General features: G+C 36.1%; 2 protein-coding genes, 1 long non-coding RNA gene and 1 other non-coding gene across 6 annotated transcripts; all 4 read right to left on the bottom strand.

Moving 5' to 3' along the window:
• Window positions 1-2,501: 2,501 nt before the first annotated feature.
• On the bottom strand, window positions 2,502-39,799 carry LOC122311370 (DExH-box ATP-dependent RNA helicase DExH5, mitochondrial). Of its 3 annotated transcripts, none has more exons than XM_043125916.1 (19): window positions 39,245-39,798; window positions 34,623-34,777; window positions 34,438-34,525; window positions 33,820-34,065; window positions 27,753-27,848; window positions 11,017-11,205; window positions 10,725-10,884; window positions 10,405-10,535; window positions 9,181-9,348; window positions 8,787-9,059; window positions 8,485-8,679; window positions 7,204-7,407; window positions 6,994-7,063; window positions 6,735-6,883; window positions 5,093-5,398; window positions 4,518-4,577; window positions 4,281-4,433; window positions 3,799-3,909; window positions 2,502-3,562 (listed from the first exon to the last, which is right to left on the bottom strand). In XM_043125916.1, exons 1-19 carry the CDS (start codon window positions 39,644-39,646, stop codon window positions 3,101-3,103), a joined length of 3,618 nt encoding a protein of 1,205 aa, XP_042981850.1. In that variant the 5' UTR covers window positions 39,647-39,798; the 3' UTR covers window positions 2,502-3,100. The 3 variants fall into 3 exon arrangements, with proteins under 3 accessions (XP_042981850.1, XP_042981852.1, XP_042981851.1); XM_043125917.1 differs by having other exon boundaries at window positions 3,479-3,620; window positions 39,245-39,799; XM_043125918.1 differs by lacking the exons at window positions 6,735-6,883; window positions 6,994-7,063; window positions 7,204-7,407.
• LOC122312021 lies at window positions 8,119-8,237 on the bottom strand. Its single transcript, XR_006242934.1, has one exon. It is a non-coding gene; the product is annotated as a 5S ribosomal RNA (ribosomal RNA).
• Window positions 16,559-19,333, bottom strand: LOC122311371. Its single transcript, XR_006242770.1, has 3 exons — window positions 18,798-19,333; window positions 17,897-17,938; window positions 16,559-16,577 (listed from the first exon to the last, which is right to left on the bottom strand). It is a non-coding gene; the product is annotated as an uncharacterized LOC122311371 (long non-coding RNA).
• A 1,100-nt stretch (window positions 39,800-40,899) lies between the features above and the next one.
• Window positions 40,900-44,513, bottom strand: LOC122310954 (fructose-bisphosphate aldolase 3, chloroplastic). The gene is made up of 6 exons (XM_043125241.1): window positions 44,144-44,513; window positions 43,084-43,353; window positions 42,875-42,984; window positions 42,668-42,758; window positions 42,023-42,292; window positions 40,900-41,465 (listed from the first exon to the last, which is right to left on the bottom strand). Exons 1-6 carry the CDS (start codon window positions 44,294-44,296, stop codon window positions 41,187-41,189), a joined length of 1,173 nt encoding a protein of 390 aa, XP_042981175.1. The 5' UTR covers window positions 44,297-44,513; the 3' UTR covers window positions 40,900-41,186.
• Between the last annotated feature and the right edge of the window lie 17,956 nt (window positions 44,514-62,469).

Raw genomic sequence — 62,469 nt, 5'->3', positions numbered from 1 at the left:
TGGTCTGTTTGAGCAAGATCGAAGATCATACGATCGATATAATTCGAGCTGGGGATGGATGGGGTTGATTGATAGAAACAAACCCACGAGCTAGCAAAGAAGAATTATTATCACAAACTTACATGCATATAGAACAAAACTGGCCTGTTTAATCAAAATACGCTTTTTTCTTTTCTTATCTTCGATCCCTAGCTGACAACTCTTGCCACTTTAACTTAAAATATTTCCAAACAGATATGACCCCTCTTCCCCTCCTTGATCCAGCTTTTTAAAGTTTTTTTTAACCTGTAGCCTCTCTCTCTCTCTCTCTAATTGTCACGGGATTCACAAACCTCTGATCCAACAATGTGGCTCCCTTTGCATATTGTCCACACACTTTAAAAATCTATAATACAAAAGGGGTCCCCTAACCCTACTGTCAACTCCAATTTGAATATATGGCTTTTAACTTTGGTCAATTCCACCCTGCTCCTGACCCCCAAAGTTGGCCCGACACCAGGCAACAATACAGCATGACGACGAGGACGCATCGTCACATGCTCTGGGGTCACCATTTTTTCTTTTTTTTATTTTTATTTTTAGGGGAGACATTTCCAGCATTTTGTTCATGCAGATCAAATAAAACACCAGAAAAAAGTAGTACTTGTGAAAGAGCATAAAATGCTTAGACAATAACACATTTGCACTCAGTTCTGACTTGTAATTTTCCTCTTTAATACCCAGCAATTGCTTTGTTTAATCATGAAGGTCCGAAATTTTCGCTTAGGATTCAAGGACATCATGCATGGAGGGGCAGAACTTCCCAGCCTGTCTCGTATCTCATATGTATATGGGTCAGATTCCCCCTTTTTTTTTCCCAACCTTATTTTACCTATTCAATCAGTCATACCCCGACAGCCAAATCAGTGTCGCATTACGAGGTTGGTCATAAATTTTTAATAAGAATAGAATATTGTGGAGACAGGTTGATCAGCAACGTTAATTGTGGTCGATCAGGCTAAGTTTTTTCTATAAATAAAGGCCAACTTGGTGATTTAGATTTGAAGAAGCTATTTTAATGGTAGCTGCAGTTCCTTATAGGACAAAAAGCACCCTTGCCTTGGGAAACAGATTCATGCATGTTAATTTATAATAATAAGATGAAACATGTCTTTGGATTTAGATTAGATCTCCCTCTCTCTCTCTCTCTATATATATATATATATAGTACTATTTTTAACATTTCATGCATGTAAGCTTCCCTGTTATTGTTTTTATTCTAACACTCTTAAGCTCACTCTTTTTTTCTTTTTCCTTTTAATTATATTTTTTTTGTTTTTTTGATTCATTAATATCTACCATACTCTAAGCAAAAAGGAGAAAGTATTTTAAGAGGATCGGGACATAAACATCACATCACTTCTCAAGTTGGAAATTAGAGAATTTAAACGACAAGAAGTTCCCTCAGGGCCTCACCACCTCGTAAACAACATGACAATTGGTAAGGCAACACGTACAACTATCCATGTCGAAAAGCACCGTACGTGTAAAAGCTGCATAATCTGTAGAATCATGCATGCACCTACTTTCTTGAGATTAGATCAAGATTGCAGAGTTAGAGGGTATTACGTAACTTCCATCAGAAATATCGCAACAATATGTAACTTCATCAGGAATTAATTCTCATGAAGAGTACATCTCGGGCTTCGTCTTTTTGGCCACATTAAATAAATCATTGTCAAAGGGCAGTAGGTGGCAATTTGTTCAAAAGATATCTTCTTTCGAAGTTCTAACTTTCTGGCATATAGAGATCTTTCACATCTTGTCCGTAAAGGGAACAACAAATTTCTGGAAGAATGCCATATGCATGCATTATCCAGTGTCTAATCTATCCTGAATTGCCAGCCAGCCATAACAAGTTGGAGAATCGTCTTCTTGTGCAAAAACACCATGCCGTTAATCCTCGATCAGTTTAACTGTGCTGCACTGCTGCCTAGCAAATAAAGAAAAGAAAATGCATGGGGTACTAGGGAGAGGAGGTTCAACTCCAATTTCACTCCAAACCTTTTCCGGCCTAAACATTATAACATCATCTAAATGAAATCCTATGGTTTAGTTTATCAGATCCTTCTAATTTTGAACCATACCCATCCTCAAACAGATGTATGATTATCGAAACCGGAGAATATTATTAATAACAATGTAATTTACTTGTGATCAACTCGTTTTTTCTGTTTATAACAGATGATCCAAGATATTCTCTTTAGACTCATGCAACAAAATCGAGGCCATTGATTCACTCCAACTATAGGCCAGATTGCTTTGAAACAAACAAAGAAAAGAAAATCAACCCAGCCAAACCCAAGAGAAAACCCAACCGAAAAGAAACACCAACAAATGCACAGGAAGCCGAATCCATAGGGGTTATACACACATTGCACAGAGCAAAAGACGGTCAGGTTTTTTTTTTTCCTTCTCTTTTCTTTTCTTTTTTCTTTTCTGACATCAGAAACTACAAGAAGTTGAATAAGGGGAAGATAAAATTATATCACCCGTAAAAATATACATGCCTACTCATTACTTCTGAAGTAACAATAATATAATACAAGTGTACATTCTCAATTACATATCTGTGCTAAAAACGGGGTAATATATCACTGCTTCTCCCATCTGTATATATAGTCCATTAATGCCATGCGCTAACTCCCAACAAGCCTGTCCTTGACCATCTCTACAGGCCACCATCAATTGTGCCCCAGTATAAGCAAAAAGCATGAAACGAACAAAATAGGTCGACTGCATTCCCCTCGACTTTATTCGATCTGCTGAAGCTCCATCACCCAAAGCAGATGATACAGTATCATTCAATTAAACAATGTTCTTTCATAGTGAAGTATGCCCGAGTCTGACTGCTTATAGGACAGTATGCATATCACATGGTCGAGTTTTACTGGGTCTTTGAAGTGACTGCCATCTTATGTTTTCATTTTTTTCCGCTTTTTCAGACAGAAGAGGGGGGGATCTTGATCCACATGGTCACACGACTAGGTTGCAGAAACTCCTAAAAACAATTCATCATGTTCGTCACTTTGCCGGAAAGCCCTTACTCAGTCTCATTAGATTAACCATGATCCTTCTTGCTTTTCTTCAGCAACATTGACATATGATTTATATACTCATTGCCCGCTTGGTTTCCACCCATAAGCCACTGAAGAGCCTCAGCCGCAGCATCTTTCTCCGCACTTTTCTTGTTGTTACAAGGCTGACCCATAATTTGCATTCCATTAAACTCCACGGTGGCACGGAACTGGTTGTTCTTCAGTTGCTTAGTTTTGTAAGTGGGCGCAGCATATCCAGCCCTGGTGATCAATGTTTGTAGCTGACTCTTAGAATTATCACCCCCAGGTCCACTTTCAATTCTTGAAACTAAGGTAGGCTTTGTTGCGATAACAGATGTCTTTGAGGGCTTCAGGACCTGGCGGCCAAATACAAACCTGCCATCAGATCCGTCCTCTGAAACCAGCAACCGCACAGCTGATAGGAGCTCATGATGAGTGTGTATGTCCATCCTGGGATACAGTAGCTGCCCATATTGACCAGGGTCAATTAACAGGATCAATAACGCAGACATTGCATGTCAGCTAGAAAACACATTTTACAAAAGAATAGAAGGCACAAGTTAAGATCATGGAACTAGGATTTCAGAAGAAACTTTTTTTTTAATAGGTAAAAGACTTCAAGAAGAAACTGATGAAAAATAGTAGGAATCTGTAAATTCAAGAAAAACAAGGATATGCTTCCCACCCAAGTTTTACTTACTTTGTTCTGAATCAGCTCATCAAGTTCTTCCCTTAAACTTAGATACATGTCTGCTATAGAAGGATTCATGAAGAATTCAAGATATCCACCCAACATTTTAAAGTGTCCAGCCTGCCAAAACAGTAAGACAACACCGATATATTAAATGAATGGTCCCGAAAGCTTATGCAGTTGAGCTGTTAAGGAACGGATCCAAAAATGTATTTAAAGCTTACACCAACAGCCCTCTAATGTAGGCTACACTACAACCCATGCAACCATGATAGAACGTAGCCTTGCACATGCAAATAGAAGAGAAGAAATGTAGGAACCTAGACTTCAGCCAAAGACCTCTCGTTCAAGCAAGGATCCAAAACCAAGTTTACACCAGCAAAATCATGATGATGACGGCATATGGCAACAAAAACAATAACAACCGATGGACAAAAATGCAAGGACTCATGTCTTCTTGTGCTATAGAAATCGAAAACTAGACAACTTACAGTGTCCCCTCTTGAGATGCCTCCGCCAAATAGGAGAAGCACTGAATCAGAAACAGCTGTTGAGTCACGGAGGAAAACAGAATTCACTTTTATCTTCTCGTTGAAAACTAGCCATGGATAAGGAATTTTAGATTCCCGAGCATTGACTGAGTTCTGGGCAAATGAAAAAAGAATGTGAAAAACAGTGCAGAAAACCTAATAATACGTTGATATAAAGGAGGAGAAAGTGAAAGTTACCGAATACAGAAGCACTTGGCCATCCTCCATAGTTTTCAATGAAAATGACTTTTCATTGTTCTGCACATGCATCTATGTTAGTACATCGAGACTTGCAACAAAGGAAACTAATTGGGTTATACTGATTGGAAGAAACAACCAAATCTTCTTCTTAAAAGACAAAAAGTAATTAATCTATTTACAACAAGTAATTAATCTGTTTACAAAAGAAACAAAGAGTTCAAAGAGGCCTAGCCAAACCATTCAATCTATTCATAGTTCACTTTCTTTTCTGCTTTTGCATTCATGACATCATGGAAATATTCAGACAATGCCTTCTAAGTCCCTACTTGCATCACCCCTACCCAACCCCCACCCCCCAAAAAAAAATGAGGAAAGGATCGTGGTGAACGGAGAAATTTAATCCCAAGTGTTTGGTACACTTCCAAGAGATACAGGAAAAATGAATATGTGAGTTCATCAAAGCACAAAATAAATAAATAACAAGAAGAAAAACCACCAATAAAAGTAATAAAAGTGTATAAAATTTTACAAAAAGTAAAGCTCAAGAAGATATGGTAAAACCTAAGACTAACCACAACAGAGCAAATTCCAGGATACAGTCCATAGCAAATGACTGCCCGGATGAGATAATCATCATGACTCCATGTATTGTAGGAGGCAGTGTTGCCATCAACCAAGCCAGTATCCTTGAGCAAAGAGAAAAACTCCTTCCTAAGAGAATCAATAGCTTTCATTGATTGCGCTGAAAGAAAATTTCTCCAGCAGTATTCATATCCAGAGTTATCTATTTCAGCATCTTTCCAGCCGTCATAGGCCCGAACAAGAGCAAGATGGTCACTGTAATCTCGGGAAAACTGAGATTTTGCAGCCTCTGCAAGCTGCAAAGAGGAAAACAAGCACATTCTATTCAGCTTATTATCCAAGCACATAAGCAACAACTACATAACACTAATTGCCAAATGGGCTACAATTTTACTACGTTCCCACCACCATCTCAGCAGCCACAAGCTACTTCAACCAAGATGGTTGTCATTTGTGCAATTAGCCTTTGTGGCCAAGTGCCTCTGCCCACTTGGAAGGGGGAGATCTGGGTTCAATGCTGAAATAGAGAGGGTACAGTTTGAGATTTAGAGAGAACTATCCTATCATGTAGCCAAATTATGGTGCTTGACAACAAACTCTTCAACAAAAGAAGAAAAGTTTTGGAATTCCTAAACCAGCTCCTCTATCACCTATTGGAGTGTGATACCCCATATGATAAGGATAAGGGTAGGTGGTGTATGGGATCCAACATTGCTCGGGAAGGATAAGTTCTTGCTCTTTATAATGTTCCAATGAATCTCCAATTGTATCATTGACTAGTCCTTTTGGAGTATACGCTATTTGGTTTGGGCCTTCCATTTGGGGGTTACAAATGGTATCAAAGCCTATCCCAACAAAAAATGTGGGACATGAGCCGTGCCACCTACGATGAACTGGCCAGACAAGCACATCGAGAATTTAAGAGGGGTAGATTGTGATACCCCATATGATAAGGATAAGGGCAGGCGATGTATGAGATTCTACATTGCTTGAAAAGGAGAAGTTCTTGCTCTTTATAATGTTCCAATGAGTCTTCAATTGTACCATTGACTAGTCCTTTTAGAATATAGGCCATGTGGTTTGGGCCTTCCACTAGGGCATTACATGGAGCAAAAGTCCAATAATATGTCCACGTTATCATGAACGGTATAAATACTTAACATGCAATGATTCCTAGTAAATCCCAAACAATAACATAATACTTCAGTCCAAGTTTGTTATCCAGTCAGTAAGCTGCACAGTTGGGTTTGACAAATACAGAAAGTTCTCACACCACGGGGTAGGGCAGGAGTGCTTCGTTTTTTTTCCTTCTAACTCTATTTTTTGGATAATGAGCATGGGTTAGCTGGATCGTAAATTTTGTTTTCTCCTTGTGAAAAGACAAGGATGAATATACACATAATAAAAGACCGCATGAGGCTAATTGTTCTTATAATAGCGTGCGAGTGTGTTACATGCTATGTATGTAATGCATATATACACATCTAAGGAAGCACATGTGTTGCGAGAGTAGTACTAGGATGGGTGACCTCCTGGGAAATCCTCACGTTGCACCCCTCGTTTTACTTATAAAAAAAAAGGAATCATGTGTATTAACATATCTCATGATTTTCCGACGAAAAGCCAACTTACATCCTTTTTATCAAATGGTGTTAGAAAGGGATCTCTGACACAAAGGCCAGCAACAATAGTCAATACTGGATCCAGGCAATTGAAGATAGCACCTAAGATGAGCATCTTGCCAAGTTTTGGCTCCATTGGAAGCATGGTCAAATAGCGCCCTGTCAGTGACAAGGACCGCATGAGGCACATTGTTCTTATAATAAAAATCTTGTTTACAGAAGTCTGAAGAATTAAAATGGATAGGTAAAAATCAGATTTCTCCACCCACCCAAGACTGTCAGATTTTCTTTCTCATCCAGGGCACCAATAATTTTTAAATACTCGATAGCATTTTGAACCTACAAACAATCAGAAATCAAACCAATATGTGAAATGTAGTAGAAACGAAATAACTCACATGAAAGGAGCGTGACAGAAGATTCCTGTAATAATTGCCCCAAAATAAGATTTGAAAGAAAAATATCAAGATGACTATTACCGCTAGTAATTCTGGTGATTGTAAAGCCCTAGACAGAAACTCAGAGATGCTTCCAAGTTTCAAACTTTTTATTTGCAGACAAAGAGACTGCAAAGGTGTCCTTAAAATTTCTGGCAATTGATACTCTGCAAAAGCGTCATAGACACATCTAGGATAGAGGTGGTAACACTCTCCAGGTTGAACACGACCAGCTCTTCCTCTTCTCTACAATATACAAGAGCATAGACAAACAGAACATATTTTAATCAAACCTAACGGTCCAAAACTTTGAACAGGTAGTAAGACAGACAAAATGTCATAGTCCACATATGAAATCCCTACTACTGAACACCAAGCAAAAGCCAAATTTGCGTTAAATGTCTAAATCAAATTAGATGCACACTAACATACAGGTAAAACAAATCTATAAGCACTAAAAATGATCTCATTCCTCAAAGCATGCCAAATACATGTTAAATGGGGGACCATGGAACTCCATTTGCGATATGTGGCCACATTGCCCAAATGTTAAAGAAACAAGTACTTCATCTGTACATTCTATGTGCATAAAATTGTCACATTAATTGGTCTTCAATATAAAGATAACCAACTCAATTTTACAACTCAGCCAAATGCCAACGTTCTAAAGTATGACAATTGACAGGCATGCCAATCAGACACCTAGACATGAATCAGGATCCAACAAACCCATGCAATCCAGCTATAACCGTCCTTCATTGTCAGTACATTCTCTCTCTTTTCCTTGAAAATCCCGTTAAATGAAACATGAATTTCAGGTTCAACCTCTTAAGGATTTAGGTAATATTTGTGCTCATCATGAACCGTGGACATGAAACAACACAGAACTAAGGAAGTTCCTTTCTTTGTTTCTAGTAGGAAGTGCCATTATTTTTTTTGATAAATAAATAGAAAGAGGGGGTGCAACACGAGGACTTCCCAGGAGGTCACCCATCCTAGTACTACTCTCGCCCAAGCACGCTTAACTGCGGAGTTTTGATGGGATCCGGTGCATTAGTGCTGGTATGATCGCACCCAAAGTAGGAAGTGCCATTATAACAAAGTATAATGCCATTTCACAATAATCTGCTGACGAGTTCTTTCAACATGAAGGAAGCCTCCTACAAAAGTAGATAAATAATGCGGGGAAAAAAAAAAAAAAACATAACTGCCAAAATCAAACAAGTAAACAAGTTCAGAGGTTTATTAGAGAGAACTAATGCAGTGCCATCACATACTATCTCCATCTCAGCGATCAAACCTTCAGCCAGAACATAACCTTACTTGTTGAGCAGAAACCTTGGAAATCCAGGAAGGAAGCAAACAAGGAGTGTTGTTCAGTGCGTCATAAGACGTCTCTTTAGCTTTTCCACAGTCAATAACAAACACAACGTCGTTAATAGTAATACTTGTCTCAGCAATATTAGTAGCAAGCACTATTTTCCTCACTCCATTGTCAGGCTCATCAAATATTAGCCTCTGCATGCATTCCAAATGTTATATTATCTATACAAAAAAACAGTGCAAGAAACACAATACAAGTCAATCTGTCTGACACTACTTGAAATTTATGAATTGAGATTTACCTGCTCTGAACTGGCCATAGACCCATGGCATGCTAGCAATAAAACCCGACTCGGATCTCCTAAAAGCGGATGAGCTTGCATCTTATCTCTCAGAGAACTTATGTCATCCCAGCCAGTCATAAAAACTAGGATAGCACCGGGCTTCTCATTTTCACATATGTTGCATAGAATATACTCTATTAGATTAAACCCAATACAATCAGGACTCCAACATGACAAAGATTCCCGAGTCTGGTGGCTGTACTCCTTAAAATCGGCTGCTTTGAGAGCATCCTGATAAAATACTTCCAAAAGGGAATCAGAAGAAGACAGAAGAAAAAAGAACATAGTTATAAAAAAGAAAAAAGAACATAAAAAATTCCCAGCTAAAGTACCCAACAAGCATGTTGTATACCTCAACCACGGAAGCTATTTGGCTCTTCCTCTTTCTTGGGGCTTGTTTGCCCATTTTCCACATCTTTTCTTGACCATAATCGTCAATTTGGTTGTAAGGGGTCAATCTGTAACCCGTTATTTCCAAAATATTCTCCAGGAAATGAGTTCGAACAGGATATGTAAAACCCTAATTAAAAACAAAGTGAGAGGAAAAAGTAGATCTGAGACTCACATCACACTAAAATAATGAGAGTCCGCAGAGGGAAATAAATTTCACCAGGAAACAAAATCAAACAAATGGGTGTTCACAAGACAGGAAACAATGTACAAAACTCATGCCTTGCCTGAGTCTATGCCATAATACCCACACTAAAAGTAAATGAAATAGAATACCAAAACGAAATCTACTAAATCCTATTAATACCCAGAGTTAAGAAGTTTGAATGATGTTAATAGCTGGTGGAACTTTACTATTGGATGGCTGCCCATTTGTAATTCTCTAACTCTAGACTTTTCTTGATCTCATTATTTTCTCTAGTTAGGTGTATCTGATTTATATTTCTTCGTGCGTTTGGGTAGTGCGTTTTGGTCATCAATTTTTTTTTTTTTTAATTAATTAATTTATTTTTTATTTTATTTTATTTATAGGCAAAAAAAAAAAAAAAAAATGGTCATCAATGAAATTCATGTTACTCTCTGCAAAAGACTTGGGATACTCATACTCCAATCAAAATATACACCTGAACTTGATCATCATTCAGTTATTAATCTGAAATCTCTAAAAAAATAAAGCACAGAACTAACTCAAACAAGAAATAGGTTAGCCGGACATCATGATGCTAGAGGTAAGCGAATCATATAGAAAGCTAATGCTCACCATATAAAAAAAATGGTTCAAACCATTAGGAACACCAGACAAATATTTCATATCAACATGAGAAGAATGCAATATGAATTTTAGAAACAAAAACATGTCATGAAAATAACAAAAAAGTTGGATCATTGTATATAATCAGAAGGATCAATCCCACCAATCAGTAACTAACATGGCTTGATAAACATCAATGTAATAACTACGGATCAGAGTAGACTCCGGTGGAAGTATAACAACTGTAAAGTTGGAAACTGAAGAAACAAGGTGGCAACATGTATATCCACAACCATCCCTAATAAAATCATGGAAACAAAGGGATCAAATTGACAAAGGAAGGAAATAACATTGCTCACTGGCATTTTAACGTACTGGGATGTGCATTATCTGTGCCCCAACAAAGTAGGACGAGAAAAGATCAGCATCAAGTGTTGCACTCATCAGAATTAGCCTAAGTTCTGGTCGACGAGGAAGGAGTTCTTTTAGGACAATAAGCAGAAAATCTGCCATCAAATGTGTGTAACGGTTAGAAATTACAAGTCATCATTTTAAAATCAAAGACTTGATCAAGTCCAGATTTTTTTTTTATAAGTAATAATCTTTATTGAATAGAAAGAAACTAGGCAATGCCCAAGTACACAGGAAGTATACAAAATGAGACACATAGTTACATTGATCAAGTCCAGATTTACCTTCATTCATTCCACGTTCATGAATTTCATCCACAATAACATGAGTTACACCTTTCAAGTTTCTATCAACAAGCAATCTTCTCAACAAAATGCCAGTGGTGCAAAAGAGAAGGTGGGTGTCCCTCCCTTTCATACCTTCCAACCGAACTTTATATCCCACCTTTGAAGAGGGAAGCCAACAAAATAAAACAACATGAATTTCATATTAAAGAGAGAAGGGAAAAAATAACCAATAACCGAAAATAGTTTGGGCCAGTCTTCAGAGGAAATTGTATTTACAACAGAAACTCACAGATTCACCCAATTTCTGCCCCATCTCTGTAGCAACTCTTTCAGAAACAGACATAGCAGATATTCGCCGTGGCTGTGTACATATAATGCTACAAGCAGCTCCACGAATAGATTCTATCTCTGACTCTAAAATAAATTGGGGAATTTGCGTGGTCTTGCCACAGCCAGTCTCACCTGAAACAATTATAACCTGTATAATAGAAAATTGTACCCGTTTAAAAATATATATATATATGTAATAAGTAGACCTAAATAACTTGATATTGAAACTTAGAAACTTTAAGGCGCTATAATGAAATGTTCCTCCATGTGAGCACTCCATATCTTCAATATACATAGTTACATGAAATAATTGTGTATTAATATCTCCATGAAATATAGCAACATGATCATTGTGAGTACCGCCCCCTCCACACACAAAAGGAAAGGGCCAGGCGGGCGCCTCCCATTTTTATAATGTTATCTTAGAAAATAGTATTGTATTGATGAAAAAAAATAGCAGAAGGAAGTGAGTCAAACTTCATAATAGATCATGAAAAATAGACTGAAAAAAGTGGAGCCTACATCTATATCGACAGCTCAATGCATTAAAAATTCACAGTTCTTTGTCACGGGAGCAAGAAAAACCAGAAAATTAAAGCACGAGAGACATAGAATAACTGACATCGAAGGGTATACTGCACGGGAAAAAGAAAAAGAAAAAAAGCCTTGAGACACATTTCTACCAGTATGAAACGTCACTTTTTTAAGTAGTCCGAAGTAAGGATCTTCCAGTGCATAGTCGTCCAAGCAAAAGAAGAGCTCTTAATGAAGCCTTGGTCCTCAAAATGGCCTTCTATGGGAAAGTAATATTGTCCACAGGAACTAGTGCATTATAAAAAGACTTTACTTGAAACAGCCCTCAAGTTTTGTCTACCCCTCCCCAATTTTAGCTACTTATAAAACAAATTAGAAGGTAATAAGGCCTGAGATGATATCATGTATGAGCATGACCAAAGGAAGTTCACAAACTTACCCAAAAATCAACTCTTAACACCCAGGCAAGTAGAAGAAGAATAAGAACAAAGAAGATACAGAGGACAGGTAAAAGGAGAAGGGTAGAATATGAATAGCCAAGTAGCGAGGCAATCAGGCTCTCTCACTTAGCATTATTTTGTTGGTAAGAGTTGAGTTGAGGTCATTTTTTACTGCTTAAGTAATGAAGAATTTTATTTTAGTTTATTTTTTATATGTAAACGATTATTTTGATAATTTGATATAATAAGCATAACCCAAGTACACAAGATGGTATACAAAAAGTAACACCTATTTAGGGGGAGGAAATAGAAACAAGAAATTCATGAAAATTGAAAATCGAGACCACGAAAATCTCCAGCTGTGGCCCAAAGAAAAAGAGTGCTGACAAAAAATAATCTAAGTTCTTCTAATGAACGCTCCTTGTCTTCAAACGTTTGGTCATTTCACTCCTTCCATAGACACCACAAGATACAAATCGGAACCATTTTCCACGTTGCTGAGATTTGTGGGAGACCTTGTAGATTTGTCCAACTAGCCATGAGCTTTGTCACTATGGCAGGCATAACTCAAGCTTGCCATATGCAAGTGTAAAATAGATAGAATTTATACACTAATTGTCTGCAATGGCCTAGTCAAACTTGAAAAGTTTGACATAAATGCTACAGTGATTGTAAGCTACTCGCCAGACTTGGAGAGCCACTGTACCGAGTCCAAAGATTAATTTATTATTTTTCTTCTACCCGCTCTCCCTTCTTTCCCTCGGTTTCTTGTTTTCCCCAAAATCTTTGGTTTACCTCTTGGCTTCTCCCGAACGAACTACTCCACCCCAGCGTGACTTCTTCTTCAGCCGCAGCCTCGAATCAGGTCCACCGGTCGCCTTCTCCAGCAGACGCCATCGTCTCCGAGCTATCGAAAGTAAGTCTCTCTTCCTCGCTCTTCTCTCCCTCTTCTCTGTTGCAGTGGCTGTCCGTCGGATACTCGGCCCTCTTCTCTCCCTCTTCTCCGATTTACTGAGTCTTGTTTATGAGCTTTATTATTCATTAAATCGTGCCCTATCTTGCCCAGCCAAGTTGAATCGATTGGAAGGCATCGGCTTGCTCACGATTCACGCCGACGGTTCCTCCTCCACGAATCCGACACTACCGTAGCATCTGTTTGGGTAAAAGCATAGTTTTTTTTTTTGTTTTGGAAGATGAAATGGTATACGGTAGCTTCTTGCTTTTATTTTTTCCTGCCTTTGGACCCTGATCTGGAAGTTTTGTGGACCATGATGTTGTGTTTGACGTTGCTTGATCATGTTGTTTGGGGTTTTTGCTTGACATTGTTGTAAATGGACTGTTGTTTGGCTATTTTATTTTTCTTCAATGTGTTCTGCAATTCTTGGTATGTAGTTGTTGGCATGAACTCTTGGTTTGTAAAAAGTTCGATACCATTTCCCTTGCAAGGTGTCTTAAATGTTGAATAGACATACAACTTTATGTGCATTTTCTTACCAGCCTAAGAAAGTCATGATGCTGAGCATCTTCTGAATCAATAGCTCGATCTAAGATGCTGTTGGATGTTGCACTGAACCCATCATGCAGGGATAAGTCAGCTCAGTTCCATTCAAAGCAACCAGTTTATATTAATTAATCTTTCAATCTCAACATACCATGTGTAATGTATCTTATGCATGCAACAAAATAGGCAAAAATTAATTATTTTTTTCAGTAATGATGCAACATTCATATCCAGCAGGATGGATTTTGCCCAGTCAAAGCCTGCATAATAGTTTTGAATGCTAAGATCAACCCCTTGTTAATTAAAGAAACAAGTGAGGGAAGAGCATTGAAATATTAATTAGATGATAAAATTCAAATTGTCCCACCACCTTTAGCTTTGGGACAATTATTGTTTTCAACATGATATCAGTTTTTGAATACTCATGAATATGTATTGAGCATCATCTTTCCTTCACCTATTTCCCTTCATATGCGATTTACACCTACTTGGATATGTCTCTCCAAACAATGCCCTCTGCCCTTGTATTTTTACATCATGTATCCTTCTATAAAACTCTTTTCTGCCGGTCCATATGTTATAATCATTTATTGTGAAAGGATGAATAAAAATTAGCATAAAAATAAAAAAATGCAGTTTGAGTCTGGTTTTTGCTGTTGATACTTCTCACAAGTGTTTTTCATATGAGGTTTTTGATATTGCTTAAAATAGTCTGGATTTGGATAAGTTTACAAACTGAAAAACACAAAGAAGGGGGAAATTTTCTAGAAGTATGGGATGTAGCACAAGAAGTATGGGGGAAAATGAAGTAGATGGAAAACTGCCTCAAAATTTTAAGCCATCAAAAGAAGTCTTTAATGCTGTTTACAGAACTGGGCAATAGATGTGCTAATACCATTGGAGTTTTTATTTCAAATATGACCCGAAGGATGCCCCTGCTACAATACAGACAGATTATATAAGGATCAAACTATACTTGGATACAGTTCAGTATACATGTATTTGGTTCAAACACACACACTTGTATTTTTTTCTATATGTTTCTGAATCCCTCATTAATGTTTGTAATTGTATCATGTTTCTGATAATGCATTCACAGTTTGTATTTTCAGTTAGTATTTTTCTGTCAGTTAGTATCTTTTTTTTTTTTTACTACTGCTTCCCTTTAGGACTCGGCATTCACTTCCTGACTCTATCTATTCTAGTTGAGTAAGGGGGGCCTTCTTACCTCACTGTGAGTGTACTTAGGACTCACCGCTTCTAGTTTTTAGTTGGATGTAGCTAGGGTAGGTAGATTCTGGATAGATAAACCTGAGACTTCTTCCCGTGGGCTTAGAGAGTATTTCGAAGGATAGAAAAGAATGTGTATTTTTTTCTATATGTTTCTGAATCCCTCATTGATGTTTGTAATTGTATCATGTTTCTGATAATGCATTCACAGTTTGTATTTTCAGTTAGTATTTTTCTGTCAGTTAGTATTTTTTTTTTTTTTTACTCTTTTTTATCAGTTAGTAATTGTATCATGTTTCTGTCAGTTAGTACTTTTTTTTAATAAAACTCTTTTTTATTCTTTCTTTACTCGTTTGTGTGTGTAAGGGCTGACTTCAAAACTCTCTATATGTTCTCATTTGGTTTTACAAAATGATGTCACTTTAAATGATACATGGACTCTCATTGGGCAACACATCTGACTCCTTGAAATATTAATATTTTTCAAGGATGGGGACACATTTTGATGATGACCCCTTCTTCACCACTCTATTGCAAAGTGGAGGAAGAGGTTGTAATAGCACCCCAACGCAACATGATAATGTTGTTGTCCAAGCTACACACACTTATGACGGTGAAAAGAGGCATCTTTCAAAAAAAGTTCAACGAGATGCATCTTTCACCGTTGAAGAGGATAACCTCCTCGTCTCAGCTTGGCTCAATATTAGCATCGATGCGATAAGGGGTACTGATCAAAAGTCCACTCAAATGTGGGAAAGAATTACTACATTTTATCATGAATATAAAAAACCGAACATTGCCAATCGTTCTGAAGGGTCTTTGATGAATCGGTGGTCCACGATTCAAAAATGGACCAATAAATTTTGTGCATTTTTAGCACAAGTAGAGTCATTGCACCCAAGTGGTGCAACGGAGCAAGACAAGGTATGTACCCTAAAACCTTTTTTCATTTAATTATTTTGTAGACTTACTTATGAACTAATAGAAATTAATAAATTTTGGTAGATTGAGAAAGCAAAGGTGTTATACAAAGAGATTGTTGGGAGTAATTTCACAATGGAGCACTGTTGGTGTCTTCTGAGACACCAACCAAAATGGCAGCAACACATCTCTACCGTTGGTAAGAAGAGAAAGTCACCTGAAAAAGTGACTAATGTTGTTGATGTTGACCAAGCTAAGGAGGACATAGAGGTTCTTGTTGAGAGACCTCCAGGCAAAAAAGCTGAGAAAGAAAGGGAGAGGAAGCGGAAGTCCATAGAAGGCAACGATGGGGAGATCAAGACTGCTTTGGCCAAAATGACTGAGGATCGAGCGACGACCATGGAAGAGCGTAGAAATGCGACCCTGAAGGCAGACCTAGAAAGATCAGCAGCATTTAAACTTAAAAAAAAGAAATGGGAGGCAAAGATGATGTTGCTAGATCTAAGTGGCCTGAATGCCATGCAACAAGAATATTTTAGCTATATTCAACGGAAAATTTATGAGGAATGGAGGAAGGATATCGGGGGTACATCTACATGTAACACCCCGTTCCCGTAGGATAGAGACGTTACTAACCAACATGATAAAATGCCCGGTAAAGAGACTCATTACTCTGAAATACCTCATTTATTGGAATAGACTTAAAAGAAAGGAAATAAATAGTCTTGAAAACTGAAACTGAATAAAGCAAAAGTGAGCTAGTCTTAAACAAAACTAGTTATTGAAAAGACATAAAGGAAACTTAATCCTTGTGTAAAAGACACTTATTCATCTCTAAGTCCATATACTAAATCTACTCCTGGCCATCCAGCTCTGCATCATCATAATCACCATCTGTGGCAATCAACATAGAAGAAAACAAAAAGACAAACAACAAAATGAGTCGAATACTCAGTAAATAATACATCATACCGTAAATACTATCTAGCTTAGCATAAATTTGATTTTTAAAGCCTTATCATAACTTCCATATAACATTTATGGATTAACATGAACGGAAACATTCATAAGCATGGCAAACTTGAAACGTGAATGCATGAGTAACTTGTTTATCTTGAATTATACATATTTCATGGTGAACCACGCTTGAGTCCATGGCACCACATAACTTGTCATGTAGTGAAACACGCTTGAGTCCGTGTTTCACTTAACTTGCATAACATGAAGTGAAACACGCTTGAGTCCGTGTTTCACTTATCTTGCTTGACGTGGAGTGAAACACGCTTGAGTCTGTGTTTCACTTATCTTGCTTGACATGGAGTGAAACACGCTTGGGTCCGTGTTTCACTTATCTTTGCTTGACATGGAGTAAAACACGCTTGGGTCCGTGTTTCACTTATCTTTGCTTGACATGGAGTGAAACATGCTTGGGTCCATGTTCACTTAACTTGCATGACATGGAGTGAAACATGCTTGGGTCCATGTTCACTTAACTTGCATGACATGGAGTGAAACACGCTTGAGTCCGTGTTCCACTTAACTTGTGATAACCACGCTTGAGTCCGTGGTACCTTCTTAGCATAACTATGGTAAACACGCTTGGGTCCGTGTTACCTTAAAATGCTTATCTTTCTTAATGCATGATAATTTTCTTGGACTTCATAGACTTCTCTAGCATGGCATATTCTTGTACATGGCATGGCATAACATGATATATTCTTGTACATGGTATAGCATAGCATGACATGGCCTAACATGATTTAATCATTTTATGACATTTCATGGCATGCATGATCTCAAAACTACATGAATATGGCATACATGATCTGGCTATTCATTACATGGCATGCTTGACTTAAGTTATTGCATGAACAATACATGGCATACATGGTCTAAGCACTACATGAATGAAGCATGCATGATTTGGCTATTTTAATTCATAGAATACCTATCTTAATTTATTATATGATAATATCATGGCTTCCATGTGATGTTAGTAACATTCAATCCATCAATCAACGATCCATAAAGGTTCAACATATATATAGGCTTACTTTCATGTAAATCATCATAATTCATAGAAGTTCATGAAAGCGATCTAACCTTGACTTGGCTTTTAGCGCAACGTAGATAACCATCAAAACCATAACATATTATCATACCCAATTATAATATTTACATTACACATACATTTATATGACCATATTATTTACCTCTTAGCGCTGCTTCCGAATACTCACGTCGTAGCTCGTGACCTATACGAGGCACTAGACGTTACTAATCTTTCTAGAAAACGTGTCGTAGCAATCTAATTATTTAAAATCTTACCATAGAGGTAATATAATGAATATTCAAATATAAAAAGATTACCTAAAATAATATTATTCCAAAGCTCATATGATAATCTTAATGATTTTATAAAACTTAGTTAAAGGTCAATTGAAATATTAGCTAAGATAACAAGCTGAAACAATATAAAAGAATTCTTTAAAATATGCTTAAAAGCCCTTCAATATATTGTATAAAAGAATGAGTCTGAGACTAATACATTTATTTAAGTGAAACTTTGGTCTGATTTAAGTTTCAGCCCAGCCCCAAGTACAGAAAACATTTAAGGTTACTAGAACAGTTTCTGTAAATACAACCAGCCCAATAAAAATAATCAGGCCCACAAGAAATCAACTCACTTATCAATTAAAACAAGTTTCTGAAATATACTAGAATCAAGCCCAATTTAAAACAAAAGTCCATATTAATGAAACATGTCTAATAAACCTCAAGCCCAGCCCACAAGGAAAAAAATAGCCCACGTATAAGATCAGGTTTAAAATATAAAGTCTGCCTAGTTACTAGAGGGTAAAGAGGTAACTTCACCAAAAGTTCCTTTATGAGGCAGTTTACGGAAAGGTTAGGTGCAGTGGGTTGAAGGGCATTTGTGTAATAACCAAAACTTGCATGTGCTTTTCAGTAAAGTAAAAGAAATAAGAGGATATGTACAAAGCAAATAATCATTTGCTGGAGAAAGCAGGCCAGCTATGGGATCTAAGGCTTGCTAAGGAAAGGTAACGTGTGACAAGAGAGAGAGAAAAAAGGTGACAGACTGCAGTGGCTTACCAGATAGTGGGGTGTTCAACGAAGTGGTTGACTGGCAGTGTCTGTGTAGATCTGAAGGTGCTCTGATGAGGTGGCTGGGTAACAGAAAAGAAGGGGCTGCACGAGTGCTATCCTTTTCTTTTCCCTCTTTGTCAACTAAAATTTCTGAAACATTATTCTGAGGGTCTGGTAAGATTTTATAAAGGTGAGGGAAAGGGTTTTACGTGGGTTTTCAGGAGATTAGCTAGAGTTTTCAGGAGATTAGCTAGAGTTTTCAGGGGATTAGCTAGATCTGATTTGGTTTTGATCTTAGAATCTTTTCAAAAACTTTTAAACCTATCCGATAATAACAAAGATTACAAGATAAAAGGAAACCACCTAAAAACTAATTAATCTGGTTCATTATCTGATTTAACAAAAAGATAATTATACGTATCTGAAAATAAATAAATAAGTAATTAATAAAAAGAATAAATATAATCAGAACATAACTAAATAATTCTAACTGAATTAACCTAAATTCTAGGTTCGTATGTTACACTACATCTCCTTCGACACCTTATGGAGGTGTCTAATGTTGGTAGCTTTGAATTTTTTTTGAGATTATTAGTGGCTGCCCAGCCACATGTAGGCTGGATAAACATGTAGCTGGGTAGCAACTAAATTAATCTACTGATTAATGGACTGTTTTGTAAATTTCTAGACTGTTTTTGGTAGGATTGTGGACTGTTTTGACTGATAAATGGACTGTTTTATAAATTTCTAGACTGTTTTTGGTAGGATTGTGGACTGTTTTGACTGATTAATGGACTGTTTTGTAAATTTCTAGACTGTTTTTGGTAGGATTGTGGACTGTTTTGGTAATAGTGGACTATTTTGGTAATTTTTGGACTGTTTAGGGGTATATTAGTGGACTATATTTCTAATTTGTGGACTATTTTGGTAATAGTGGACTGTTTTGGTAATAGTGGACTGTTTTGGTTATAATGGACTGTTTTGGTAATATTATAAAAAAATAATATAATATTATTTTTTAGACTTAGGGATAGCTAGTCCAATGTGGACTAATTTAGCTAGAAGTTCATATTATGGCCAAAACACAATATTCTAGCTAAATTTTAGACTTGGCAATGGCCTAGCCATTGCCAATGCTCTAACTCTAATATGTTGAACACTTCATTCCATACCGTTTTAGCAAACTCACAATACTACAATAGATGATCCACAATTTCACCACTTTTCCTACACATATAACAACAATTTACTATGATCACCCTACATTTCCGTAGATCATCCATCATCAAGATCTTACCCAATACTGTTGTCCATACAAAAAATGTCGCTTTGGGAGGCACCTTGTTTCACCAAATCCTTCTCCATGGGAATTGTGTATTTTGTGGTTGTGTGAGAGACTTATAAAAGAACGGACTAAGAATGTACCCTTACTAGTGCGTATCCACCACATCATGTCAACTCCTTGTGTTCTCAGCATCATGGTGTATAGAAGACCAAAGAACTCCACAGTGCTGTCAACTTCCCAATCTTGGACAACTCTAGTGAAATTCACATTCCATTGACTAGATCCCCAAAGAACTCCATACAATTAGCCACTGATGCATCTTTCTCACATGCAATCCTAGGAATGAATCCTTTGGAGCTTGATCTCCACACCACACAGGTCAGTCCAGAATTTTATTCTAGACCCATCACCCAACACCCGCCGAGTACACCATCGACTAGATCCCCAAAGAACTCCATACAATTAGCCACTGACGCATCTTTCTCACATGCAATCCTAGGAATGAATCCTTTGGGGCTTGATCTCCACACCACACAGGTCAGTCCAGAATTTTATTCTAGACCCATCACCCAACACCCGCCGAGTACACCGAGTAATAATCTCCCACCCTCTTCTAATGTATTTCCAAATTCCCACTCCATACCCGTGAACCTCCCTAGTGCGCACCCCCCCCCCCCCCCCCCCGGCCCCAAACAACAAAAAAAATAAAAACACACACACACACACCCTCCTCCATATTTGAAATCAATTATTGAGGGCTTCTGATTCTATATTATATCTCCACAACCACTTACCAATAAAGGCTCAATTGAAAATCCTCAAATTTCTAATGCCCAACCCAACCCACCAAAAGAGACTGGAGAGCATACCTTATCGCACTTGACTAGATTAAACCTGAATTCGTCTCCTATTCCACTCCAAAGAAAATCACGATACAACTTCTCAATGCGGTTTGCCACACTTATTGGGATTGGGAATACAGATAAAAAAATACATTGGTATATTAGAAAGAGTACCTTTGATAAGAGTGATCCTACCACCTTTCAAGAGATATAACCTCTTCCAATCTGTCAATCTACATTCAATCTTCTCAACCACTGTATCCCAAATCGATATAGACCTTGCAGATGCCAGTGGAAGACCAAGGAAATTCATGGGAAGAGAGGAAACCTTACATCCAAGGATATTGACCAACTGCCGGATGTTGCGAACACTACCCACTGGCACCAATTTTGATTTATCAAAATTCACTTTCAACCCTGATGAAGCTTCAAAAAAGAGTAAAAATGCCCTCAATGCCCAAATTTGATTTTGTTTTGCCTCACAAAGAATCAGTGTATCATCCACAAACAACAAGTGAGATATGTTAATAGTGCCCCTGTTAGGATTACCAACCAAGAATCCATTAATAACGCCACCATTCACCAAAGCTAAGATCATTTTGCTAAGAGCCTCCATAACAAGAACAAATACGAGTGGGGATAATGGGTCTCCTTGTCTTAGACCTCGAGAATTGTTAAAGAGACCATTTGGGCTGCCATTCACCAAGACTGAAAACTTTACCATTGAAATACACCATTTAATCCACGAGCACCATTTATCCTCAAAACCACACCTCCCACGCAAATAGAGTAGGAACCCCCAATTAACATGATCATATGCTTTCTCCATATCTAACTTGCATAGGATCCCCGTCTGGCCAAATTTTAGCATACTGTCTAGGCATTCATTGGTGATGAGAACTAAATCCAGAATTTGCCTACCCTTAACAAATGCATTTTGGGATTTTGTAATGACCTTCCACAAAACCTCCCTTAGTCGATTGGCAAGCACCTTATAACTGATCTTATACACCCCATTCACAAGACTAATGGGCCGGTAATCCTTCACCTTGATGCCCAAATCTTTTTTGGAATGAGTGTGATAAATGTGGCATTAAGGCTTTTCTCATACTTCTCAACCGAATAAAAAAATATTGGAACACTTGCATTAAATCCTCCCTTACCACATCCCGACAAGTTTGAAAAAATCCCCTAAAAAAACTGTCTGGGCCAGGTGCTTTATCCTTAACCATTCTCCTTACCACGATGTGGACCTCCAACTCCTCAAAGGGCCTCTCCAACCATGAAACCTGCTATGTATCAATGGACTCATAAGCTAGTCATCCAGTTTTGGCCGCCATCCCACTTGTTCAATAAGCAAGTGTTCCAAAAATCCCGCAACATGCTCCCTAATCACAGGAGCCTCCATAAAATCCACACCATCTATTTTCGGCATCTCAATGGTTTTTTTTGATATCCTTGGGTGTCCGGGCCAGCTTACACGCACCTCGACTAATCACACGAGGCCCTGAAGTTAACGGCCAGGTAAACCTCCAGTGGCCCTGAAGGGACTCGAACTAGTGACCATTGGGGAGCAAACCCAAGGCCTGACCAATTGAGCTACCCCTCAGGGTTGGCATCTCAATGGTATTAGTTCTCTTATAAGAGCTGGCCATTCTGTGAAAGAACTTTGTGCTTCAGTCTCCTTCTTTCAACCCTAATGATCTTGATTTTTTACGCCAAGAGATCCCCTCCAATAACATAACCCTTTCTAGTTTTGCAGTTAACTCAGCCTTCCAAGATGCTTCCTCCAAAAAAAAAGCCCGACCCTCCTATGTCCTCTCTACCTCCTAAAGCTCCTCTAGCATGGACTTTCTACGGTCTTCTACATCATCAAAAGATTGAGTATTCCATAGCTTTAAATCATTTTTTAGAGCTTTCAGTTTACTTGCAAAAATGAAACTACGGGTGCCATGATTATGATATGAAGCCCACCATTTCCCAACCCTTTCCACGAACCTTCTGTTTTCAGCCACATTCTCGAATTTAAAATACCGACACCCTCCTTGAATACCTCCACAATCTAGTAATAATGGGAAATGATCAAAACAAAGGCGAGGCAACCTCTTTTGACAAAGGTCCGGATAATGGATTTCCCACTCAAATGAAACTAAGAATCTATCCAATCTAGACGATGTATGGTTATTGGACCACGTATAGACACCTCCCATGAGAGGAATATCCACCAAACCCAAGTCGAAAATACACTCCAAGAATTCTATCATTGTTGGTCGTAGCCTATAGTCACCTGAACGTTCACTTGGGGAACCTTATTACATTAAAATCACCACCTATGCACCATGGTAAACTCCACCAACTATGAACTCCAGCAAATTCTTCCCATAAGATTCTTTTTCTGATGTGCAGATTTGGCCAATATATGCCAACAAAAGCCCATAAAAAAATTAGACAATGATAGTATGACTCCCAAATATGTCTACCAAATGTGCTCGCTCATATATTTTTACTTTTTATTTTTATTTTTTTTCTTAATAGTTAAGGAAGTGACTATTAGACTATTAGTGAATTTATATTTTTTTTCTTAATGATTAAGGATGTTTAAAAAAAATACTTAAAAAAAACGAAAAGAAAAACAAAAATACTCATTTGCACTAGTGTGAATATTTGTGTGCACCCTGGCATTGTCCTAAAAAATGATCATCAACATTCTTAAAGGAACATGCCACAGTGTACTCCCCAATAACTTCTTCCATTTTCTCCACCACCCTTCTATCCCACATCAACAAAACACCTCTTGAAGTCCCACCAGAAGCAAGATAGGCCCAATTCACATATGTACAGTTCCATAAACTCCTAACAATTCTCCTGAGTATAAATTTCATCTTGGTTTCCTGTAAACACACAATGCCCATCTTCCACTCATGAAGCATGTTGTTTACTTGAAGGCATTATTTGCCTCATTAAGCCCCCGGACATTCCAAGATACAATTTTGGACTTCATAAAATTAGAGCTAGCTCCTTCCCTTTGGCTCTTTATCAACTTGAACTTGAACTGCCCTCATAGTTTAGAGACCATATTAGCCTCTTTAGCTCCCGTTGGTTTTTAGGACCCAACTTCTTTAACTAACCATGTCCAACTTCAATGGCTGTTAGTAAGGCCATGAATTGTTCCTCGAAACCCTCACACTCAATTCCTACACAGTGCTGGATCTCCTTTACCTTATGCAATACCCAATCAGAGACACTAGACTGATCTAGCAGCAAGTATTTTTGCCCCCCCCCCCCCCCCTTCCCCAAAAAAAAAAAATCCATCTCATCCCTAAGTGTCCACTATCTCTTCATCAACACTTCAAATTCTTTCTCAGGACAAATAGGCGTTCCATCCCACTCATATGAGTCAACTAGCATCCAATAAAGCCCCAAATCTTCCCCCCCATCCCTCCCAATCTTCAAAAATAGTACACAGGCTACATCCAGAGGGTGTAAGACAATCACCGGCGAAGTTGCCGGCTGAATCTTGAGAGGAGGCTCTCCCCCTCTGTCCGTCAGCCTTGTCTGTCCTCATTAGGCCTAAGAATCGACCTAAGAATCAACACTCAAATCTACAACAACCATGAAATCAAAATCTGCTTCTTCTGCCGACCCCACGAACTCCGTCATCTCCACCTACTGGCTTATCGTCGATAGCTTCTCAACCAGGACCTTCTCCAGCGTCCCCCTTTGCTGCCTCCCACTGATGGAAGGGCCAAACTCGCTTCCCACTAGAATTCTCCATACGGGCTAGGCTAATGGGATTTTTTCTTTTCCCTTGAAATGTTCAAGGGGATGTGGCCCATAGGCCCAGCCTGATCTATTTCCCTTACCCGCATTTGGCCCTTTTCACTCGTGAGGCCCACATAGGCTTTGGCACTTACACATTGCCCCACGGGCTGTTGCCTCCCTCCTTGTCCATGCACTATCTCATGAGCCTGGCCCAGGCCCACCTCAACTTCCTTCTCAATGCACCGTATCAATAAGTGTACTTGCTCCTACAGAGCCTCCAATTGTGCTTGCATTTTTTGCAAGGTATTGTGCACGCCATTCTTTAACAAGTTGACAAAGGACCTGCCACTACCTCCTTCCCTCTGCATACGTACTGTACCAGTGAGCTGAGGAACTGTATTTGTCTTCAGATAATTACTACTGAGCTGCCCTTCCACCAAATACGCCACCCTTGTATTGTTCCCTAGGCTGCACCGACACCGTCAACTATACTAGTGCCTCCCTATATGATCGATTCTACGTACTAGTCCTAACCTTCGGCAACCTATGCAAGCACATACCTCATTTTTCTTCCAAAATGATCTCTCTCAATGCAACTGCCAATCTCCTCCAACCCCTCCCCTCCACATCTTCTGAAATATCTTTTGAAATGAAGATAAAGTTACATCTTCCACCCCCGCCATATTCCACCAGCGCCACAAATCTGCCGCGGGCATTTAAGCACCTTTGTGCTATGAAGCTTCTATCACCCTCCCTTGTCGTTGCATACAACTCCTTCATCCCACTCCTCAGGCTTTCTCCCAAGGTTCTAATAAAACATTGCACCATCACTTTCCCAAGTCTTATCTCCTTCATTACCTTCCAACTCCTCTCTGTAATGAGCACAAAGCCTCCCTCCTCCATCAAAACAAAGGCTTTTGATTCAAGAACTATTCTTATCGGACCTCCCATGATCTCAATTAATATCCTACACTTTCTTTTCAGTCTCAGAGCTCGCTGTTAAACCCCAAAAACCTCATCGGATTGATGAATGTATGGAGAGAATTTTTTTTGTACGGTACACAAATATCTATTGGCATCACTATGAAAATTATATTCATGAACAATGATAGGCATAGCCCATGTACATGGAAAATATACAAGAGAAACAACTATGCTTGGTTGACAACCCATACAAGAAGAGGTCAATTATATTCTCACTGTACAGGACTCAATGGGTAATGCCAACAAAAGTTGTACTGGACATGGATGTCCTGCTGGAAAAAGTTTATTTTATTCAGGCTGCTGCATGGCTCTACATTATGCTGACCATTTGGACCGTAAAGATCAACTAAAATATCAATGGTGTTAAGTTCTAACCTTTCTATGAATAAGCTTTTTTCAATAAAGATTATTACTTATAAAAAAAATGAATAAGCTGAAATCCATCTTTTGAGTGGATTACCAATATCTTAATTATGCTCATTTCGACTTAAATGATATTTTCAATTTCAAATCACGGTCACTAGGAGAGCCTTCTATAAAAACAGTGCCCGAGTTTTCTCCTATTTCTATTACATTTTCAAGATACATATCAAAATGCTGAACAAGATTTTATGAAAGATTTTATCAAAATGGAACAACTTCTTCACTCGGGTGGGACTAACTTGGGTGATGCCGGGAAGGGTGATTGATCTCTTAACTCCTTGGAGAGGTCATCAAGGTAACTCTCATATTGCAGCAATATGGAAGATGGTCCCAATATGCTTATGGTGGCGCATTTGGAGGGAAATGAATGACAAAAGCTTCGAAGATAGAGAACGATCAATAGAAGAGCTTAGGAAAATGTTTTTCAATACTTCAATTCATTGGTCGGTTGTAATTAATTTCAATGGAATGAGTTTTCATGAATTTCTTCTATCACTAAACTAGCATGTTAAGGCGACGCTCTTGTATATGTCCCGTAAACCTGGGCTTTTGCCTATTCTTATGATCAATAAAATTTTGTTTACCAATAAAAAAATTGAATTTAGACAAACCAGGGTCTTGACCTCTTAAGAGAGATATGGTTCTTTTAATAGCCAGTAAATTCCTAACAAATTCAATAAGTATCCAAGTATCTCTATTTTTTTTAAAAAGGACTATCCAGCATGGAACCATGCAAAAGCAAACCAGGAATCGGGGAAATCTTGTTCTCAGGTATTGTTGAGAATGTAAAACTACTTCCCATTAAAAGTTTAAAAATTTAAAAAAAAAACAACAATGTTGTACTAATTCTTATGAGAACAGCTGTATGCTAGCATCTAACTAATCTTACAGGAAAATTTGTCTAAAAACGAAATCAAGAAAAGAAAAGAGATTTGGGGGTAGATTTACAATAACTCTCTTTGCTTAGGAGTAGATTTATCTTACTTCTAAAAAAAGAAAAGAAAAGAAGAGAACTGTGAAAAGGAGAAAAGAACAACAAATTCAAACATCACCCTACTTTGTGACACCCAAAACAAGAGGGGACATTTTTATTCTTGAATATGGAAAAATCAAACTAAAGCATAGTCCTTGTCTATCGTGGTGGAAAATAAATTATTCAGTACTGACTTGATCCTCTTCAAGGCACTAAATTATGGGAAAAAACATCTAGTTACAAGCATTTGACCTTTTCATAGCATGAAATGAAGAGACTTCTACTGCTAGGGTGGTTATAATGAGAATAATATCATTTATGCCAGGAAGGCTTTTCCCAAAACCAAATCAAGAGAGAATCAAAATTTTAACTAATACAATGCTTGCTCGTCTCTACAATAGTCCCTAGCCGCAGCTTCATGTTTTTATTATAAGTAAAATAAAAAGTGTATTGAAACAAGTAAACAGGCATTGCCCAAGTATACATGGAGTATACTAACGAGAACACCGATTACAAGTTAGGCACTAGAAAGTCATGAATAGTAGATCCATTCGGTAAATGACAGAAGCCCAAAGAAATAAGGTATGAAAAAAGAAACTTCTGAGCTTCATGTTGAGGAGGCACTTCAGGTTGGAGCCATGCATCTAGTCCAAAAAACAAAACAAAACAAAAAAAAGTAAAATCTTACCCACCTGATTTTGTGAAATAGCTGTCAGCAATGCATCCTTTTCTTTATAAGCAGGGAGACTCTGACGAAATTCCAGCATTTTTCTACCTTCAGAAGATTCCTAATCAAAATAAGAAATAAATATATCACAAAACTTCATCCCACAATATTTTGTGAAAGAATACTCAGGCAGGAGTACTTATAAAAACAACGAATGTTCAGGAAGAAGATATAGATTATCAACAGATTTGCCATCAACTAGACATCACGAATTCCTAAAATGATGAGAAGAGCTAGCTAATTCAAAAACAACTCCACATAAAGCAACTGGGCTACTAGTTTCTTACTTCTTTTGATCCTACGTAGTGTAGGACATTCTTTGTACTGAACGTGGCATTTTGCCTATTCTTTTGAATATATCTTCTTACTTTTCTCAAAAAAAAATAAAGCAACTGGGCTACTCTTACGAGCATATGAACCTGAACACAAATAATGAACCTGACTCCCACTTCATCAAACCACGCTTCCACTAAGTTCCTCAACCCAGAGGCCAATAATCAACCTACAACCTTAGGTTGTATACAAAATGTTACTATATTTTAATTGTATATTACTCTTTAGATATAATGCACACACTTTTAAAAAAGTTTATAAAGACAAATTTTAATAGGTGGCAATACACAATTAGGTTTATTGCCACCCTATTAGGTTTGTAAATAATGTAAAAAGGTCAAGAAAATCCCGAGAACTGAAATAGGAAAAACATTCATTTGCAGTCATCAATAATAAAGAGTTCTAAAAATGAAATCCATTGCCTCCTCCACAATCTTCATACAATCCACGAAGCTTCAATCATGCCCCTCCCTCTAAAGGCATCAAATTAGTCAATTTGTGATCATTTTCACAAATTTTCACTATGTTAGCTACCAAGCCATCCTTTCTAACACATGAAAAGATGCTCCACCCAATGACCCATGATCCAATCCAAGCCAAAGCGACTAAAACAGCTTGCCACAAAACACTAGCTACTTCACTATGTAGTAACTGATAGGCCATTATTTCCCCATTCTGGGCATCCTAATCGTATATGAACAAGTTAATTTTTACCATTTCTCAACTCTAGAGATAAGCATACTTCAAATCATCTCTGGCACACTGAGTGGAATATGGTAATTCATATCCACAAGATCAATATAAGTTGAATCATTTTGAAAGGAATCTTTTCATGTGCATGTGTGCAACACCATACTAGAAAAGCATTAAAATTGTTACACACAAGTCTCACTAGCCAAGGTGCAATCTTGGACCTCAAATACTTTGAGGTGCCCTAGCCACCAACCAATGAAACAACTGATAAGGTAGACACAATTCAGTAATTCCATCCTCCTTGATAGCGAATAGATTCAAAGGGATAAACATGACTTTTAGTTCGAGAATATGTGGCTCAAATTAGAAAGTTGTTGTAAGGTGAAAGAATGGTGGTCCTTGTACTGCTTTAAGGGTTTTTTTTATCAATAAACCAAATTTTATTGAACATAAAGCAGACAAAAGCCCGAGTATATGGGTCATATACAAGAGCATTGCCTTGCTTTTAGGGTTAGCCAAATGATAATCTAGAATGAAGCCTCAGAGCTTTGAAAGCAAACTTGAAATTTGGAACAAAGTGGTATTTGGACATGTGGGAGAAAAGAAAAACTCCCACATGAGATGAGTAGTTTTGATGCTGTCAAATAGGGCTGAGGACCGACTAAGTCGGACTCAAGCCGGAGTCGTATTTGGGTTTTTTTCTTCCCCATTTTTAAACAAGACTTTACATATAATAGATCATTTTTTGTGGGCTTTCAAGTTTCAAGTTTACTAAAAAATTACAAAAAAAAAAGAGAGAGAGAGAGGGATTTTATATATGAAAAAACAAAAAATATAACTAAAAATATTTCATATGCTAATCAAACCTGGAAAATACAAATAAAAATTTAAAGAAACTAGAAATATCCAGTAGGCCCCTTAGAATATTCTCGATATACTATGTCATTCATAATTTCATATTAAAGTCTTACAAATCACAGGGGCCTCCATACAATCCACACCATCTATATTCAGCATTTCAATGGTATCAATTCTCCTATGAGAGTTAGCCACTCTATGAAAGAACTTCATACTTCAATCCCCTTCTTTCAACCACAACGCTCTTGATTTTTGGCATCAAGAAGTCTCCTCTAATAATATAACCCTCTCTAATTCTGAGACCAACTCTGACTTCCAAGATAACTCTTCTAGAGAAAGAACCTGGACGCAGGTTGCAGGTCACAACCTACTATCTCTAGAACGTTTGCTTGGGAACCTTATAACATTATAATCACCACCTATGCACCATGAAAGGTCCCACCAGCTATGTACTCCAGCCAATTTTTCCCATAATAGACTAGGGCTGTCTAAGTTCGGACCTTAGATAATTGGAAAAGCCCACAAGAAGTTGTCTTCCACACTCTTAAAGAAACATGCCACTGTGTACTCCCCTATGAAGTCCTCCATTTTCTCCACCACCCTTTTATCCCACATCACTAAAACACATCATGAAGCCCCATTCAATGCAAGATACACCCAATCCACATACAGACAGCTCTAAATACTTTGCACAATTCTTCTTTGAATAGATTTTAGCTTGGTTTCCTGTAAGCATACTATGTCGGCCTTCCACTCGCAAAGCAAGTTTTTATATGAAGATGCTTATTGGCCTCACTAAGCCCGCAAACATTCCAAGACAATTTTGGGCTTCATAAAGAAGATACTAGCCCCTTCCCTTGGGATCTATCTCGACTTGAGCTGCCCTTATAATTCAAATACCACATTAGTCTCTTTAGCTCCCTCTATTTTTTAAAACCAGATTTCTTAAGCTGATATGACCCACTTCTATGGCAATAAGCAAAGCCATAAACTGTTCCTCAAAGCCCTCACACTCCACCCTCACACAATGTTGAATTTCATTCACCTTATGTAGAACCAAATTAGAAACACTAAACTTTGTTTAGTAACATACAGTTCAGGGGTATGGGCTCCCTTACTATAGTAGCCCACTGCAAATCCATCGGCGTCTCCTCAGCGAAGAGATTTCTACACTCCCAATCAGAAAAAACTCTACATCGGAATAAGCATTTGTGAGGGCCCTTCAACAGCTCCCTCGTCACTTCCAGAGAGGGAGTAATCACCACTTCCCTACTGCAAATATCTTAGTATACTCATATGTTCGTTGTAAAGCCTCCACCGGAAGAGATACAACTTCCCTGCAGCTCATCAATGGTGTCAGGCCAAGATACACCAGAGATCTTACGGTGGTAGAGAAAGGTCTAGAACCCTTTCGAAAACTACTATTGTCGGCTCCTCCACCGTAGTCGTTTCCCTTTGGGCCACCGTCGAGGGTTCCTCCGCTGGTCACAAGGCTCCCACAGACTTTTTTGGTGAAGATGCGAGGCTCCCACTAGTAGAGGGTCGGGGATTCTCCACACGAGCTGGGTTCCGAGATTGACATTTCCACCATTTAGCCCTACGGGCTGAGGCCCAGAAGAGCGGCACACACGGGCTGCCCTGACTCTCCAAACGGGTTGTTGTAGCCTTGTTGGGTCTAGCAACATCTAAGCCCAAGCCCACTTGTCCCCTTTTACGCTGCCCATATGTAGGTTTATTAAACCCAGGTTTCTCCCTGCCCAAGCCCACAACGAGCCCACTTCTTTCCAAGCCCACAGCCAAGTCTCTTATTTCCTCTACGCACCATATCAACAAGTCCACTTTTTCCTTAAGCATCCTCAGTGTGTCTTCATGTCCAACAATGTATTGTGTATGTCCCCTCTGTCAGGCCAATAACATGCCTGCCACCACCATCCTTCCATTGTGCAGTACGAGGAGCTCTGCCAATCCTGTGCCCATTGCCCTGTCTTGCAGAGGCTCCTCTCCAAACTTCCATGTCGCCGCCATCCCCACTTTTTATTTCATAGGATTGCACCAGCATCAAAACCTCCCTGTAGGAGTGTTTTTGCGGCTGAAGCGCCGCCACCAATGGCCGCATAGGTGCTTCTCCTCTGTTATGGCTTGTGCTTCTCCCTTCGTATGCGAACTCCAATAGTGCCTCCACCATCCTCCTCCATCCCTTACCCTCCGTCTCTTCAGGTATGAAGATGAAACTACGCCTGCCGCCACCACCATATTCCACTAGCATCATGTAACGACTGCGAGTATTTGAGCACTGCTGCTCTATGAAGCTGCGATTGCCCTACCTAACCGTGGTGTAGAAAACCTTTTTTCTCCCCTTAGACAATCCTCCAGTGCTTTAGCAAACCATTGCACCGTGAAGAACCCCAGTGTCAACTTATTCATCACCTTCCAACTTCTCTCTCTAATAAGCAAGAAGCTTCCCTCCTTCACTAATGAAAAAACTTTCGACTCTATCACTAAGTCTTTCGAAAACCCCATCCTAATCACACCAAACAACTCAAAACTCAAACATAATCCCGTCATTATAGACCACCAAACATCATTGGAGCAAAAAATTGTCACTTTTCATTGTATGATTTTTGGTTGTACAGAGAGAGAAAAGCATGTTGTCTACTCTAAAATGTCCCTCAGTAAAATAAAATTTATAACAACTACAAAACATAACAAAAGGGCTCTCATTGTCTCAAAAAAACAAAGATGATCCTGATAAATCTCATTGAAAATATAAATATCATCAGCTAAAAGATGTGAGACTTTTATGCTCCCCCAAGAATCATCTCCCACCAAAAAACCCAACAAAAAACTCTCATCCACTGCTGCTTCAATCATTCTACTCAAAGCATCCATGACAAGGACAAAAAGAAAATGAGACAAAGGATCCCCTTGTCTCAAACCACGAGAACTATTGAAGAAACCAACTAGTGAACCATTCACCAAAATAGAAAACCTGACCATCAAAATGCAATGCTTAATCCACAAACACCACTTCTCTCCAAAACCATATCTCCCATGTAAATATAAGAGAAACTCCCAGTTAACATGGTCATATGCCTTTTCCATGTCCAATTTTACAAGAATACCAAAGTCTCCCAATATTATTCTACTTTCCAAAGATTCATTAGCAATTAATACCGAATCTAGAATTTTTCTACGCCTGACAAATGCATTTTGTGATTTCAATATAATCTTTTCCATCACCACACTCATACAGTTAGCTAGAACCTTCAAAATAACCTGGTACACCCCATTGACCAAACTAATTGGGCGAAAATCCCTCATTTCCACAAACCCCACCTTTTTAGGGATAAGGGCAATAAATGTAGCATTACAAGACTTTTCTCAAATTTCATAAACAAATGAAATTCAAGAAAAACCTTCATAACATCTGCTCACACAAGATCCTAACAAGCTTGGAAAAATGCCGTCGAAAAACCATATGGGCCCGGAGCTTTATCCCTTGCCATTCCTCTAACCACATCAAGAACTTCCTCTTCTTCAAAAGCTCTCTCCAACCACTCTGCACTCTTCAAAAGTTTCATATTTCTAGTTTTCACGAGAAGGTATCGAAGGTATCCATTTGCGTAAGACCTAATTTGTTTGGCTCGATTGGCGGATGCAAAACTCTGCAATATCTATTAAAATACTGATACAATTCGAAACTGTTTGATACCATCTAACTATTTGTTGAGGGACGTCTTTTTTTTAACTTTTTTTGGGGGGATAGGGCATTGTTTCAGGGAGACACCATCTGGTTCAGATTCTACCTTTATGTCTCCAATCAGTTGAGAGGTAAGCTTATGAAAAGATAAGAGATGAAGCAAAGAAGTTTCAGTATGCTTAAGTGCACATGTAAAGATACAAACAAGTGATGGCATAAAATGGATTCTTTTTATCTGTTTCAAGAGGATGTGTTGCATGGCCAACACTATTTTTTTTCCTTATTTCTTTTCCTTAAGCTGATCTCTTTGTAATATTTTATACAAAGTATCCTGTCATACACGGGAAAGCCATCCATGCTTCTAACTTCTGAAGTAAAACTTACAAAGAGTTTATTCGGATAACAACAGAAAGAATCGCTGTTCTAGAATTGTCAGGGTAAAATGAACCTGCCAAGCTTGTTGCTGATCCCGCAGTAGTAAACTTCTCCGCCAAAGAATTTTCTCCATAACAGCCTTACTTGCTGCCAGTGGCTCAGGTTGCTCAAAAAGCCCTTCATCAGTGGCAATACTACAGCCACTGCTCAACGTCGAAAATGATAGATCTGGAAAGTTTTCTCTAGTCTTAGACTTTTGAGAGAGGTATTCTCCTAAGTAGGAATCAACTCTTCTCAGCAACCCAAGAGGCAAGGCCACCTGTCAAATTATTAAAATCTTAGTTCAGATTCTTAAGAAACATGAACACCCTCTTTCCTAAATTGTTTGCCAAAGTTGCCAATGCACACATTTTAAGAAAAGACAATTAATATAATAACCTGAAATTTTTAACACAACTTTCCAAATTTTACCCTTAAAGTGTATGTCGAAAGAGTATGAGCGGAGGGTAATGGGAGGGGGAAAAAAAACTTTACCCTTTCATTTTGGACCTGAACAAACATCATGGAACAAGAAAAGAAAACAAAATAGACAACATTGTACCCTGCAATGTACATTAATGGCAGTATAATGATGCATAGAAAAATGCATACAGAAAGGGACAGCAAGTGAAACAGAATTGTGAGAAAATACCTCCCTCTGTGGACGTTTGTCATCCAGATCAAATCTGTAGTTCGGCAGCGGGACCTTACTAAAGACAACAACTTTTGCATACAGATGGCTGACACAGATAATTTCATTTTTCAGAAATTTCACTTTCTAGTAATTAACAGTAGAGGAAATGATTAAAACTTCTATTCTGGTGAAGCAAAAGATACCTGTAAAGCCCCATTCTGCTTGCCAAAGCTGATATATGTTCAAAATCATGTCTATCCTTTTTCTCCCTTGAGACCAACTCTTGCTTCTCCTTGTCATGTAAAAGCATTGTAAACTTTTGTCTCCACTCATCAACGTTATTAGAGTGGGAAGCACCCTGAAAAGCATTGTGAAAACTGTTAAATACATACATAAAAAAGTATATACAAAGATTTGTACACTTAACAACTCCTCAAACTCTCAAGAACAATTAAAGGGCCAATGAGCACTGAAATGGCATTACATGTATGGCAAGATGCAAAGTTTAAAAAAAACAAAAAAAAAAAAAACAAAACAAAAAAAAAAAAAAAACAAAAAAAAAACAAAACAAAAGCAAAACAAAACAGTACGCTTCCTGCATTTTTTTATTTTTATTTTTTATAAGTAGTACGCTTCCTGCATTTCAACATGGAAGAAACACTTACAGCTTAGGTGTTGCTCTTGTATATGTCCAATATACTTGGGCTCTTGCCTAGACTTATGATCAATTAAATCTTGTTTACTGATAAAAAAAAGAATCAGAAAACCTTTTCCTCCTATAGAAAGTAGAGAGGATAGCCCTAAATAACATGGGAGCCATCTAACACGGCAGAAATTGATACATTTTCATAACCTCCACCCCCACCCCCCCCCCCCCCCCCCCCAAAAAACACCCACCTCCACTCCAAAAAAGAATAAAAAGAAAAACACTCACGGTTAGCCAAAAACCTTCACTAGCTGATCAACCTAATCATTTTTTTTATAAGTAAAAGTAAAATTTTATTGATATAAAAGGCATCGCCTAAGTACACCAGTAGTATACAACGAACATGCCTAATTACATCTAAGTACTAGTGAGAGATACAAGCAAGTCATGAAGACTGTCCATATTACAAATAATGGCTGAAGCCCAAGAAAGTATTGTAAAAAAATTGCTTCAGCTCATCCAAAGAACGCTCCATGTCTTCAAAACACCTCTTGTTTCTCTCCAGCCACAAGCACCACAGGGATCATTCTACACACAGCAACTATGTGGGCATTCCCCCTAATTCCTGTCCAGCACCTCAGAATATCCCTAATTCTTCCGGACATAACCCAAGCCACCCCATTCTGATTAAGGATCTCATTCCATAAACACTTGGCCACCTCGCAATGTAATAAAAAATGATCCACTGATTCCCTGTCTGTCTTGCACATAAAGCACCAATCTAGGATGATGAGACCACATTTCTCAGATTATCCAAAGTGAGAATCCACCCAAGAGATGCAGTCCATACAAAGAAAGCAATCTTAGAGGGTACCTTGCACTTTCAAGGAAAACCATGAAAATTAAGAGAACCGTATAGAAGGAGTACACCGAAATTTTTTTACTTCCACTCAAATACTAAGGTTGTGTTTGGGTAGTGAGGTAGTGAAATAGTTGTAAAAAACTAATGAAAAAGTATTGAATAGTAGTACAAAGTAATAAAAAGTAGGTGAAAAGCAATGATAAAATAATGAATAGTAATGAAGTATTCTCACCCAAACCAGCCTAAATCATCCTATCCTCCATCTCATTGCCCATTGACGTTGCATATAACAAGTCAAAGAAATCAGCAAACATATCCAACTCCCAATCTTGAGCCGCTCTTGAGAAACTTACATTCCAATGGACAGCACCATTAGATAATACCACTAAATCAGCCACAGCAGCCTCTTTGTCACAAGAAATTTGGTGGAACATGGGAAACACCTGCTTTAGAGCCCTTTCACCACACTAGACATCATGTCAAAAATAAACGTTGTTACCTCTTCCAATTGCGAACCTGAAAAACTTGGAGAATCTTCCCCATCCAGCTCTAATGTTATTCCACAATCCCACACCATGTGCCCCCTAACATCCTTAGAACACCAACCCCCCCCCCCCCCCCTCTCTCTCTCTTCCCGGCATACTCCCATACTTAAAATCTGACTTCTCTCCATAAGCACTCCTTCCCTATGATATCTCCACAACCATTTCTCCAAAAGTGCTTTATTAAAGACCCTCATATTAACTTATAAAAAAATAAAATAAAAAAATAAAAAAAAAAAGACCTCACATTATGCAACCTCTACCCATCGCATGGAATCGGTGAGGAAACTTTATCTATCCCAACCAGCAAGATGGAACTTAGTTTCCTCCCCAATGCCTCCCCAAAGAAAGTTGCGAAAAGTTTTCTCAATACGAGAATGCAGGTAGCAGAAAAAGGGATAGAAAATAGGTAGGGAGGTTTGATAAATCATAAAGTGCTCTTGATGAGAGTTAATCTACCACCCTTGGACAAGTATCCATGTTTTCACCCAATCAATCTTCTTTCAATTTTTTCTAACACACCATCCCAAATAGATTTTGTCTTGAAAGCAGCCCGAAGACTGAGGTATTTCAAAGGCAACAAAGCAACCTTACAGCCCAAGATATTTGCCAGTCATCAACAAAGAGAATGTGAGATATGGTAACACCTCCCACTGAAAATCCAGCAAGGAAACCTCCATTAACCGCCACTCTCAACATGCGTCTTCCATAACAATGACAAACAGCAAAGGGCAGAGGAGATCCACTTGTCTTAATGCCCTAGAGCTGTTAAAGAATCCTTCCGGTGCTACATTCACTAAAACCGAATAACGAACCGTAGTTATACAATGCCTAATCCATGAAATTCATCTATCCCCAAAACCACACCTCCCAAGTAAATAACACAGACAAATCCCAATTAACATGGTCATAAGCCTTTTCCAGGTCTAGCTTGCACAAGAGCCCGGGTGTGCCTCCTTGATTCTACAATCTAGGCATTCATTGGCTATCAACACCGAATCCAAAATTTGTCTCCCCTTCACAAACGCATTTTGAGATTTTGAAATAATACCACTCATAACAATACTCATGTGATTGGCAAGCACCTTTGAGATAATCTTATACACCCCATTTATGAGACTAATAGTACTCATGCGATTATGATGATTATACAAGTGTATAATCATCATAATCTATTCTCTGAACACAATTGTAAATAATATTATTTCATGATGATTTACATTATCCACCTTGTCTAGTTAAAAATGTTATGGTTTGCAGCCTGCAGGACTTGAATTGCATTTGTAAAGATGATTCCAGCGGATGTTAATCACGACACTTCACATGAATAAGCTAAGAAATGTGCCATTTGAAGTTTACTCATGCTTTGACTGAGATTGCAAGCTGAAGTTGTACCCTAGATGTGTGCAGCTTGAGGAACACCATCACGTTGAAACTCTATTATGAGTATGGTACTGTTTGCTTTGAAAACTTTCTGATAGTTTCTTTATTCTTACTTTCTATTAACTTTTCAGCCAAACCAAACAAGCTACAGATTTAACTAAAGTAGAGCTGGTACTGAAACATGCATAACATGTAGAAAAAGGGCAAACTTCATTCAGAAAAGCAATATTAGCCTTTGCTGAAGAGCTTTAACAGTATTCAAATGAAAACACTGAACTATGAATCTTTACAAACATTAGTAGCCTATATCCAATACCACCTCAAGCCAGCCCATATCAGAAGACTGTGCTATAGAACAACCCAACAAGGTGTAATTACTTTGCCTCTTCGATTAAGACACAGGGATTGAGCTTCAAGCAAGTTCAGGTCAGTCTTAGCTTAAGAGCCCATAAGAGAACGTCATTTTCAAATCTAGTTTACTCAGGGCAATGTGAGGCTTTCAGTTCACATTCTCATCAACTTAGCTCATTCCCTTGGAACATCCATCAACACTTTCTCCCATGCTGTGAATTTGATTTTTTTTTTTTTTGGGATAAGTAACTTCCGTGTTGTGAATGGCGTATATATTTATATATTAAATACCAAACTTAATGAACCATCTAAGAAAATAGCCTCCTGCTGTGTTTGCATCCTAATTTTCTAATTTGTATTCATTGTGTCATCTCTCATGACTCTTCCTAGATTATATGTCCATTGTGTTTTGGCAGCTACAAATTTCACTCTGGAGGGAGCCACATGTTGAAAAGTGTTAATTTGAGAATGCAAAATAAAGGGATCACCAGGAAAACATTTGTATAAGTGAGGATGGTGGCAAGCATATAGAGCAGCCATTGCCCTCCAAAGTGCTGCACTTGCTCCGTCCTCGGTCCAACAACTAAACCCACCTCGTTTAAGGCACAAGGAAAAAATCCAGGCTAAACTACCGAGTACAGAGCCAACTTTGCCCAATTACTGAATTGAATACTTAGAGTCACTAGAATGTGTCCATCTCGAAAGCTGCCCCGACAATGCCAGCCTTCTTCTAATTTTTGAATTTTAGTTCGACGTGATAATTTTGACATAACATGTAAGTTTGGTTACTATAGCGTGTTTCTATCATTTTTCTTATGCAAGTAAAGATACCGCACTCTCATATGTAAAATGCGGCGCTTTTATCACTCTTTAATCATCCTTTTATTTTATTTTTTATGGTAATGCTCATCATTGTAGGATAAAAATGGGACACGAGAGTAGGTGGAAGTTTTCAAACAAACAATAGCTCATTCAGTCAAAGTCAAAACTGAAAATCACACCAAAGAAAATAAAAATAATGGAATGAAAAAGTAGTCTTACCGGCTGTGAAAAAGACTCGAACTCGCGATCTGAGTCTTCCTCGGAGACCCTATCATCGCACGCCGAGTTGTACTGAGAATTCCCCTTGTGGAGCTGTTCCTGCTGCTGATTATTCTGGGCTTGAAAGTGAGGCAGAGTACCGGCTCTAGGGTTTAGAACCGCGCTTTGGGCTTCGCGGAGCTTGGAGTCTATGAGAGCCGCGGAGGTGTGATTCGGGGAAGTGATGACGGAGCGTAAGCGGTGGTGGGGAGGGACGTAAACGGCGCCGTAGGAGGATGGAGGCCGGTCCTTCATTGAGAGGAATGGAGGAAAGAGTGAGGGTTTAAGGGCTTTGATCAGCAAAGTGGAAGAAAATTGTGGGGAAGGGAAAGGAAGAGCTTGGAGGAGAGAAGAGGAGAGCATTCAAGTTGGGCCGGCGTCGTCACAGTTACGGGATAGGTGGTTACAGTTTGCAATGATATTTGGTTCCAGTATGTTTGTTGAGAAAGAAATTGGATGTTGGTTGGGGAACGGAGAGTAAGAGGAGGATCTGTTCTGGTCAAATGCGGCTCTTGGTGGTGTGTGAAATTTGTCGACGAGAGAGAATCCACGCCATCTTGGCCGGTCCACGTGGAAATCCAGTTGTTTATTTTCTTTCGAATATCTCAGATACATTTATTTTTACATAGTTTTTATATAATTTATTGATATAATTAATTAAAATATTTATTTTATATTAAATTCAAGAAATACAGCTAATTATAATAATAAAATATATAAAAAATACGTAAAAATAATTATATATTATAATTTTTGCTTTCTTTATATTTTTTAACTCAATATTTTTAAAACAGATAAATGATTTGTAAAATCTCTAAATAGATAAGTGGGCTTGTGAAGAAAGTAAATTTCATCTTTAAAAAGGTATAAAAAAATTATTGCTTATTAAATAAGATATACTTTTTCACAAATAACTTGTATAAAATTTATCTATTTATAACTTATATCTAACGTTGCTCTTTCAAGAAATATACTTACCAAAAATGCTTTGAGGCTATAATCAAAATTCTCAAAACTATATCAAAATTATTAAGAGGAAAACAGGATCACAATGAAAAATTAATGTCGAAAAGCTAGGAATAATTGTATCATCAAAAGGAAATAGATTAAAATTTTTAATATTAGTGAAATGAATAAGGAGTACGTAAAAGTGAATATACATAACATTACTCTTTTGAATAATTCCATAATTTTTTTCAACATAAAACACATATAAAAAATAGAAAAAATCTTCTTACAAATATACTTTGTGTATCAATTCGTACACCGATATTGATATGTAAGGTATATATTTAATGAAACGATATAAATTTAAAACGAAAATAATTTTTATAAAATAGAAGATTTTCTTCTTTTCTCAAATTTTTTTTATATTTTTTAAATAAAAAAATCATCGATGCACAAAATCTGCTTGAACCTAGCAAAAACTCTAAAAAATATCTTCTTTCGTGAGACTTGAGGAACACACGATTCGAACTTATTCCGTACATTGCAAGCATCGACATTAGACCAAGCTTAATTTAAGTCCAACCTTAACATGCGCAATTTTACATCCCAACTGTCGAAAGGGCTAAACAGAGATGTATTGAGACACAACGGGATCAACAATCTGAAGATGTATGAAATTTCACGACCATAATATTTTTTTTGATAAGTAATTTCACGACCATAATATTAGCCAGACTGTCTGAAACTCTTGCTTTCACTAATCCCAACTTCCTACTTAACACTTCAAAAAACAGTTCTTTCTCACAGGTATTATTCAAATCCTAAGATGAAGGGGGAGAAAGAAACGAAAACGCTCGTCTAATAATTATGTCTGCTCACCATCCACAGCTAAGACGTGAAAAAATGCAAAACAGAAAGTACACGTTCAAGAGAACATGAGTTGCCAGAGTCTGGCTCAGTAGGTGTAGCCCTTGACAAACATTCCTTTCCTGGCTTCCTCACTTTCACCCTCAGCAGAGTATTTTCCGAGCTGAGCCAGGGAGTTTGCCTTTGCACGCACCAAAAGTGCTTTCTGAGCTGCTTCGATGTTCTCAGGATGTCCTTGCCATGTCTTAAGCACAGTGTTCTGCAATGCACGAGCATATGAGAAGGAAACGTGCCATGGGTTGGGGCTTTGGTTCATTGCATTCAGGTTCAGGGTCGCTTCCGCTTCAGATTGTCCTCCCGACAAAAACTGAAAGTAAGCAGAACAGAAGACCAATTACACTTTTTAAGTCTCCATCAGAAATCAATAAGTTAGGCAAGGAAATCAAATGGACGTATGTATCCCATAACTACATATACTGTCAACAAGACGGAAACACTTATAATCTTAATATGACAAGGAAAGCCTTCTTGCACCCAATGACCGGGACAAGTAGACTAGTTCGCAGTTTGCAAAACCATTTCAGCCATGAAAATCCTTAGTTCCAAGACAATTTCGGGAAAAGTAATGCTATACACTGCATTCTTTTCCTACTTTCATCCCACTATATAAGATGTGGCATATTTATCACCATTGGATGATCTTTTACTTTTTAAAAGAATAAATATAAATATTGATTGGCAATGTCACCTCGTCATACTCAATTGGATCATCTATATACACTATCTTTCCCTAGAAACAAAAATAAGTTATTTATAGTTTTTTTTTTTTTTTTACACGAGGGTTTTATAGTTTAACTCGCTATACAAAACAGGGAAGATATATCATCACTCTGAAACCATAAAAAAGGGTAAAGGCCTTCTTACCATGATTCCTGGAACTGCTGGAGGAACTCTCCTTTTAAGCATTGTAAGTGTATATCTGGCAATGGTCTCTGGAGAAGCCTTCTGCTTGTGTTCAGCACCCGGGGTAACCATGCTGGGCTTAAGTAGGATTCCCTCAAACACTACATTATTTTCAGCCAAGTAGTAGAAGACTTCCGACCAGACCTTTTCTGCCACTTCGAGTGTCCTTTCAATTGGGTGCTCTCCATCAAGAAGAATCTCAGGTTCCACAATTGGCACAAGGCCATTGTCCTGCACATTCAAAAATAAAGAATCATGAAGAAAAGCAGGTAAAAGAATATATAATTATAAAAGAAACAAACAATACAATTGGGGAAAAATCTGGAGAAATAGACTCCTCTTAATCACCAAAAAAAAGTATGCAAGGCAAATCATGATGTAAGGGCTTAATACTTTTAACTGACTAACAATAAATGTTCAAAGTTGATCAATTGTCCCTTACGAAAGTAGAATACAGACATAAACACATATACATACACATGCACACGCACATAAAGATACACATCTTATTTGGAAAGCCTGTTCAATCCGTCTTCCATTCCTAACTCTAGTAAACAACACTTTTATGAACCCACACGAAATAACTCTATAAAAGTTAGGGCATACCTGAGAAATGGCAGCATAACGTGCAAGGCCCCATGCAGCTTCCTTAACAGCTAGAGCAGAAGGGCCACAAGGAATGCTAACAACTGTCCGCCTGGACATTTCAATGAGAATATGTTCAGATTAATGCCTTTGCCACACTGAACCAAATAGAAAGCTTCGTGAACAAATCATAAAGCAAAGGCTTGCAAAGGATATTGATTGGCTTACCACTTGGCAAAACGAGCACCTTGCTTGTAATATTCCGCGGATCTAGAAGCCAGTCCATCTAAGCCTTGGCACCAAGACTCATTGTTTGATCCTGGCAGGGGAACCAAACCCTGATAACAAAGAAGTTCGGAACCAAATGACCACATTATAGACAACACAATATCATGTAAAGCAAAAGGAAATTTTGGGACATCCAATCGAAATCACACCTTATCAACTTTAATGCCAGGAACAATTTTCTCATCACGCAAGCAGTCCACAAATTTCTTCCCATCTGTAGTTGACTGGTACAATGTTTCCTCAAAAAGAATGGCCCCAGAAATGTATTCACCCAGGCCAGGAGTGGTCAGCAAAAGCTGTCTGTATGCCTGTCGGTTGGCCTCAGTATTATCCAAGCCAATAGATGCCAGCCTTTTCCCACAGGTTGCATTGGATTCATCAATGGCAAGGATCCCACGACCAGGAGAAGCAATTGATTTCTAAACCATCAAAAAGAAACCAAAAGCAGTCAAACATAACAAACCATCACTAATGTCAATATTTGGTTATCAATTCTTGAGCTCAAACATGTACCATGGCACCATGCACTTGGCAAAGCAAGAATAGCATCATTAGAAATTAATAGAAATCTCGTATTTTTTTTCTTTTTGATAGGAAAAATCTCGTAATTATTTCAAAGCATCTAAAATAGATCATTTGGGTAAAAGCGATTACGAATGAAAACACGGAAAATAGAAAGAGAATAATAAAACTCTCAAGGAAAATCCAGTACTCTCTTTTCTTCATAAACAAACGTCGTAAAACCAAGTTTGATCAATCAAGTATAATTTTTTCCGGTTTTACAGAGGAAGAAGTAGGTTTTAAACCAATGACATGCAAAACATCTCGCATCCCATGCATGGGCTTAAACGGAGCTTTCGAACAAGAAATAACCAACCCCAAAAGGGGCAGAGAACAAGATAAAGCATGCAATTCAGCGAAAATTCTCCAAGAGAGGAGGTTATATTCGTAAAAGTAGTGAACAAGAATGATTCCCAATCAAATTAAACAAAATACGCATATGATCGTCTGCGACCGCAAAAAATAAAATAAAAGAGACTCGAAAGTTCTTATTAATCAGAAACCGAGCCAAAAAAGAATCCAATAAATCCTTTCACAAAGAAAGAATTCAACAACAGCGACATATTCATAATAATCAAAGACCGATCCAGACGCAAAGTATGCAAAATCCTAAGGATCTAGAGGGATTAGAGAGACAATAAGACTCACGGCAGTTTGGACGAGTTCGTCGGTGTACGCCTTGGCGCGGATCGTGACGGAGACCCGGGGAGTGGACAATCGGTTGCGCTGGGAGAAGGACTGCTGTCCACCGATCCACTGAGACGAAGCCGCATTCAGCTTGGCGAAGCTAGCGCAGGCCATTGGTGCAGCAAGAGCGAAAAAACCGAGATCGGGTGTGATCGTTATTCGAGGAAAAACGGTTTGGGAGCGGAACTTCTTTCAGCTATTATGTTTGGGTTTGGTGAGCGCGCGGTGGGTTGGTGAGTGGTTGGGTAGGGGCGAGGTTTTATGATAAGGGTTTTATAGTGTGAGAAAGAAGAGGCTGTTTTGCTTTCCTCGGAGTCTCCGCAGTCGAGAGTTATGATCTGGTAATGCGACAAAGACCAAGCGGCGTTACAAAACAGAACAGTCCTTATTGGCATACGATACGACTTCGATGCAATCAAAGGGTAACATAGTAACAGTGACACACTCAGTTGACATCTAAGAGTGCTAGTATTGATTTTTTTATATCTATCTTTAAAATCATAATTTTTAAAAATTAATTTTACATGTAAAAAAAAAAATTCTATATTAGATTATGTATTTTTGAACTAAATAATAATAAAATATTATTATTTTTTATTTTTTTAAATTATTATTTTTATATATTTTACAATTAACACAATGTGCTCAAAAATACAAATTCTATATATCTAAATATTACTAATTTTATATATCAAAATGACTACTTTTATCAATAAATATAAATATATATTGAAAAAATACTTTGTATCATCAACTTAATATAAACTTAATATATCAAAATCATATTAATACAAATTTCACAAATTTGATTTTAATGGATAGGAGAGAGAAAAAAATAGTAAAATAATATTTGAAAAGTAAATTATGGTTCTTCAACTCGAATAAATAATATTCATATTTATGTAAAATTTTAAAGATACATAATCTAATGTAGACTAATTTAAAAGGATATTATTCAAATATGAAAATGAATATAAAGATACATAGACCATTGTCAATGCTCTAACGGACCCTCATATTTTATTAGTCTTTTTTTAAAATAAAAAAAAAATTATTTTGAACAGTAATGAATTCGAATTTATTATTTAATTATATTTTTCTTTATAACATTTATATCATTTTTTAATTTTATTTACAAATTTTGACTAACAAAAACTAACTTTTCAAATATTTGCATATAATAGAAATTCTATTTGTAATCTCCAAATGAGAATTGTCGTGTGCATACCCATTGATATATTTCACTAAATGGAAATTATTTTAATTTGAGATGAATATTATTATAATTTTAAAAAGCTTCTAAAGATAAAATTATCCAGACTTGCATGAATAGTCTCCATTTGGGGACTGTTACGTAACATTACTATAATTCATATATTATATAAAAATGATATTTACAGTTAAAGAATACTCAAGTGCATTTGCACTTCTTTTGAAAACAATGAATAAATATAAAACTAATACAAATAAATTAATTTTTTAATAATAGACTTTACTACTTTTTAAAAAAAATATACAATACTTGTATAACCTATGATTATATCTAATATTACTCATTTAAGAGTATTATTCTTTATCTTTTAAATATTTAAGATATTCTCGTTATGAAGTTAAAATCCATCTCATAAAAATTAAAATTAAAAAATAATCCAAATTTATATAAATTAAAAAATAATCCAAAAATAATCTAAAGTTAAAAAGAAGCCTGATTTCACTTAAATTATACTTCTTAATAATATATCATGATTTTGAATTTACAATCGAAAATCTAATAAATAAATCGAGCTAAACTTGAATAAGTTAAAATTGAACGACTTGGGCCTGTTTGGGGTTACAGTAGGAGTCTTAAAAAGTGTTTAAATAGTTGTAAAATTTCTTTAATGGAAAAAATTAAGTTGTTTTGATGTTACACATTAAAGTACTTTTAATTTTAAATAAGTTAAAAAATACGTTTAAAAATATATTTTTCTAAATAATGCGGAACGTAATTAGAATTTTTAAAAAACTGTTAATGGATAAAAATATCTATACAATTTTAAGATAATTACAATTTTTAAACTTTTAAGGATATAATCATAATTTTTAAAAATTCAAATAATCGTCATTTCTATCACAGAAATCACTTTTTTAATTTGTTTCCAAACAAGCGTAATATGTTTGAAAGTATGTTAAATATATGGTTACTAAACATTTTTTAATAATATAACTTATTACTTAAAACTTTAAAGTTATAAATTATATTTCTCACTACAATTCCAAACATGCACTTAGGTTTGATTTGGTTTTACAAATATTTGAAATTATCTCAACATCCAAACACTATTTAAGTACAAAATATTTTTTAATTTCAAATTTTTAACTTTTTAATCTAATCATTATAACTTTTTCAAACTTACAAAAAACACACAAAAAAAATGAATAAATATACTATACCGCCCCAATGTTACCGCTCTAAATGACTGCTCATAAAAAAATATTATTTTTTACTTAATAATTAAAAAAGTGATTTTTAGTATATTGGTATATTTTTAAAGAAACTATTTAAATATATTAAAAAATATGAAAATAAAAAGAACATAAAAATAAAAACAAAAAATTATACTAGGCGCCCATTGCTCAAAAAACAATTCAATTTTTTTCAAATATCAAAATAAAAATAATATAAAAAAATTATATTCTAACTCTCTTTTAACTTTATAATTTTTTTAATTCAACTTTTTCTCTCATTTTTCAAAACCACATAAATATCTTAACTCAAACCATTTCATTATTATTCACAAATTATCTCAATATTGTTCACAAATTTTTTATCTCATTTCATCTCATCTATGTAACTAAATGAGGTCTCATTCTTATCTATTTACAATCCCAATCGTATAATTACCGATACCAAATTATCTTGTCAAATGACCATTTTATCCACTAGGAAAATTGATAGGGATACAAAGGGATCCCACAAGTTAATTTGAAATTATTTATTATTATTTATTTATTATTTTGTTGAACTCTGACCATCACGGTCTTCTCCTGCACCCTTCCCTTCCCCTCTGTCTCCTCCTTTCCCTTCCCCATTTCCCTTCCTAAACCCACACGAAAATAGCAATTCTAGCACCCACAACCCGTTGCTGACAACCCTGATCTCTCTCTCTCTCTCTCTCTCTCTCTCTCTCTCTCTCACACATAAAGACCCACCCACACAAAGACGTAGTAGTTCCGTAGTCCTCACCAACAGCCCTTACCCTTACTAACACTGACCTCTCTATGCCAGGTATCTCTCTCTTTTCCAAGCTGCCTACTTTTGATTTTCATATTCAATTAAAAATTAGGCTTGTTGAGTTGGTGGCTCCCATTAGATTTTTTATTGGATTTGTGAGTTTGTGAAATGTATCTATCTCTATATTTGTGAATTTGTGAAATGGATTTGTACTTGATTTAATGACTGAAATGGAATTGTAAATTTGTGACTAGATTTGTGATCTTATATAGGTGTATAGTGAATGCTTTAATATTGAAAGTTGATTGGCTTACCAATTCAATTGCACCAGGTTCTATTTTACCACCTAAGAAGTAAATTGTGTCACATGTATGACTTGCATGTGCATCTTTGTTTTGGGAGTTACCCAGTCTTGTACTTCTTTTTTGTAATACCTACAATACTTAACAGCTAATGACTACCAACATAATCAGGGCTTGAACTATGAGTTTGAAGTTGACTAGCTGTTATTAATCTGTAACAATTTAAATTTATTTTACAAAACTTACATACATTAGGGTTGGGTATTTTGTTTCATGTGAAGGCAAAAATTCTTTATTTATTAGAAACAATTTGTTAAATATTATCTATTTCAATGGCAACCAGAAGGATTGACTTTACTTTGCTACTCTGTTTATTGGTCCAAACATATTAAAAGTATGAGTGACTCCATATAGAGTTGTTTGGATGGAAGGAAATGTAAAATATCAAATACAGGGGTGGGCAGTAGGGCCTCACATCCTGTTGCACCGCCCCACCCCCACCTAAGCAAGGTGGGGTTTCCGTCCCACTTATCTTGAGGCATCCAGCAGAGGCGAGGGACAGAAGGGGCTAAGCCTCGCTCTATATTTTCCTTGCCATGCATGTTTTATATATATATCCTCCATAAGTGAAACAACGTCTTTTGTCTACGATAAAACGGTGCCGTTTCATTAATTATTAAGAAACAAACCCCCCATCGAGAGACCCCCCTTCAGCCTTCTCGTACTCTTTCTATCTCTCAGACTTTCTTGCACTCTCTCTCTATCTCTCTCTGTCTCTCTCTCTGAAGACTCTCTGAGACTCGTCGTCACTCTTTGCTTTGCTGCGCCAAAGGTAAGACTCTGGACCTCAATTTCTCCATTTATTATTTTTTTTTTTGAGTTTTGAATTTAAAATTTGAGGAATGATGGGTTGAATCGGAGATGAATGATGTGAATGATTGTAAATTATGTGCTGTGGATTGTAATTGTGCACGTGTTTGAATGAATCGTTGTCCGTTGATTGTGATTGTGTGCATCCAATAGTTTGATTTTTTTTTTTTTTTTTGTAATTTGTAGGTTTTCATATTTGGAACCCTAAATTAATTTAGGATTCCAATCTGAAACCCTAAATTGATTTAAAATTAAACCCCTAAAATTTCAATTTTGGGGCTTTCGATTTGGACCCTAATTTTTAGGGTTCCAATCTGAATTTTTAGGGTTTCAATTTTTTAATTATTTGGTGTATTATTACAATTTTTTTTATTTCTTGTATTGGTTTTGCACTTTGTCTTGTTTTTTCATGTGTGATGTATTATTATGTTTTTTTTTATGTCTTGTGTTGCTTGATTTTCTAAATTTTTATTCTATTGAAGAATCATGAATGTATTTTCAAAGCGATTTCTATGATAACTCTCCTACCCCTACTAGTACCCATGCCCTTATCAGTATTCCAGCCCCAGAACCTAACCTTACTTCAACCCCTATGGGGAGTACACCTTGCCCCGCCCCCACACCCACACAAAGGAGGAAGCCTGTTTCCAGTTTGATCTCACTTTACCAAATTAAAAGACGGTGACCCCAATAACCCTCAAGCAAAATGTAATCACTGTAGAAAAATATATGGATGTTACTATAAAAAATATGGTACATTCCAGTTAAAGGTCCATTTAGAGAAACAATGTACGAATAATTCAATATTAAGATCCTTACAGAAGAATAGTCAATCTAGATTAGATATTGAACTAAAACAAATAACAAATGGGAGTAATGGGGTCTAACGTTGAATGGGTTTACGAAGTATAATCCCAATAAGTGTAAAAGGAAGTAAACTCGTATGACTATCATAGACGAGCTACCTTTTCAATTGTGGAGGGGAGAGGGTTCCAAGAACTTGTTTAAGAATTGGAACCTAGATTTATGCTTAGTCACACTATGGTAAAAGATATTAAAAAGATGTACAGAAAAGATAAAAATGTTCTGACGGGCCAATTGACGGGTTTGGTAGTTTGCCTCGCTACCGATACTTAGACTTTCACCTAAAATTTTAATTACAAATATTTAACTGTGCATTTTATTGATTCTGATTTGATTCTTTACAAAAAAAAACGATTAACTTTTGTCAAATAATCGATCACAAATGTGAGACGATTGGAAAGGTCTTGGAAGTCACAATAAAGGAGTGGGAGTTGGCACGGGTTTTGACAGTTTTGGTTAATAATGCCTCGTCTAATGACGTCGCCTTAGGATATCTAAAAACTTATCTTAGAGAGGCAAATAAGATAGTCTTGGATGATGAATATTTGTATGTTAGATGTGCTATACATATATTGAATTTAATTGTGACTGAGAGGTTAAAAGATGTTGATGACTCGGTTGCACAAGTTAGAATAATTGTGAAAATTGTAAAATATTCTCCTTCTAAATTGGAGAAATTTAAGATTGATGTGGAGACTGTGGGCATAACATCGAAGAATGGTCTTTGTACTAATGTTCCTATCATATGAAACTCAACTTTCTTGATGTTAGAGGCGGAAGAATATAAAGCAGCCTTTCAACTATTGGGTGATGAAGACATTTAATATGTCAAATACTTAGATGAGCACGGGGGATTAGGAAAACCTAATTATGATGATTGGGATGTAGTTTTTACTTTTGTTGATTTTCTTGGGTTTTTTTACGATATTACATTGAAATTATCAGGTTCTTTGTACCCTACATCCCATGTATTTTGTTAACAAATATGTAAAGTGAAAGAAGAATTAAACGATATGTGTGGGGATTCTAATCTACTGATAAGGGAGGTGACATTGACCATGATAGTCAAATATGACAAATATTGAGAAGATTTCAGTAAACTAAATATTTTGTTATATGTGACTGTAATTATTGATCCTCATCTGAAAATTGATGGCATGGTATATGGTTTGGGACTTGCGCACGATCAGGCATAAGTTTATCTTATTGGTGATATGGTCCAAGTTACCCTGGCTAAATTTTATGCTGAGTTTACCGCGATTAAGGGTGGTATTGCATCTACAACACCTACACCAACCCCAACGCCTCCTCCAGACACCGGGGCAGCAAAGAAGTATAGATTGGCGTGGACTAGGACCCTCTCATAGAATCCTACACTAGTCCGTCAATCTACGGAGGTGAAGTCGGAGTTAGAAAAATATTTTGCAAGGGATCTTCTTCAACATGATGATGATTTCGATATATTAAGATGGTGGAAGACGGTATTAAAGAAATCTCATCTTTACTGAGATAGCCCTCTGTATTTTGGTCATCTCTATTACACTGTTACCTTAGAGATGACCTTTAGTACCGGATGGTGTATATTGGATCATTTTTATAATTCATTGTCTCTTACAACTGTGGAGGTATTGATATGCACACAGAGTTGGACGATGGAAAATTCATATTCCAGATGTTTTAGATTTTAAGGAAACCAACAAGGAGGAGGGTGGTGATCAGCCTGGATCTAGACAACCTGAAAATTATTATTTTTATTTTATTATTAATTATTGTAGCAACACATGAGACGACTCAAATAACGTCTACCTCCACTGTAGTATAACTTCATGTTAAAAGACCTAGCATTGCCAATTTTCCATAGCCCATAGGTTTGTACAATTTGTAATTTGTATGCCATTAGTTTATTTTTTGTATCTATATAATTTTTTTATTGTATAATATGAATATGTATAGCTCAAGTATCAAATCTCAATGAGTTAATAAAAAGACTACTTGTCCAGGCCGCCCCAAATGTTATAGTCAAAGACTCAAATAGCTCTTTTAGTATTATTAGAATATAGAAATTTAAATCATTTGTACGTATTATGTATTCAGTGAATTGTAATGTTGATATAATGTCTCTTGGATACTTTTATATTTGTAATTTTATAATTATTTAACCTAAAATTTGTAATAGCTTAGTTATTATTATTAGTTTATTAGGTAGTAGGCTAGTAATCTGTTGTAGTACTTCATTAGTTAATTTGTTCTGAATTTGTATCATGTATATATTATTTTCATTCATATAACTTTTTTTATAATTTGATTTTATAACCATTTTTTTTTTTTTACTTCTAATTTTATGGGCCCAAAATGGCCCAGAAGTTGTTTCTGGGTCATCTTAGACCCATTTCAGTGGTTTCTAGGTACTTTTGGCTCATAAATCGTTTCTAGGCTTAAGGCCCAATAGGGAGGGTGGACGGATTGACCCCCCCATCCACACCCCGTTATTCGAGATGGGGTACCCCGCCCTCGTACTCCGGACGCAAAGGATGAGAATGAAATCTTCACCTCCGTCCATGCAAGGGCGGGAGGAGGCTACCCCACCTCGTAGGGAACATGTAGTACTTCTAACCAAATATATGTCTCAAGGTATTTGGTATTTGTGAAATTAAGTATCACAAAAAGTTACCCTTTTTTATTGGATGGCTTCCTTTTGGAAAGATCTTAGGACGATTTTCTCTTAAAGAGAAATGAGATAGTTGTAGATTGGCCTTGCTTGGAATGAGCATAATTCAAAATTATTGGTTTCTTACTTTTTCTTTTCACAACGTGGTCCATATTTTCCATTACAAAGTCTGTTTGATTTTATAGCCATGATTATCAGTTTGATGGAGAGGACTTCTTAATCTGGTAGAATGCATGTCTTATAATCTTTCGGTAGATTTAAAAAGGATCAATATGACATTTTTTTTCCACTACAAATGATCAAACGAAATTAGGCTTGCTCAGTTAGTGGCTCGCATTGGATTTTTTACTAGATTTTGTACTTAGTTTTTGAGTTTGTAACTGAGTTTTTGATTAAATTTATGAGTTTGTACACATATTTTTTACTAGTATTTTCCTTTGGATTTGTGAGTTTATGAAATAGATTTGTGCTTGATTTTGTGATTGAAATGGATTTGTGAGTTTGTGACTGGATTTTTTTACTAGCATTTATAACTGGATTTATGATATTGTATGGGTGTGCAATGAATGCTTTAATACTAAAAGTTTATTGGCTTACCGATTCAATTACAACAAGTTCTATTTTACTACTTGAGAAGTAATATGTGTCTCATGTCTAACTTGGATTTGCATCTTTGTTTTAGGAGTTACCTGGTCTTGTACTTTATTTTACTGATACCTACAATGCTTGACGACTAATGACTACCAGCATAATCAAAGTTTGAACTATAATTTTGAAGTTGACTAGGTTTTATTGATCTATGACAATTTAAGTTTATTTTACAAGGCTCAAATAGATTTAGGGTTGGATATTTTGCTCAACGTGAAGACAAAATTCTTCATTTAATAGAAAAAATCTAGTAAATACTATCTATTTATGTGGCAATCAGAAGGATTGCTTTTACTTTGCTACTTTTGTCGGTCCAAACATATTAAAAGTATAATTGATTCCATATAGAGTTGTTTGGATGGAAGGAAATATGAAATACAAATATATGCCTCAAGGTGTGTGGTACTTGTGAAATAAAATGCCTCAAAAAGTTGTTTTTTTTTTTTTTCATTAGATGACTTCATTTTGAAAATATTATAGCAAGAGGTTCTCTTAAAGAGGAAAGAGATAGCTCTAGATTGGCCTTGCTGGGAATGAGCATAATTGAAAAATAAAGTTTCTTACTTTTTCTTTTCACAACATGACCCATCTTTTCCAATATAAAATATGTTTAATTTTATACTATTTATTATCAATTTGATAGAGATTAGGGGTGGGCAACGAGGCCCCCACCCAGCTAACTCACCCCCACTAATAGTTTTAAATTTATAAATATATATTTATAGTTTACAAATTTTATATATAAATACATATTACAATTTGTTAGGCTTGTTTCTAAGAGTGTTAGACTTGTGAATAAGAGTGTGCATTATATTGGCCTCCTAGGCTAACATTATATTGGATTCTAAGGCCACACAAGAGTTTTACTTGAGCAATGTGGGACTTAAATGGTTTTGTCCCTAATATGAACAAGTCTAACAAAATTAAAAATTGATAATATAGTTATTATATTTTCAGTTTTTAAATTATTGTTATATATATAAATTTTAATTTATAATTTAAATTATATATTAATTTGAGTCCAAACAAATAAGATGGGTTTTCCACCCCCGTCCCCCTGGATTGGGGTGGGTGGATCCACCCCCACCTCCCTTGGGGGGAACCCAACCCCGTATATGTGGGGACGGGGTCACCCCCTATTGGAGGAGACATCTTAACCTGACAGAATGCATGTCTTACAAACTTCTAGTATATTTAAAAATAATTAATATGCTATTTTTTCCTTCTAAAAATGATCAAAATAATCAAACAAAATTAGGCTTACTCAGTTGGTGTCTCCCGTTGGATTTTTGACTGGATTTTGTGCCTAGTTTTTGAGTTTGCAACTGAATTTTTGACTGAATTTGTGATTTTATACACATTTTTTACTAGTAGTTATCTCTAGATTCGTGAGTTTGTAAAATGGATTTGTGCTTAATTTTGTGACTGAAATGAATTGTGAGTTTGTGACTAGATTTTTTACTGGTATTTATGACTGGATTTGTAATCTTTAATGGGTATGCAATGAATACTTTAATACTAAAAGTTATTTGGCTTACAGATTCAATTGCAGTAGGTTAAATTTTACCATATGAGAAGTAAGTTGTGTCCCATGTTTGACTTGCATTTGCATATTTTTTTTAGGAGTTACCTGGTCCTATACTTCTTTTTTGTGATACTTACAATATTTGACGGTTAATGACCATCAGCATGATCAAAGCTTGAACTGTGATTTTGAAGTTGATTAAGTTTTATTGATCTATGACAATTTAGATTTATTTTACAAGGCTCAAATAGTTTGAGAGTTAGATATTTTGCTTCATGGGAATTCCTCTAATTTATTGACATGTATTCCATTAATGAAGTGAGTTTATTGTAATTTGAAATTTTATTTTAGTATTATTTTTTAGTTCGAAAATTCTTGCAAGTTTTTCAGATGAGTTGATCCCAAGATGTCCAATTATGTAAAAATCTTATTTAAGCATCTTTAACAAAAGAATGAGCAATTAACCTCTACAACCAACCATATTGACATATTAGTTGAGCAAAAATTGATGAATCACAAAACTGAAATGGAAATCAAGGCAGTTAGACAGAAATTATAGATTATAAAGTATAGAATATGCATTTTGCTATTGTGGATATTTTTTTTTTGTGTATTAGTTGCACACCTTATACTTTGAGTTGTAATGAATGATGTTATTGACATTGTAACTCCTTCGTAGTTAAGCTGTCAATTTGTAAGACATAATTATAGTTGTGCAAGTTATACAAAAAATTCTTAAATGCTTAATAGATATGGGATTTTATACTATGATAGATGCACCCATTCAATTACTTGTTGCTCAATCTATATCATTGTTCTTGTGAACAAAAAAAAATAGTATTTAAATACAATATTACATTACATTCACTACGTTGCATTTCAAAAGAATGGAAGCATTATGTATATCCATACTAATATCGAAGACCCAATGCCTACAAAAAATAAATTACATTCAAACCTCAAAATTAGAGTCAAGTATGTTCCAGCATTACCGCTATGGTTGGGTAAGTATACTATATTGAGTCCCTACTCCAGTATGTATGTCCTTCACCTACAAATCACAAAAAAAACAAAAACAAAAAAAAAAAAAAATACAAAGTTAAACGATGACTAAAGCTTGGCCATAATAATGTATAAAACATTTACTACTTGCATAATTTTACGATACCTAATCTAGCTTGTTTCTCTTTTTAATGTTTCTTTTCTTTTTTACCACTCTCTTCTCTGTAAAAATTTAGAGTTTTGATGGAGGTCTACCATTACTTTTAATACTAGCAAGATTGCGCAACTTCTCATTTTGTTGTTTGGTTTCCCTTGAACTATCATGATACACAACATACTTATTCATTGTACTGTTCTGACTCAATTCTTCCTCTTTAAATTAACGCATATGATTCTTCCACTTGATATAGGTTTCATAATCCTTTAAAGTAAGGAAATCTATTTCATAATGATCATTACACAAATTATTAAACATTTGTGCTTCATAATTGTCACCAAGGTCATCATAATTACTCTATATGATGGTATATTTGTTTTTCAAATCATATCTCTAGCAATCAAGAATATACTTGAATGGCAACCGCACAACTTTCTTCCACATGGTGAAGATAATTAATTCTTGTTTGCATAAAATTCATCTAAATTTGAATAGTCTGCCTGTGTACATCAAATCACATTCGTTGTTATTGAAGTATATACAATATTTCACATTTTTTACAATATCACCATAAATATTCAAATGATCAACAATTTCGTACGTCAATATTGTGCCTTCGATTTTTTTAAGGAGAAACAAGCAATTCATGATCCACTAAACTCTATTTGGATCTCTTTGAACTTGGTATTCGTGTATATCTCTTAAAGTTGTTTCTCAATTGTATAAACTGTAATGCAATGGATCTTTTATTAGAATTAACCAAAGTCAGCTATCTTTTCATGTTTGACTATACTGAACAAAGTATTATTATAATTCCTAATAAACTTCTTTAATGTGTCATAACTCAACCATACATAACAAAATGATACTTTGAAATTTGTTATCTAAAAAATTCAAAAGCACGTGTAGGAAACTTACACGTGTGAACTAATAGAGAGAGATTGCTTTAAAGCTTTGCATAAAAACAGTTGTTAATAATTATTTAACAGCCAGAACTTGTACCGAAAGGATAACCCTTTTTTATGGGTTATTTTTTGAGGTCATAATCTTATCTTAAAAAAAAAAAATCTTTTTGTTTTTTTTAAAGGTATTTTAATTTTTTTTTAAAATTAGATATTTTCAAAATTCAAACAATCCCTATCTTTATCGAATATTTTCTTTTACTTTTGAACAGTCTACTAATTAGAGTAGAAGTGTACAAATGAAGGGTAGTCTGTTGAGTAATTAGAGTTTTAGGTAATACATAAACTGCGAGAGTAGGAGGAAGGGGTTTTGACAATTTCGATTGATAACGTATCGTCTAATAATGTCTCCTTCGGACATCTGAAGACTTATCTTAGATAGGCAAATAAGATAGTCTTAAATAGTGAATATTTGTATGTTAGATGTTCTACACATATTTTGAATTTAATTGTAACTGAGAGGTTGAGTGATGTTAATGACTCGGTTGTACGAGTTAGAATAGTTGTGGAATTTGTGAGATATTCTCCTTCTAATTGGAGAAATTTAAAGTTGCTGTGAAGACTGTGAGCATAACATCGAAGAAGGGTCTTTGTACTGATATTTCTACCATATGAAACTCAACTTTCTTGATGTTGGAGGCGAAAGAATATAAGGCAGTCTTTCAATTATTGGGTGATGAAGATATTTAATATGTCAAATACTTAGATGAGCACAGAGGATTAGGAAAACCTAATTATGATGATTGGGAGGTAGTTTTTACTTTTGTTGATTTTTTTAGGCTTTTTTACGATGTTACAATAAAATTATATGGTTCTTTGTACCCTATATCCCATGTGTTTTGTTAACAAATATGTAAAGTGAAAGAAGAATTAGACGATATGTGTAGATGTTCTAATCTACGGATGAGGGAGGTGACATTGACCATGATGGTCAAATATGACAAGTATTGAGGAGATTTCAGTAAACTAAATATTTTGTTATATGTGGCTGTAATTCTTGATCCTCATCTGAAAATTGATGGCATCGTATATGGTTTGGGACTTGCGCACGATCAGACATGAGCTTATCTTATTAGTGATATGGTCCAAGTTACCCTGGCTAAATTTTATGCTGAGTTTACTGCGATTAAGGGTGGTATTGCATTTACAACACCTACACCAACCCCAACGCTTCCTCCAGACACAGGGGCAGCAAAGAAGTATAGATTGGCATGGACTAAGACCCTCTCACAGAATCTCACACTAGTCCGTCAATCTACAGAGGCGAAATCGGAGTTAGCAAATATTTGTCGAGGGATCTTCTTCAACATGATGATGATTTCGATATATTAAAATGGTGGAAGGCGGCATTAAAGAAATCTTATCTTTGCTGAGATAGCCCACTGTATTTTGGCCATCTCTATTAGCATTGTTGCCTTAGATACGACCTTTAGTACCAGATGGTGTATATTGGATCATTTCTATAGTTCATTATCTCTTACAACTATGGAGGCATTGATATGCACACAGAATTGGACGATAGAAAATTCATGTTCTAGGTGTTTTAGATTTTAAGGAAACCAACGAGGAGGAGGGTGGTGATCAGCCTGGATCTAGACCACCTGAAAATTGTTGTTTTTATTTTATTATTAATTATTATAGCAACATATGAGACGATTCAGATAATGTCTACCTCCATTGTAGTATAACTTCGTGTTTAAAGACCCAACATTGCCAATTTTCCATAGCCCATAAATTTGTACAATTTAATAATTTGTAATTTGTATGCCATTAGTTGATTTGTTGTATCTATATAATTTTTTTATTATATAATGTAAATATGTATAGCTCAATTCTCAAATCTCAATGAGTTAATAAAAAGACTACTTGCCTGGACCGCCCCAAATGTTATAATTAAAGACTCAAACATCTTTTTTAGTATCATTAGAATATTGAAATTTGAATCATTTGTACGTATTATGTATTCAGTGAAATGTAATATTGATAAAATGTCCACTTGATACTTTTATATTTGTAATTTTGTAATTGTTTAACCTAAAATTTTATAATAGCTTAGTTATTATTATTAGTTTATTAGGTAGTAGGCTAGTAATCTGTTGTAGTATTTCATTAGTTAATTTGTTCTAAATTTGTATCATGTATATATTATTTTTATTCATGTAACTTTTTTTTAAATTTGATTTTTTAACATTTTTTTTTACTTTTAATTTTATGGGCCCAAAATGGCCCAGAAGTTATATTTAGGTCATCTTAGGCCAATTTCAGTGATTTCTGGGATATTTTTAACTCATAAACTGTTTCTAAGCTAAAGGCCCAATAGGGGGCGAGGGGCGAACGGATTGAACCCCTTTACCCACACCCCGTTATTTGAGATGGGGTACCCCACCACCGTACTCTAGAGGCAAAGGATGTGAATGAAATATTCACCTCTGTCCATGCAGGGGCGGGGAGGGGGCTACCTTACCTCCTAGGGGACATGTAGTACTTCTAACCAAATATATGTTTCAAGGTGTTTGGTACCTGTGAAATCAAGTACTACAAAAAGTTGCCTTTTTTTATTAGATGGCTTTTTTTTTTTTGAAGATCTTAGGAGGATTTTCTCTTAAAAAGAAATGAGATAGTTGTTGATTGACTTTGCTCGGAATGAGCATAATTCAAAATTATTAGTTTCTTACTTTTTCTTTTCACAACGTGGTCTATATTTTCCATTACAAAGACTGTTTGACTGTATAGCCATTATTATCAGTTTGATGGAGAGGACTTCTTAATCTGGTAGAATGCAAGTCTTACAACCTTTCGGTAGATTTAAAAATGATCAATATGATATTTTTTTCCCTCTAAAAATGATCAAACAAAATTAGGTTTGCTCAGTTAGTGGCTTGCATTGGATTTTTGACTAGATTTTGTGTCTAATTTTTGAGTTTGTAAGTACGTTTTTTATTATATTTATGAGTTTGTACACATATTTTTTACTAGTATTTTTCTTTAGATTTGTGAGCTTATGAAATAGATTTGTGTTTGATTTTGTGATTGAAATGGATTTGTGAGTTTGTGACTAGATTTTTTTACTGGTATTTATAACTGCATTTATGATATTGTATGGGTGTGCAATGAATTTTTTTAATATTAAAAGTTTATTGGCTTGTCGATTGAATTATAGCAGGTTCTACTTTACTACTTGAGAAGTAAGATGTGTCTCATGTCTAACTTGGATTTGCATTTTTGTTGTAGGAGTTACCTGGTCTTGTACTTCATTTTTGTGATATCTACATTGCTTGACGGCTAGTGACTACCAGCATAATCAAAGCTTGAACTATAATTTTGAAGTTGACTAGGTTTTATTGATCTATGACAATTTAAGTTTATTTTACAAGGCTCAAATAGATTTAGGGTTGGATATTTTGCTTAACGTGAAAAAAAAATTCTTCATTTAATAGAGAAAATTTAGTAAATACTATCTATATATGTGGCAATCAGAAGGATTGCTCCTACTTTGCTACTTTTGTCGGTCCAAACATATTAAAAGTATAATTGACTCCATATAGAGTTGTTTAGATGGAAGGAAATGTGAAATACAAATATATGTCCCAAGGTGTGTGGTACTTGTGAAATAAAGTACCTCAAAAAGTTTTTTTTTTTTTTTTTTTTTCATTGGATGGCTTCATTTTGGAAAGATCCTAACAAGAGGTTCTCTTAATGAGGAATGAGATAGCCATAGATTGACCTTGCTTGGAATGAGCATAATTGAAAAATAAGTTTCTTACCTTTTTTTTTTCACAACACGGCCCGTCTTTAACAGTATAAAATCTGTTTGATTTTATAACATTTATTATCAATTTGATGGAGAGTATGGGTGGGCAACGAGGCCCCACACCCTGCTAACTCACCCCATTAATAGTTTTAAATTTAAAAATATATATTTATAGTTTACAAATTTTATATATAAATATATATTACAATTTGTTAGACTTATTTACAAGATTGTTAGACTTGTGAACAAGAGTGTGCATTATATTGGTCTCCTAAGCTAACATTATATAGGACTCTAAAGTCATACAAGAGTCTTACTTGAGCAATATGGGATTTAAATGGTTTTGTTCCTATTGTGAACAAGTTTAACAAATTTAAAAATTGATAATATAGTTATTATATTTTCAGTTTTTTAGTTATTGTTATATATATATAAATTTTAATTTATAATTTAAATTATATATTAATTTGGATCCAAATAAATAAAATGGAATTTCCGCCCCTGTCCCCCGAGATTAGGGTTGGTGGATCCACCCCCGCCTCCCTTGGGGCAAACCCAACCGCCGTATATGTGGGAATGGGATCACCTCTTATTGGAAGAAACTTCTTAACCTAACAGAGTGGATGTCGTACAAACTTATGGTAGATTTAAAAATAATCAATATGCTATTTTTTCCTTCTAAAAATAATCAAACAAAATTAGGCTTACTCAGTTGGTGGCTCCTGTTAGATTTTTGACTGGATTTTGTGCCTAGTTTTTTAGTTTATAACTGAATTTTTGACTGAATTTGTGATTTTATACACATTTTTTACTAGTACTTATCTCTAGATTTGTGAGTTTGTGAAATGGATTTGTGCTTAATTTTGTGACTGAAATGGATCGTGAGTTTGTGACTAGATTTTTTACTGGTATTTGTGACTGAATTTTTAATCTTTAATGGGTATGCAATGAATACTTTAATACTAAAAGTTGTTTGGCTTACAGATTCAATTGCAACAAGTTAAATTTTACCATATGATCTAGCTTGTTTCTTTTTTTAATGTTTCTTTTCTTTTTTACTACTCTTTTCTTTGTAGAAACTTAGAGTTTTGATGGAGGTCTACCATTACTTTTAATTAGGGGTGAGCATCGGCCGGTCCGGACCGGCAAAACCGACCGGACCGGCACTGTTTGGACTGGACCGGACCGGACCGAATTGGGTCCGGTCCGGTCCGGTCCGGTCCCATTTTTAAGGGACCGAAAAGATTCGGTCCGGTCCCGGTCCGGGAGTTTTTCACCCCGGACCGGACCGGACCGGACCGAATAGGAAAAAAAAAATATATATTATTTATATATATTATTTATATAATAGTATTAGCATATTACTAATATATATAATAGTATACTATATGTATATATATATATTAAATATATTACAATATAATTACATAAATATTAAAAAAAATGTCATTAAATATTAGCATATTATATAAATATATAGTTATCATTATTACTATAATTACATATAGTTATTAGTTATAGTATAGTTATTATTACATATATTTATTAGTTATAGTATTATTACTAATAGACTAATAGTATTAGCATATTACTAATATATATATATAATACTATATGTATATATATTACAATATATTACAATATAATTACATAAATATTAAAAAAAATGTCATTAGATTAAAAAAAAAAAAAAAAAAAAAGTCAACCTTGGACCGAATGGACCGACCGGACCGGACCGGACCGAATAGGACCGGACCGGACCGGTCCTGATGGAGTTCGGTCCGGTCCAGGGTGGGAAAACCCTGGACCGAATAGGTCCGGTCCGGTCCACAAAACCTCCCCGGACCGGACCGGACCGGACCGAACTCACCCCTACTTTTAATACTAGCAAGATTGTGCAACTTCTCATTTTGTTGTTTGGTTTCCCTTGAATCATCATGATACACAACATACTCATTCATTGTACTGTTCTGACTCAATTCTTCTTCCTTAAATTTGCGCATATAATTCTTCCACTTGATATAGGTTTCATAATTCTTTGAAGTAAAGAAATCTATTTCATAATGATCATTACACAAATTATTAAACATTTGTGCTTCATGATTGTCACCAAGGTCATCATAATTATTCTGTATGATGGTATACTTTCTTTTCAAATCATATCTCCAACGATCAAGAATATACATGGATCGCAACCGCACAACTTTCTTCCACATGGTGAGGATAATTAATTCTTGTTTACGTAAGATTTATCTAAATTCGAATAGTATGCAGGTGCACATCGCATCACATTCATTGTTATTGAAGTATACACAATATTGCAC

The sequence above is a fragment of the Carya illinoinensis genome, chromosome 5 (assembly GCF_018687715.1).
Source record: "Carya illinoinensis cultivar Pawnee chromosome 5, C.illinoinensisPawnee_v1, whole genome shotgun sequence".
Lineage (NCBI taxonomy): Eukaryota > Viridiplantae > Streptophyta > Magnoliopsida > Fagales > Juglandaceae > Carya > Carya illinoinensis.
This window is presented reverse-complemented; position numbering and strand designations above follow the sequence as displayed.

What these genes read in the sequence shown, in the direction of transcription:
- LOC122311370 (XM_043125916.1), bottom strand. Translation starts at nt 39,646, where the DNA reads ATGCTCTCCTCTTCTCTCCTCCAAGCTCTTCCTTTCCCTTCCCCACAA. An exon ending in CACCATTTGATAAAAAGGAT is followed by an intron (nt 5,399 to 6,734) that starts GTAAGTTGGCTT and finishes TCCTCTTTGCAG; the next exon opens with CTTGCAGAGGCTGCAAAATC. An exon ending in GCCAAGTGCTTCTGTATTCG is followed by an intron (nt 4,434 to 4,517) that starts GTAACTTTCACT and finishes TCATTTGCCCAG; the next exon opens with AACTCAGTCAATGCTCGGGA.
- LOC122310954 (XM_043125241.1), bottom strand. Translation starts at nt 44,296, where the DNA reads ATGGCCTGCGCTAGCTTCGCCAAGCTGAATGCGGCTTCGTCTCAGTGG. An exon ending in ACGAACTCGTCCAAACTGCC is followed by an intron (nt 43,354 to 44,143) that starts GTGAGTCTTATT and finishes TTGATGGTTTAG; the next exon opens with AAATCAATTGCTTCTCCTGG. An exon ending in GTTATGCTGCCATTTCTCAG is followed by an intron (nt 42,293 to 42,667) that starts GTATGCCCTAAC and finishes TTGAATGTGCAG; the next exon opens with GACAATGGCCTTGTGCCAAT.